This window comes from Argiope bruennichi, chromosome 4 (genome assembly GCF_947563725.1).
Source record: "Argiope bruennichi chromosome 4, qqArgBrue1.1, whole genome shotgun sequence".
In the NCBI taxonomy this organism is placed as follows: domain Eukaryota; kingdom Metazoa; phylum Arthropoda; class Arachnida; order Araneae; family Araneidae; genus Argiope; species Argiope bruennichi.
The window spans coordinates 30,591,806-30,646,257 of NC_079154.1; the positions used below are offsets into that span (position 1 = coordinate 30,591,806).

Sequence of the window (54,452 nt, forward strand, 5' to 3'; positions counted from 1 at the left end):
ATTAATTAAATTGACATTAGAATTAAAATATCATTACATATACATAAATAATCAATAAATCAAAGCTAAAAGTCTGATACATCGAAAACTATAAGGCAAAACTATAAAAACAATGTAGCTACTATGAATGTAAGAAGAAGAAAATTATTATAAAATTAAAATAAGTTTTGAATGTAATCAAAATTTCAGCATTAAATTCCGACAAATTGATTTAGAATATTTATTCAATGTCACCATAAAATAATTGCCTTTGTGTGGTGGCTGTTGTTACGAATTTGTAATGTTGTTTCCCTGCACAGTAAGTCTCATGGTAAGAAAGATCGTTTTACAGATATAAAAATGGCGGACCAATGATCCACAGCCTTGGTGACCATTTGGCAAATAAATGAAAGTTCCAGAAATTGCTGGAATTTTTGTGATATATCTATCGGGAAAGAAATTACGATATCTCTATAGATGCTGCTTTGCCCTGTCAAGGAAACTATGAAAAAAAAAAAAAAACTAGAGATATTGCGGAGAGTTGTTGCTATTAAATCAATGTGAGTAGCAAACGCGTAGAGAGACCTGAATAGTTGCCCGAAGTCTCTCTCCTGCGGGTTTTCTGTGAGAGCTTCATGCTTTTATTATTGTTTAATACCGAGTTGTTGCTTGTCAGCTGCTATTTTTTTGTAAATGTTGTTCTTGTGTAAGCTTTGATCGTGTTGTCACCTATGTTTTCGTGCAAAATAAAACGTTCTTTTATTTGTTATTGAACCTTGCGGATTTTTTCACAGTACACACACAAACCGAACTTTGTATTTTCTGTCACACTATCGAGAGGAATAAGACATTTCTTTTCCTGCAAAATGTGAAATGCAGTAAATACTGAATTTCAAGCAAGAAAAGAAGAAAATAGCACCAAAAGTTTAGGTTGCAATATTTTGCTCACTAATGAAAATGCTCAATATTTTGCTCAATATTGACAATGGTGCATCCTATTTTGATTACTAAAATATTATTTTTGGGGAATTTCATCATTCATTTCTGCATATACATTTTTAATTACTTGAACATTAATGTAATTTTGCATAATCCATTTTCCATGAGTTCATAGCAATTATTGACCTGTATTCCTTCGAACATTGCCAAATGTTGCCCTACTAAATGTTTATTCTATATATGTGACTAATTTTTTCCAGAATTTATCTTCTTATGTTTTTCACTGTCCATGTATGAAATTGGATTTTTATTTTGTTCGTTAGATTTTATGCAGATATATTTCGAAACAGGGAAATCTATTTTATGGTCATCCTGTTTAAGGGCGTGAAATTTTTACAAGTTTTTTTTTCCCCGCCCACCAGATTTTTGAAATTTTTTTTCAACTTTGTAATTTACTAATAAAAGAATACTTTATGTTTGTTTGAATAAATAATAAAAACAATATTCTGTGCATATTTTTAGGGAAAAAAATGTAGTTTTATTAATTTACTAATTATGTCGAAAAAAGCTTAACCAATTTTACAGAAAAATATAAAACCATTTTCCGTTATAAATCAACATCGTGAACTATTAGTTGATCAAACAGTTGATTTTCTATCGCTTCTCTCTAGTACAATTTTCTTTTGTTATAGAAATATTATAAATAAATTTATAAAATTGTTCTATAAATCGTGTTTATGTATTTTTAGAACGACTTCGGAGCCATTTAATTAACGTTTAAAATGTAAAGATTATTTTTGTAACTGTTTAATCTGATTTTTTTTAAAACTATAACTTTAAATCGAGTTTTCCATAATAGAAGGGTTTTGCACAAAATTTCCAGGATATTAATTTCCATTTCTCTACTTTAATTTTCTAGAATCATGGAATTAATTGTGGAGGGCTTGTGCTCAGAAAGAACTTTTTTCAACCGAATAAAAGCTCTATAGTCAATAGACGAAACGTCAAGAGATTTGAAAGACTATTTTGGAAAGGTATATATACCATAATTGTATCAGTCTTTATTATTTCAAGGATGCAATTTCGAAATATAACTTGCAGCTTTGTTTTGTTGAAGTGTTACTCTTTAAAATACATTGGAATAAAAAAAAATGGAATTTGTTCTGTAAATATCGGATGTGATATTTCTCTTGAGTACATTTTAACGTAGGAATTTGAGTAAATTTTAAGACGTAGGAAGTAAAAAATAACTTTAAAAATTTACAAATAATTTTTGAAAAGTGCAAATTAATGAAGAAACGAATTTACAGTTTAGAAGAAACCGAATAACAATCACGAAAAAGGTTGTAATACCGCGCAAAGACACTTTTTAGGAAATTGGTTATTTTGAAAAAAGTATACTGGCTGGGCAAAAAAGAATTGCTCACACTTTGCCCTTAATTGTTGCACTGAAAGAATATTGAAAATTGGTCAATGAAAGAAAACCTTATTAAATTTACTTTTACGAAACTCACTTCATGGCGCGGAATTCCCACAGAAATTTTTCCAGAAATCCCCCCCCCCTTCCAGAAATTTTTATTTCAAAACATTTGCTTTTTAAAAACTGTTTGATTGAAACCATACTAAAATGCATAAACACCCTCTGTACTACATTTTAAAGATATTTTCAGGTGAAATATTAATGAATAAAACATAAAAAATAAGAGGGAAATATTTATTATGTATTCTTTCTGTTAATTACAAAAGAAAAAATAACTTTTTCTGTTTTGCACGACACTAATTAAAGAATCTTCTATGTTTGTTTAAAAAGCAAGAAAAAAAATTCTTCGTGTGTATCTTTTTTTAAAATCTAGTGTTATGAATTGACTACTACGGTTTGTCAACGGATTCTGAGACGACCACATTTCGACGATTCTATCTCATTAAGGAGCGAGACGCGAAATGATGAGCGCATTTCGGTATTCCCTTTGACTTTGGATTTCCCATTAGATAATTTTTAGTTCAATTTTTTTTTCACGTGTATGTGAGTGTTGTGTTATTTCTGACCGCATTTTATTTCAACTCAAAATTTCGTATTGATATGGCTAGTTCAAGTGGTAAAAAAGGTTTCAGGAGTGGTAAGAAGAAACTTTTATATAATATCATTAAATATTGTGGCAAAGAAGCAGAAATCGGGGAATAATTTTTTCCTGTCGCACATTCTTCGAAACGAGCCAGTCAAATTGACGGCGTTTCTATTAGCACCAATAAGAAGGTCCGACAGGAAGCAAGAGATTTCCAATTTTTGTTTCATCTAAAAAAAAAATGAAAAGGGATGTTTTTTTAAAAAAAACATCAAATAATAAATTCGATTGTAGCATCATTTTTATATCAAGGAAAGAAAAATCCTTTTTTTGAATAAACTTCTTCCAGTTTTGAAAGAAACAATGAACTTTAAGTGGAGTAAAGAATATTTACGGAAAATTCTACATAAAATTGGCTGTAAATGGAAAAGATGTCAGAATAAACGGAAAATATTAATTGAACGCATAATATATAAAATATAACATATAAAATATATAAAAAAGCATTTTAAGATAAAAATATCATTATTATTTTGTAAAAAAGTAATTACCAAATTTTAAAAACAGAAATTTTTCATTTATTCTTCATAATTTCATGTTTATGCCCCCCCCCCACATTAAATAAAAAGTGCTCTGAAATATTTTACTGTGCATTAGTGCCTTTTTCCTTCTGTATTACTAATTATCTGTGATGTTTACGTCTCATAAAACGTCTTTTAAATGAAACATCTCCTCCTTTCATCTTTCCTTTCACCCCTATTTTGACGTATTAAACCCATCCTAACGCATGCGCAAAAGCACGGAGGGTTTTACAATCCGTTGTCGAACATATTGAAAACAATTATGCCATTGGTAATACTGAAAAAATTAAACAATTTCCATTAATAGAGGACTAATTGTTGATAAATAATTGATTTACTATCGCTTTTCTGAAATATAATTTTCATTTGCGAAATAATTCTATAAATAAATAACTAAAATTGTTCTACTACTGATAGATATTGTGTCAGGCTTCCAGATATTGTGTAAGGTGAAATAATTGATAGATACTGTTATTTTCATCATGTGAAAGTAATGGAAAGATTTCATTATTTTCAGGAAAAGTTGCCTTTGATATCAACTTTTGTGACAGCTAAATTTCTATTATTAATGCTGTTGTCATGGTTACACGATATCTAAGGCTCGTGTGAGGCATTGATATTTATGTTTACGATTTACTTACTAATTTTTCATAAAGATAACATTGTTTGTTTGTGTTTTAATCGGAGCTTTTTCAGAAAATTATTTTCTGAATATGAAATCTCAATTTCTTTGCAGGTTAAATAAATTTAATTGATATATTTTTAAAGAAACTTTTTATAAATGTATCAATGTACTAAAAAGTTGAAGTTTTAGATATTTATTATTTTATACTCTTTAGTTTTTAATTTGTTTCATTAATCTTAATGATAAAAATTATGCAATTTCGAAATCAATTTCTTCTTAATTTCATTAGGTGGCGCCACAATTTTAGAATCAAAATTTAATTAAATTGTTCTATTAACAAAATTAAATTCAGAAAATATTAAAATATTTCTTCAAAATATTGAAGTGTACAGAAGTTAAAAACTTTAATAAATCAGAAAGCAAGTGAAAAACCGATTTCCCTTCTATAAATGTGAAACAAATCAATTTAAATAAAAATGCATAAAAATGTTGTACTGTAAGAAAATTGTGTTTGACTATATGATGAATGATTAGTTAACAAACAAAATAATCGATTCTCACTCATGATTTAATCGTTATCGTATCATCGATTTAGAATGGGTTTGTATGAAATTTGATTAATTCATTTAGAAGGTTCAAAAGTTAATTTAAAGATTATATAGCGTCTTATTATTTTAATCTATACATAAAGACAATAATGTCTATACCTCTTGCTTGGTTTCTATGATTAGCATTATTCTTGAAATTCTACTTAATTTAGCATTATTATTATTTTAAAGAGTTAATGCAAAAATTCACAGAACTAGGACTAGCTCGATTCTTGTTCCAGAATTCAACTTAACGTAAATAAGTTTGCATCTTCACTCATTTTCGTTTTCTTTTCTGAATTCCATTTCTTACCCATCTGCTTGTCTGACGAGATCAATGCTAATGATTTGGCACTTTACATTTTTCTATCTCTCGTGCGGTGGGCTAAAAGCAATGGCAGAAAGATACAGTTCTTCAAAACATACTTTTTTGTTCTTGTGTTTGTTATATGAGATAATCAGACCAATAAAATCTTTGTCGATTGTGCTCTTTGAGATTCAATTAATTCGTTGCCTTAAAGAATCGTGCTAAATTAATTATCTTATTCAGAGAGTAGTTGATAATATTTAATTTTATGATTGCGAGAAAATTATGAGGACGAGGCTTGAAGGCTCATTCTTGCAATCAAATTGACCGAAATGCATTCAAATTCTGTCAATATAACAAGAATCTGATAAAGAAACGATTATTCTATTATTTTAAATAGGAAATGAAGTGAAAGTATGTGTATACAGTCAACAGGTGGTTAATCGGTATTATTAATAATTTCGGTCAGTATTAAGAACAACAGCTAATTACTAATAATAACCAGCATTTGATAACTTGATTAACCACTTTTACCTTTTATTTTTAATAATAATCGATTAAATATATCAACCGTAACACACACGTACACACACACACAAACACACACATATATATATGTAATGATATTTTAACTTTAATTTCAATTTAATTAATTTCCGAGTTTTATCTTAATTTAGCCCATAGTAACTTCATTCTAAAAATATTCTCTTATTTCTTGATCCAATTCCACTGTCTCTACTTAATTGATTCAAGAGTAGCTTTGTAAAATTGCTGAATCGGCTAAAAGCCTAACTTTCCCACACTCCGCGTGAAGGGACAAATACCGCTGATGAGACAAATTCTTTTTTAAAATCTCCCTGTGTTTCCCCTACCTTGTCCGAGCGTGTGACGAAAATCCCTATCGAAATCTCATTATATATTAGCATTAGAAATATTTTCCCTATCAATTTCTCTAGTTATATAAGACCAGGGATAAAATGTTCAAGAGCTTTTACCTCATTCCTTTTCTGTTTCATTCTGTGTGCTCATTACTTGCACATATGGCTGCTTCTTCAAAATGAAATAAAACGACGTCATGAAATTGAAAGTTTCTGCACTGCCTTCAAATTTGCCTTCTGCTTCAAACAAAATGCTTACACACACACACACACACACACACACACACACACACACACACACACACACACACACACACACACACACATATATATATATATATATATATATTGTGAGAATTTTTGTACATAAGTTGACGTTTTAATTTTTGTATAATCTACTTTAATTACATTAATTAATGCAATTAAAGTTACAAGATTATATATATATACATATATATAATTTGAAGTTACAAGAGATGTATAGCAGCAGTACAGTAATTTATAACCTCAATCGGATGACAAGGTTGATATTAAGAATCAGATCTTGAATCCACCACCTTTGCAATAGGACGCTGAGCCTTACCCACGGGGCACTTCAATCAGTTGCAGTTGACCATCAGTTATTTCAGGTTAGGAAATAAAATTTCTCTCTTTTTTTTTTTTTTTAATATTCTTTTTTGTTTAGAAATAACATTAATGTTGCGCAATCAATTCAAAGTTTTTTTTTCTTTTTATACATTCTTATTCTATTCTGTTAAACAAAATATTTCTTTTATTGGATAAATTTCTTTCTATAATAAATGGTTTCTTATAATCAATTTTTCCAGAATAATTCTCATTCTTAAATTTTGAGCATTTCTAATAATGGAATATTTTAATTTGAATATTTCTATTAATAAAAATGACCTACTTCCTTCTGATAACAGCTCAATAATTCTCGAGTTATATTAAGTTAAAGAAATCTGACATATAGGAAACAAATGTAGAAATATAGATAGATGTTTTTGCTGATTCAAAATGAGCATTAGAGTTGCACAATCAGCTCATAGATTTTTGAGCACTTTCATTCTATTCTATTAAATCAAATATTTATTTTATTGAATAAATTTCTTCCTATAATAAATGGTTTCTTACTGCCAGCTTTTCTGGAATAATTCTCATTCTTAAATTTTGAACATTTCTAATAATCTAATATTTTAATTTGGATATTTCTAACAGCATAAATGAACCTCAGCACTTTTTTGTAATATTAAGTAAAAGAAATCTGACATATATCCTAAAATTAAAAAAAAAGGACCAACCGAAACTGATTTGAATATGATATTAGTAAAAGGACGACCGAATACTTTTTGTTTAAATTTAATAGCAGAACAGTGACTTTTAGAGACGTCATTACTTTCTTTTAATCGTAATACTTCAGTTTTATCAGCGTATCTTAAAACGTCTCTTAGGAGGTTTTATATTTTCACATAAGTTTTTATTCGTTAAAGGGAAATTAAATTTCCTATTGTCTTTGCTATTGGCAGTTTATTTCAGGTTTATTGTTTTTTACATGAACAATAAATTTTTCGGTTTTCCCCATTTTCTTTTTATTTTATACAATTTTTGGTACTTTTAAAATTCCGTTAGTCGTGGTTTTTCTTCAAACAAATGATGTCGCACTGTATCCGTCAAATACACCAGTATATATCGTTAACATTAATAAATAACACAGTTTAGTAATAGAACATTATATATATAAAAAAATTTAAAGTTGTCATAAACAAAAATACGATAAATGTTTTCCAAAACAAACTAGGAATAGGGTAAAAAACTTTCTTTTTCTCAGAAATAATATCATTTAATTACTGAAAAAAGAAGTAATCGTGTATCTATCAGATAAGATACGACCAATGGAATGTTAATTAAAAAGTTCAAAATGATTTTATTTCGACTCGATTTTTATAATTCTTAATTTTATATAATAGTATTTCGCTATATGACTTGATCAATAAAATGTGAGCAACTTTTCATTTCTTTAAAAAAATTTAAATTGCTTGTTTGTTTCTACAATAATCCAGATCGATTAGATTTAACTAGTAATCGTGTATATATCAGATAAGGCAAGACCAATGGAATGTTAGTTAAAAAGTTCAAAATGTTTTTATTTCGACTCGATTTTTATAATATAATAATATTTCGCTATAAGACTTGATCAATAAACTATTAGCAATTTTTCATTTCTTTAAAAGAATTTAAATTGCTTGTGAGTATCTACAATAATCCAGATCGATTAGATTTAACTAGTTATCGTGTGTATATCAGATAAGGCAAGACCAATGGAATGTTAGTTAAAAAGTTCAAAATGTTTTTATTTCGACTCGATTTTTATAATTCTTAATTATCTATAATAATATTTCGCTATATGACTTGATCAATAAACTATTAGCAATTTTTCATTTCTTTAAAAGAATTTAAATTGCTTGTGAGTTTCTACAATAATCCAGATCGATTAGATTTAACTAGTTATCGTGTGTATATCAGATAAGGCAAGACCAATGGAATGTTAGTTAAAAAGTTCAAAATGTTTTTATTTCGACTCGATTTTTATAATTCTTAATTATCTATAATAATATTTCGCTATATGACTTGATCAATAAAATGTTAGCAATTTTTCATTTCTTTAAAAGAATTTAAATTGCTTGTGAGTTTCTACAATAATCCAGATCGATTAGATTTAACTAGTTATCGTGTGTATATCAGATAAGGCAAGACCAATGGAATGTTAGTTAAAAAGTTCAAAATGTTTTTATTTCGACTCGATTTTTATAATTCTTAATTATCTATAATAATATTTCGCTATATGACTTGATCAATAAAATGTTAGCAATTTTTCATTTCTTTAAAAGAATTTAAATTGCTTGTGAGTTTCTACAATAATCCAGATCGATTAGATTTAACTAGTTATCGTGTGTATATCAGATAAGGCAAGACCAATGGAATGTTAGTTAAAAAGTTCAAAATGTTTTTATTTCGACTCGATTTTTATAATTCTTAATTATCTATAATAATATTTCGCTATATGACTTGATCAATAAAATGTTAGCAATTTTTCATTTCTTTAAAAGAATTTAAATTGCTTGTGAGTTTCTACAATAATCCAGATCGATTAGATTTAACTAGTTATCGTGTGTATATCAGATAAGGCAAGACCAATGGAATGTTAGTTAAAAAGTTCAAAATGTTTTTATTTCGACTCGATTTTTATAATTCTTAATTTTATATAATAATATTTCGCTATATGACTTGATCAATAAAATATTAGCAATTTTTCATTTCTTTAAAAAAATTTAAATTGCTTGCGAGTTTTTACAATAAGATCCGATTTAAGTAGAATAACTTGAATTCTTCAATATGTAAAATGGTTCAAAAGAGAATGTTACATTATTCTGTCTTTTTTTTTTTCATTCAGAATTTATTATGAAAGAAAATTTTCGTTACATTTAGTTTATCAAATTCTATGATTTAAATTGATTAATAAAATATTAACGATATCTTATTTCTTAAAAAAATTAATGCTTGTGTGTTTTTACAATAATCCAGATGGATTAGATTTAACTAGAATAACTTGAGTTAATGAGTAAAATGGTTCAACAGAAAGTGTTACATTAATCAGCTTTTTTTTCTCTTTTTTTTTTTTCTTTTTTCATTCAGAATATATTCTGAAAGAAAAATTTGACTACATTTATCTCATCAAATTCTGTAATATCATATGGAATTATTCCACTGAAAATATGCTTTCATTTTAAGAAAATTGTACGACAGAAAATGGAATTAATAAATTATTCAAAGCTTAAAATACAGAAATTTCTATTTTTAAATTTCAATAAAATATTTCATAAATTGTTTTTTAAAACAATTTATTGCTTATATGCAACCAACCACAAACAGCAGAATAATGTATGATAGAATGTACATTTTCAGACTTTTAAAAACAAATCTCGGGTTATTTTAAGGTCCATTTTACGGCTGACCTTGACAATAACTGGTCGCCTGGCAGGGTTGCACGGCGAGCGAATATACAAAAAGGAAAAGAAAAAAACACACAGAGCTAAGGAAGCTATCGTGGTTGTAAATTTGATCAATTTTGATACTGCTTGGCGGTTTTGATGGCCTTGTAGGAACGAATTGGCAACTTATCCACTTTCTCAATCACGCAGCATGCGAGACGTGTGCCAGCGTTTCCAGTTTTCAAACTTTCTTCGTTACCACCGAGACCTAAATCATCGGGCAGAGCATGGATCTAAAAAATACAAAAAAAAAAAGTGTGAAAAATTCTAATTTTTACTCCGAGACACTATGATAATGTTTAATCTTACCTAATCTAGCTTGGATATATCAACTATTACATTCTAATTACAGCGCTGTATGACAAATATCATAGAATATCATACTCAAAGATTTTAAAAATTTAAATATAAAAATTTAAGAATTTAAGAACTAACATTTATTTAAAGCAAACATTAATGTAATATTTAATTTTATGACTAGAAATTTAAGCACTTATCGGCGAAAGCAACGAAAAGCATATAACATATAAAGCAATTATGTAATATTTATTTTTGCTTATTAATTTTTAGCAAAAATGTGTAATCTAAACATCATAACATTTAGTTTTATAAATAATTAGCAGATAAAAATGTGTTAAGAGTTTAAAGGAATGCGAAATTACTTCATCATTTAACAGTAGAGGCTCACTTTTTCAGAAAAAGTTTAATTTCTTATCCGAAGAAAAAAAAATTCAGACTTGTAGTTCGAAACTTTGTAATATCCTAATATTATCATTCTAAAAAGCGTTATTTTATCGTCTGCTTTTTCATAATATTTCTTCTTTCGTTTCTAAATTAATTTTACAAATTCATTGAATTGTAACAAAATAATTAAAAACATTGAGTTTATCAATCAAATTTGAAATAAATGTTTACAAGCAAGAATTAAATATTTTCGAAATGTAAATTTACATAACTTATTTGAATAAGAATATCAATTTATTAATTAGAAGATATTTGTTTATTATTTAGGAATAAAGCCTACTTCACAATGAAGCATACTGCTGAGCATTTAAATTATTAGAGAAAGATACAAATCTATTAAGTGAGCAGTTAAATAATAAATTTTAAAATGTCTATAAAAGTTAAAGAAAAAAAATGCGCTTAAATAAAATTTATATCTTTGAAAAGCTGATTTTTTTAAAATTTAGAAAATGATATAAAAATTAATTTTATGAAACAATGCTTCAAAATTTATCAGAAAAAAGATTAAAATTAGATTTTTAATTAATCAAAACTCTGATTGAAATTTTTCAAGTTCCTTTCTTAGACGGCATTTACTATCCACAGAAGTAACTTTAAACTAATTTTGAAAATTCTAGATATAAAAATATTTTTCGTAAACTCTATAGAATATTTGCACGAATTTTGCATTACTTAATTCTATGTTTTTTTCTTAAAGAAAAATGGATGCTCTGAAAAAAAAATGTAGCGAGATCTAATAATAGGTACTCGGGGCATAAAATTTTCCTCAGACAGATTAATGAACATTTGGTTTTTAAAACACAAATTAGATGAAAAAAATCCGTCTTGGCGTCTCTGAAGACAACAACTAGACATTTTTATCCCTTTTCATGCACCTATTGTTAAGCGATGTCCTCGAATCAGATAAAATTTTCTTATTGTTCATTTAATCAAAGGTTATAAATTTTTAGTGCGAGCTTGCTACGTGAATTCCACTACATCGTCCTATTTTAAGAAGTTACATACACTTTTATTTAAATTTTTCCATATTTAAAATTTAAGCTTGGTAATCGATTTTTCCTCTCTTAATCTGATGAGCTTTGAAATTTGAACCGTTGTGTGTTTCCGATGTCAGTATAATGTTCGAATATTTTATTTGCTCACTTTTCAATGTAAGGTTGGTTCTATAATTTTTAAGAGAGAGATAGAGAGAAAATATCAAATAGTGCATGGTCTCAGAAAATTAATAGAGATAACAAATATTATTGTATTAAAATTCCCATATTTTTAAAATAAAAATTAATTTCTATGTTTTCTTTTAAAATTGTTCCTAACTTTATGTAAATAGTGCTTTTATCTTCACAAAGCGCTGGTGGAGAATTTCGAGTTATGATGAGCGAAATGCAGCCATATCTGACCTCTCATCCGTCTCCTGACTTATCAAAATAGACTTGTCTGATATCATGTAATTCTTACGTCACAGCGTCAACTCATCAGAGCTGTACTATGCGATACAAAAAGAAGATATCAAAATATTCATTAAAAATAAAATATATTACATGTGTCATTAAAGTTCCAATATACTTCGAGTTTTTCTTTTAGCACTTCAGTCTTTGACTTCCTGATTTTTGTTTTGACTTAAAGAATTATTTTTCTTTTTACTTTTCGGTAGAATTATTTTTTTATAAAGAACGTCTTCGCATGTCATTGAACGGGGAAATGTTTTATATAGAAAAAAATAAATTTCAAAAATATTAACAATAGCAGGCCAATTAAGAACATTTTCATTTGCTTTCACGATCGATTAACAATTACTAAGTTGACAGATAACAATCATATTCAATGTGAAATTGAAAGAAAAATTCGTAGCTTTTAATTGAAACGCTGAATGAATGTCATACAAGGAAAAACGAGAATTATACCCTAATTTTTACTTACCACAATGGCTTTTCCAACGATCGAATAAGGACCTTTCAAGGAAGCGACATCGTCTGAGAACACAATGTTAGCCACTCCGTGGTCATCACATTCGATGTTGCCCAAATCTCCGACGTGTCTAAGGGAAAAATGAAATGAGAGATATAATACAAAAACAATCATGAGCAGAATAATGAGCAAGAAAATTTAAAAATTTTTTTAGAATTTTATTCTTTATCAGGGCATTAATTACTTGTTTAATTACGTTCGTTTTAGATTTCCTTTCTATTTTTAGTATTTTGATATATACAAAAAGTATATAAAATGGATACTGTTATACGATTTTAAGGAAACGACGTTATTATGGATTTCAGTTTAATTACAGTATATTGCATTCAGAAATATTATGTACAATCCGGAGTACAATTAATTACTTACGTATAATTCAAAAATTTAGTTCGAAAAAATGCGCCTTAATAAATTTTTCTGTCATGTTTAAAGAAATAATTATATGTAAGAATGCGAAATTTGGAACTGATTACCAATTGCATATTTATACCCGACTGGTTGGAGAAGTTTTAAAAAATTCACCTGAGAAAACTACACGCATTCTTTGTTTCAATGTTTAACTAACCAGAGATTATGTGTGTATGTGTGTGTGTGTGTGCAATGATATTTATAAACATAATTTAAATCCTAATCAATTTCAAAATTTTTATCTTAATTTAGCCCACATTAACATGATTCTGAAATTTCTCTTATTTTCTGATCCAATTCCCGTTTTTTATTTAATTATTTTTAACACGCGCTCTAGAAAACTGATGACTACATCATTTTCTCACACTTCCAGTGAAGGGATGGAAATGTCTATAACTTACAACATTCTTTAAAAATTACCTACCATTCCCTTTCCTAAGTCGGCACGTGTAAAAGAAATCTCATAATAAAATCACTGAAATTAAAAATTTCTCCCTTTTTTGCTTTTGTGTCTCGATGCAGACTGATGCATCTCTTTCTACTTTTTTCTCTGTACAAATTATGCGTCCTGGGATGAAATAAATCGAAGTTAAAGTGCCACATTTTCGCCCACGCACTGTTAAAATATATTTACTCTCTCTCTCTCTCTCTCTCAAACACACACACACAAACTAAATGCGTATTTGTATATCTTTTTAAAAAATATTTAGTTTTTTTCGTCCGATTAAGATCTTATTTCAATACGAATTCTTCAAGATAAGAAGAAGGAAACTATCAACCTTTCAGAACCCAACGATCAATCAAAATATACTTAAAACCCAAAGGGAGCAATGTTACAGAAACTTTCTCGAATACTCCCCAATAAAATATCCCCTCCCCCAACCCTTGGGTAAGGACGCGAATACTTTTCATAACAATGGTGAACGATAGTTATGAAATATCGATCTTTGGCTTGAATCTAACATTTGTACTAAATTTATCGCTCGAAAATGTGTTTTGAACTCCTTTTAGCCGGCTGAATTAACTATGATTTAGTCAGGTATGATTTAACATGGAACCATAGCTGTAGTCACAACACACGGAATTTCAGAGATTTAAGTGATCGCATTTGTGAATTATTGCGGTTATATGCATGAGAAAGTACATTCTGCCAAACCTTATGATAGATTTGGTCCAAAATTAGACAAGAATTTATGTTTTAGATACTAAACCTATGTACAAAATTTTATATACCTAGCTTGTACTCGAATAGCCAAACATATTTCCTCTGAATAGATTTCGTTCCAAATTTTATAGAAATATGCAAATCTAGTCGCAAGTCCATATGCTAAATTTCGTCAGTCTTTCAGGTTGTCGTGTTCAGAAACAAATAGACAGCATAATGCGAAAAATATATTTTTCGTCCTCGGAGGTCTGAAACGTGGAGTTTCATCAAAATATCGAGTTCGAATTTATTGACGATTAAAATATTTACTCTAAATTTTATATACAAGAAAGTAATAAAACAAACTGTTGATGTCTTTCAATTATATCTTTCAAAAATATCACCACCAAAATTTTTTTTTAAACTTAAAAAGATTACCATTTTCATGATATTAATTTTATTTTCGTATAATTTTTCTTTAATTAGTTTAACTTAAGACCTTAATAAGTTTTAACTTAAGTAAAACTAATTTCTTCATTCCATCAAACGATCTACTCCTTCACTTCCGCTATTGTTAGAATGAATATATATATATAAAAAAATTACTTGCTTTGAACATTAACTCCAAACTAGGATTTCCACTTCCGTTTTTATTTCGTAGCGTATACACTTTTTAATTTATGCGCATAATAATTTGTATAAACGATTGATTCCATTAGATTCATATTTTTGAATCTTATCAAATAATAAAGTGAAAATTGAAATTGAATTCTATATTAATAGTTTATTAACCAGGTTGCAATTTCAAGGGGAAAAAATGTTATAATTTAAATCAGTTTAATCAGTTATAATTTAAAGAGGGAAATCTCACAAAATTATTCAAACCAAACGAAAGAAATTTCACATCTTCCAACAGTATCTTGAAAAGTCACATTTCAGAGATATCTCCAAATCTGACACAAACCTCTCTTTTGTCCTTTAAGCAAACTCAGCTGTCATAATAACTTCCTGATAAAATGAATTCTTTGTTACAGAATGATTTCCGGAACGTTCGAACATCTTCCCACATTCTTAAACGGGATAAGTAGTTCTTGAATTCGAACAAAAGCATTGAAAACTTCAACAAATCAGTGTTATTGATAGGCGCAAAACAAGTTTTTCCTTACGTAAGTGCTCATACAGAAATACTATCACGTAATATTATGTAATCCGTAGTTACAAGAGAAGGTAGACTTTTCGAGTAAGGCATCGGGTATCGGTGCGAAACAAGGCTCCGTGGTGGGAGAGTGGGAATTCTTTACAATCTATTTAAATGAGCAAAAAAAGCGACCTTGCACTTGCTATTTAGTAGGCATCAAAATGGTTAAATTTAAAACAGTTTGGCATTGACTATGAAAGATGTTTTAAGTTGTATGCTAGATTGTGTTCAAATATAACTGATTAAAAATTTGCAGGAAACTGACATTTTTATCAGTGATTAATTATCGAATCTTTAAGATGAATTCGAATTTGTTGGTTTGCGACAGATTTATGCTTTTAATCTGTCTGTCTGTGCATAAATATGCGAAAATGATAATTCTGAAATGTATCTTATTATAAGAATGAATTTAATTTGAGAATTTTACGCCAAAACTGTACATCAGTAACAAAATGTGGATTAAATTTTTCAAAAGCAAGCGACTCAATGCACGATTGCTATGCTACAAAACTACACATAATCTCACCGTTTAATGTTAGTGTACGACAGTGTGAATTCTTCTTTTTCATTATAATTATTTGGAAATAATATTTTTTTCCAAATAATTGTGATAATATTTTTCTGTCATGGATTTTTTTTTATAATAATAGTTATTCAGAAATTCTTACATTTTATGCTGCTGTTAAAACCTTCTCAATAATCCGATACTTCGCTAATTCGACTCGTCTAGCAGTCTACTATCGTCAGACGGGCGAGCGGATGAAAGTGGAAATATGACACTGTTAAGTCTGTGCTAGTGACCTTCAACGTAATGCAAACTGGCTACTGAATAGATATTGTAGTTTCATTTTAAAGGGGTCTATTCTAATCGTGGTTCAGAGGCTAATTTCTAAATTGTTGAAGTTAGATTTATCTTTAAGTTACATTTAGATTATTATTTAGGTTAATATTTTATTAGAAGAACGCTCTAAATGCTGTAAAGACTTGCAATTAATGCTGTTTTCGACAATAAAATAAACTGCTGTAAAAACTAAGAAATCTATATTTTTATATAATATCTCGGTCTTATGAATCATATTTAACGAAATATTCTTGAAACATTTACATTTAAACGGAAACAAAGTTCCCCATTTTGTGACAAAAGCTAAATGAACTATGATGCTTTGACTATCACTATTTCAGACGATTTTTGAACTTTACAATAGCCGCCACTTGGTGAATCGCCAATCATCTCACTACTGATCCGCAATCGCTAATTGGTGTAAAATAACGGAATTCAACGCTTAATAACTCGGTCAGTTTTGGTTGTAAAGGGATGGATTTTTTTTTTTTTTTTTGCTTATTTAAAATGGCTGTGTGTCAAGAATATTATACTAACTATAACTAATAGGGCAAGGAGTTGTACAAAAGCTAAAACGTTTTATAGACAGTAATTTTTTAAAGAAATATTGTATCAATCATGATAAACAATTAGCGCATTTTTTTCCATTTAGAAAAGTATGTCTAATTCTAAAGGTATAAAATTTTTTATTAGGTCATAATTAGAATAAATACTTATACATAGTTAAAATTTCTGTACAATTTTATATATTTTAGTGCAATAAATATAATTCCTCTATTTCAACGCATTTTGTTTGTGGGCATAAATAAATCGACGAGATATATGAAGAATTTATTTTAAAACATTTAAGATATTAAGAATTCGATTGTCTTTCATCTTCTACTTTAACTGTAAGATAATTATTTATGACATAACCAATAATTTGCGTTTAAATAAAGAGAATTCTTCCAAATTCTTTCTGTAAGAATAATATTTAAACAAAGTTTTCGAAAGCGATGTCATGTTAAATTAGAATAATAATTTATTTAAAAACATGAAAACTGAAACTCAAGTTTCATTTTTTAACGAGTTATACAGAGTCCCAAACGATTTTTGGAAATGCGTTGAAATTGATTTATATTTTGATTGAAACATTGCCAGCTACAGAATAAAAACTTCTTTTTGGATTATAAATTGGAAAAAAAGTTAAAGCGCGACAATAATTAAATTATGCAGTTTTTTTTTTGTCTTGAAGTATATTTTTTTAATGAAACTTTCATTTACCCGATGCCATTATTAATCCGATATATCTATAGAATTATTGAGAGATTACTGTGTTTTTAGTTTAAAAGTAACAATGAATAAGCACATTAATTATAAATTTAAATGAGATTATAGATAAAGAATTTTATGTAATTTGTTATTTAACAATTAATTTAAACTTCAAATCAATGTTATTTAAATTTCACATGCACACTAAGTTATGAAGATTTAGAAGACGAAAAGACACTTTGATTTAAAATACAAAGAAGATATCTCGAAAACTAAAGTAGAGATAAGTGAATTGCGAAAGCCTGTAACATCGATATCAGAACAAAGTTGTTGAAATGCGATTAAAGAATAGAAGAATTAATCTGCTATAAAATTTGCTGTATGGTGAAACATAAAAATCACAAGGAGAAAAAGGAAGAGAGATAATCATACAGTTATATTTAAATGACTTTATTCTGCGATAACGCTTCTCTTATATTATTCTCTTTTTACATACATGATAGCACATTCCGAAAAGATAACTCTACTTCAAATTCTAACAGCATTTGCCCCAAAAAAATGAGATCTGTCGCATAAAATGAATAAGTTGATTTAAGAAAGTAATTTGCAATCTTCTTAAAAAAAAACTTTTTTTAGGTTATTATCAATTTAGACTTTCGTCTCAGAAAATGAGAAAAATATTGCAATCGTTAAAAAAATCCAAGGTTTTAATATGCCCTATGTTCTCTAACATAGTTCTCATAGTTTTGTTTGTTTTAAGATTCTAATGAATTCAGGTTTAAAACATTCCCAATGTTTTTTTTTTTATTTCTTCACATACGAAATATACACAGAGAAAATATTGTAATCGCAAAAAAATTCGGACACGAAATTTTGATGAATCTTCAAGTATGAGACCTCACTAAGTTTAAAAAAACACATTTCTGACATGATGTCCACCCATCTGTAAATACGATAAATCAAAACTCTTCGATCTAGATGAATGAAATTTGGTACTTGGTATTTACACCACATTTATAGATTTCTATCAAATTTTGGGAAAAAAATGCATGCAGAAGAAACTCATCTGTCCTGCAGTCCGAATGTAAGTTAACACTATAACTACAAAACGGAAAGAGCTAGATCGATAAAATTTGCCATACAGGTTTAAGATCTAAAGGAAAGATAGGTGTCAAATTGTGAACCAAATCCGACAAGAGGTTGATCATCTGTCGGTCTGTTTTTTCACAAGCATGTAAACTCGATATTTAAAAAAAAACAATGACTTAAATATATAAAATTTGTATGTGATTTTATGACATTAACTGTAGTTCAGTGTCAAATTTATTTTAAATTGGTAGAAAAAAAGTGTCAGAAATGCACATGTAGGTCTTATCTATTTATGTATTAAACGCATCGGAGCGATTAATCGCCAAACATTTTTTTTTTTTTCAACTTTTTCCTCTGTGGCATGCAGTTAATAATACACAAGTACATATATTGGAAAGTACATTAAAAAATTTCGTAGAGATCATTTTTACTGCTTGTATTTGTATTTGTCTGTCTATAAACCCACTAATTCAAAGTTGCAACATAAAGATCCAGTTGCATGTTGTTCTTACGTTGCAGAACCAAGTTTTTTCGATTCTAAGCACCTTTGCGGAATCTGGATAACTCCAAGGCTCCGTATGTTAAGCTGAAAGAAGTACTTATTGTACAATATTTTTAATAGATTAAATAAAGTTAATAAAACATAACAGTTGTTGAAAACGAGTTTCGTATGAATAAGAAATAAGAAAGGCAGATACTTCTTAGAGAACCGAGAAGCACATTTCAGGAACCATTCGAATGCGAGATTTTGGCGAATTCAGGCCACATTTCGTGCTTCCAGAATCCGAAAAAATACAATTCGGAAATTATGAACACGAACACAAAATGGATCAACCTAAACTAATGAAATGAGTTATATTGTTTCTATTCCAAAATTTTAAATTTCTATCAAATTTTTAAAGAACTTCATTCGGAGATAGTTCGGCTGTACGATATAACACGATATCTAAAAACAAAGAGAGTTAGATTTTAAAAATTTGGTACACATATTTAACAAGTAAAGTACAGAAATGTATCAAATTTGAAACTAATTTGTCATGGGGTTGACCACCTGCCGTTTCTGCATTTTCATAAGCATGTAAATACGACAACTCAAAAACACAACGATTTTCATGTACACAAAATTCGGCACGTGATTTTATGATTGCAGTTGTATATGTTAAATTTTGGTTTCAAACTGTCAGAAAAGAAAACGTCTAAAAATCAATCAGCTTTTCTGGTTACTTTTGTATTACCAGAATCCCATCGATTAATTGAAAAAAATATCATCAAAGATTGCACTCTAATAGAATTTTTCATAACTATTGTTCGGTAGTGGCATACGGTTATTAATACAGCAATACATTTATTATAGAATATGCGAGAAAATTCCTGGGAGATACTATGACAGGTTTCCATACTATTCGTTTTATTTAATTCCCTATACAAACGAAATTACATATAATATAACTGTTCCGTCTTAGAGACGCCTGTTTCTTTTTTCAACTGTGGTTGTCATGGAAACCAGCGCATGCGCAGTTTTTCTAGAATTTTGTTACGTTTTTTTTATGCTTAGCTATTCAGATTTGTAATGCCTAATTATATAGAGATGTAACGATGAATATCTTTATGTTCGTGTAGCTTTCCGTGTTCATCAATAAATGTCACTCTGTGTTTAATAATATCTTTGATTCTTGAGAGTTAGAAATTAGAATTTAGACGTGAAATCATTGTTCTTTCTTATAGTACTTGTCACGGACAAGCCCACTGTTCAAAGACAACCGATTTAAGTCTAAGGGAGAGCGCCTCTTGTTTTTATCGTAGAACCAACTTGGGCCAAGAGGACGACTTGACAACTCACGCATCACTCATTCGCTTGCACAACCCCTTTTTACAGGAGGGCACATTCACACATCTCATAGATAGAACAGGAAGACAACCATGCCCAAACCCGGACTCGAACCCGGGACGCCCAGATCACGTGGAAGATGCGCAACCCCTATGCCAGGACGCCGGCACGTTACATCATAGATAATTAAAACCACTGAACCACATAATACATTTAGAATGGGGCGACTGCATTTAGAATTATTTACTGAAAACTCTGGGGCCATAGACATCAACAATAACGAAAATACATATATTGATATTTTAATACTTTTATTATACCAGAAAAATCAAATATGTATACTTAATGAATCCCTCCAAAAATTACAAAAGATCGTACTCTAATAAGTTGTTCCATAATTACTGTTTTTTAATGGCAGGCAGTTAATAATACAAAAGTCTTTATGTATATTAAAGAGTATGCGAGAAAGTTTCAGGAAGACCATTCGAGCTGGTTTCTTCCCCAAATCAAGAGAGAATTTCAACAGAAGCGACCAGTATCATTTCATCCATTGAAAGAAGAGTACCTGAAATGGCTCAAGAGGCAACTAACCTTAGGCCTAACCTTAATAGTAGAAAACACGCCAGAATCCATAATGAACAAATTTTTCAATTGTGACAGTACCAAAAAATTTAACCTTTATTTCCCAATTTCTTACGAAATATTTTGTGTCACCCCGACCTGAAAAAAAAATAAAGGGAATTTTTTTCTTCTGGAGTATAAATCATTCCAATGCACTCGGTGTTTTCTTCTTGCAGCGGGAACTCTCCTCTTACGAGCAAAGCGATAAGCAACCTCAAGGTCACCCGGTACCTCACAATTACACATTTGCATTCACCGCATATCAAATTAGAAAATTAATTCCTTGCTTTGTACGTGAGGAGAATTTTAATTGAATTGTTGCTCGCAGACTTGTCTTCGTGGTTAAAGTTAAAAATCAGTCTCGGTATGATGAAATATTATTTTGTACAGTAGGAGATCACGGAGATCCCGGCATTCACCGCTTCTTTGAAGACTGAAAAATATGTACAGGAATGTTGATTAAGTGATGAAATTTGGCATTTTATGGCCCGTTAGGATGTGTACGCTTTAAGGCCCTTCTTTTAATAAACTGGACAATTAATTTCAAATATCGCATGTTAGTGATTCATTTGAAGTTAATTTTTTTAAGTTGTGGAACTTTGTCAAAAGGCGTTATTTAATCTGTAATGTTAATATTAATTATCTGCAATCATTTATTTATTTAGACTCAAGAATGTGCAATATCTGCATTTTGCAGACACTGTTATTTAAGCAGGCGCTCGTTACTTTTCCAATTACTGCAATAAAATGTAATGAAGCAACTCCGAATCTGATTAATTTTACTTGGCAAAATGATAATATTATGCTAATAGTTTATAATTCATGGATTTTATATTTATTACGAATTAAGCGCCTTAGACAGCAGCTGGTTCGCCAAGAATACGTTATATTACTTTTCAAATAAATTTTTGGGATATAACTTCATGTCCATAATCCCACTTCAGTTATTTTAATTGTCTTACTTAAGAGTTGTTCATTGTTTATATTAATCTTTCTAATGGAGACGATCCCATAACATTATAGCGCTATTAAAACCGTAATTGTGCTATATATTTATATTCCAAATTTCGAGATATTATAAATACACTTTATTTTTATTTATCTTGTAAATTACGCAAATAACAAACACTAATACTTCTTCTTTAGCTTTCGATAAAGAAAGAAATTCTAACGATACTTATTTGAAGAAACAATGAAAACGTTTTGAATTTCACAGTAACAATGTAACTGCTGGAAATTTTTTTTTAAAAAAAGATATTTTCTAAAAATTATCAAAATTTAGTAAAATTTTCCACGATTATTAAATAAGTGTCATTAAAAAGAAATTTTTTAAAAAATTTTTAAGCGGTTTAAAATTTATTTTTGTTCAGTAATATTTTCGGAAATTATCGTGGAAAAATGCCAAAATTCAACTTAACTTTTAATTAGATAAAATTTTGATTTTAATTTAAAAATCACTCCGAGGTGAACAATCCTATCATCCAAGGTATATTATATGCGCCAAATTTGGTAGTTGTAAGTCAAACGTCTTGCCTGCAGAGCGCCAATACGCATATGAAATAAAATACGAAAATAAATACTTTCATCTTTATTATTAGTAGAGATTTTTTCATTTGGCTATCAGGCTCATATTTTTTAAATCGAATTGCAAGCGATTCAACCTTAACCCAGAGAACATAAATAGTTGCCTATTTTGCCTAATCGGAAATTCGACTGGTTGTATTATGTAGACATTTTTCAAGGCATCTGGTAATTATTAATGATACAAGCAATCTATTTATTTTATTCTTCAAACATATTTATTTAAATAATGAAAAGTAATCTATCTGGATTGTATTTAACATAGATCTGAGCAATGACAATTTTAAAGAAATTGTCACTTTTCAGATATTTACAACTAAATGTTCGATATATAGAGGTTCAATATATTAACAATTTACATTTAAAAATTGAAAATAAATACAACTAGATTTACATTTAGGAAAAACTGAGTTTTCAAAAGAATTGTTCTTTAAATAAATAACAAAAAAAATAATTTGTTTAATTCTGTTTTTTTTTTTTTTTAATCGACAAAAATATTATTTCAAAACTTCCTCAAGACATAAATAATTCCCACGGAAAGCTTTCTAAACTATTGTAATTGAAATATCTTTTCATCATATTGTTTGAGAAAATACTTGGGAAATTTTCAAATTCTATTAAATTATTAAAAGATTTTAAATGTATTATCTACAAATCTTAATATTGCATAAAAATTTTTAAAAGAAAATTCGAAGTGTTCTTACATAAGTATTGTGGGAAAATCAACAATTATTTCCTGCTGTTTATTTAAATTATACAGCTAGATAACACAAGGAATAAAGATTATTCAATCCATGAATTTTATTTAGCTAAATTATAATTGGAAATTTTAAATTCTATTAAAATTCACGTTGTTTGAAATTATTTAAAATCAAGAATGAATGACGGAGTCTTTTTTTGAGCAGGCAATTATGTATTAAAAAATTCATTTCAGCTACAAAGTAATTTAAATCCATGAACATATTTGCATTTAAAATTCAAATCCCAAATGTTGCATCATTTTGATAAAGCTTCAAATAAATGAAAAACAGCAAACGATTCTAATGTAAGAGCAGATGATAAATTTTTTTATTTTCAATAATTATTAAAAACTACTTCTACCTCGCAAAAAATTGCAATAATTTATATTAAAATTCTGAGATGGTAAAATTACACCACTTGATATTATTCTTTTCATTGTTATGAACATTCTAATGAAGGTTGTAGAAGACGATTGGCTAAATTGTCATATTATTTTTCAAGGTATTTTTCTTTTCTTTTAATTTTCGTGAGAAATGACACGAGGTTAACTAGCAGGCAGTCATCATTCTGCTTAGCAATTTAACTGTTCTTAAGATGTTTTTCTTCTGTATTTGTAAAGGGAAATGCAATTGTGGAGCAAGGTTTTCGTCTCTTACTGTTGTAACGCAGTACTTCAAAAATATTACCGAATGTAAATTTAGATATTGCACGGTTCTAAGCAGTATACACTATGATGCTCCTCTAAAATATTAAATTGATAAAAGATCAATTTAGTTTCCTATTTGTATTTTTAAAAATAGTGAAAAGATTAATTTCATTTATTTTTTAGTAACTGTGAAAATATAAATGATTCTATAAATTATGTTGTTATAAATATAGGACAAAAATAATAAAATTCTTGGCAAATTGACCATAATTATTAGTTAATGATTTTCTTATTGCACAATTAAAAGTTTTTATTATTGATAAATTATAAGGATATAAAAAGAAAAACATTAAAATTTAATATTTTAGAGGGCCTGCTTAGTGGAATATATCATATCTTAATATTGCATAAAAAATTAGTTAGAATGCATTAGAAATTAATATTTCCAATATATTATGAATAATTAATTTTATTTAATAATAGTTTTTATAATTCATTGTGAGCACAAATTATTGGTTCTAACATTTTATAAATCATTGAATGAAATTTTTTACAAATTATGAAATCTAGCAGTTAGATTAATAACATATTTTAAGCAATCTGCCAGTGACAACTCAATAATTCAGCTGTCCTATGTATCCGTTCTCTTTAATTAGAATTCGCCTTTGAATATCACATAGAATTATTTTTTTCTCTTTATATCAATTCTGTTATGCCTCATATTTTTATAATTAACAAAATACAAACAGAAAGTAAGGAAAAAAATCGACTTCAATTTTTAAAACTATATTTTATTTTATCCCCCCTCCCCTACACACACAAACAGCCCAAAAAACATTTATGGAATTAAGGATCGAAGAAAATAATAATTAACCAAAATTAGCTATACAGATTAAATTCCATATATCTGAACGATTAAAAACCGAATAAATCCGGAATTCTGGATTTTTTTTTTCATTTGAAAATACGGAAGTTGATTTTTTTTTTTTTTTACATTCTGATATAAGGAAGTTTTATATTTATTAAATGTATAAATATTTCTCAAATTTTGTGATACAACAAAAATGTCAGGTGGAAATTAATTATTTACGTTAATAAAAAATGCATGTGGACTTGTGAATGCTAACTTCTCCTTAAGAAATAATTTTAAAAAAATTCAAAGAATATCTAAATATCTTGCCGAATTCTTTATATTGCATTATTCTTACATTCTTATTCAAATTCTTATTCTTATACCCTTTTTTATTTTTCTTTGTAATTATACCAATTTAACATCTATTAATAAATAAACATCCCATCAACGGAGGAGTAAAGTGTTATGGTTTACAACAAAACATTTCTTTATTGATATTGAATTTTTAATATTTCATAAAATATATTTAAAAGCACCAATTCTCAGATTTTAATACCCCCCCCCACATAAAGAAAGCAAGTTGAAATTCCCATTTTTTAGACGTTAAAGAATATAAAATGTTAGTTGCTTTAGGCATTAGTGCATTTTCTTTTTCAAAAACTTATTTTTCCTTGTTTCGTTGATTAAATTTTTATCAGTATAAGTGTCTAGAAATATTATCAACTAAATATTTTTAGTGAAAATTAAATCAAACTTTTAAAATTTCATTTCGGAATTTTGAAACGAGATCGCAATAACTTATGTATGTAGTCTCGACACAAAATTTGGAAATTCGAAGGCGAAACACCTCAGATTTATAAAATGTGGTGTATGATTTTATTACCAAATTTTCAGACTTGCCTAAAATTTCAAACTAAATAAATTGACTGATTCTTCATATTTGAGTTCTATCTATTTCTGCATATTTGAGTGAAATTAATTCAAAAACTGAGCGAATTAAACAAAATTTGGTATAAAAATTTGGCACTAAAATTGTAGATTTGCTTAAATTTTGGATCCACTTGGTCATAGGAAAGAGGATTTTAATTCATGATTCAGTTTAGATTACAACGCTTCTAATCACAAAAACGTCTTATTGTAGAAGTATAGAAGAGAATAGAGTACATCAACTGGTTTCATAAACGAATATTTTATGTATATGTTCGAATGTTTTATGTATATGTGTGTTGTTATGTAAACGAATGTTTTATGTATATGTTATACATAAACGTATATATTCTAAAATAATTTCTAATTAATCTATGTACTGAAAATAATTTCATTTCTAGTTACTCGTTGCATTCTGCTTGTTAAAATTAAATTGAACCTAAATATCATTTATAGAGTTTTATATGATTAAGAAATAGGAAGAAAATTAATTATTGTTGCCATATGAGATGGGAAAAAATGCATTCGGAATAAAAGACATTCTATAAGCAATAATAATTAAAGAACACATTTTACAAAATACTTGACAATATTATTCAAAATGTCTTAATAATATGATTAATAATTAATTAAATTTACATTAAAACAATTCAATTTGCAATAAACACATTAATTTTAACGATGTGAGAGAAAATATATCGTTGTGCAGTGGCAGTAAATATGGAAATAGATAGAAAGTCGTTTGCAATGGCATATTTTCCAATATAAAATAAAATGCATAAAAATGAAAGAAATGGTTTATAAAATAATTATGTCGATATTCTTATTTAAATATCCGTTTAATGAATGTTGTGATTGTAAAAATAAAATATTTTCGTAATCAGTACTTTTCCTATACGTATAAAATATTTTTTTAGAATAATTTTTTACAATAGTAATGCGAAATTAGATAAAAGGAATCCTCCTAAAAAACGCCTCTATTAAAACATTTCTAAAGACAGATTTATTTCGGCCATAAATAAAGATGATTCTTCTCACTTTGAAATGAAAATAAAGAATCAGAAGTGGCTATGACAATACTTCGATATAGAAAGAAAAAGTGGTAATAATGAACAAAAATAAGACAAGAACTTATTTTTAGTATTTGCAGTGGAGTTGATTCATGCTTAAAGGATTAAAAAAAAAAAAACCGGTTTACTTTTTTTGAAGGAGTAATAAAAAAAAAGATATCATTATACCGTGCTAAATTACGCAATAAAATCTTAGATGATATGCAAAATTCCTGCACGTTTGTCTTACAAACGTCTGATCACATGAACAGTGCCTATTATACAACTGTATTTTAAAAATAGACCTGATCTAAAATATGCAGAAACAAATTCAAAAAACTTCGTTGAAACTTCAGAGCAAGAGGAAGATGATGACAACGTTTAAACCAGCGGGAGTGGTGGTCTCCGCACAACTTTCTCGTATACTCTCTAATAAACTTATGTTAGAGAACGTCTTGCATGGCAGTGGTATGTAATAATTACGAAATATTAACCGTTGGCGTGTATTTAATCTTTTTACTGAATCTATCGTGTCAACTTTGACGTGCTATTTGGCGATTAATCCTTGTCATGTTGTTAATAATCTCCGAAAATCTAATTTGTGCTTTAGACATGTTTTTCGCAACCGATTGAAACAATAATTTGAAACAAACTTGTACTAATATGGTCACAAAATCCCATAGCAAATTTGATATATTAAAGTCTTTGCGTTTTTAAATTATCGCGTTTACTTATTTCTAAAAGTAAAGACCGACAGACAATCAAACTCTTGTTAAAGTTGGCTCAAAATTTGACTGGTGTTTACAGTATAGGTGTTAAATCTGTGTACCGAATTTTATGTATCTATCTTTCTTCGTTTAGTTATTATCATGCTAACTTATATTCGGACAGACGGACTTCCTCAGAACAGATTTTTACTCAACATTTGACAGAAATCTGCAAATCTGGCGTAAAGACTGTATACCAAATTTCATTCGTCTAACTCAAGTCGTTTTTGAGTTACCTTTGTCAGAGGCAGACAGATGAACATTTTCCAACAATGTGTTTTTCGGACTGGAGAAGGTCTAAAACGTGGAGATACGACAAAATCTCAAGGTCGAATTTTTTTGACGATAACTCTACTTTCTCTATACTACGTATACCAGAAAGTAAAAATGATCGTTTTAAAAAGAATATAAAATTACTTTACTGAAAAGAATACTTCCCATCCTCTCCCTTTTTCATTTGCATTATTCACCAAAATGTTTACCTTATATATAAAATAATTTAGTAATGAGGAGTGACATCTTAACCTAACCTTGATCAGTATAAGTTTCTTTATTTGATGCAATTTCGAAGGAAGGTCAACCAAATCAAAAAGTAATAAACACTTTTGAAAGCAACAATTTCATAACCTTTTTTCACAATATAAAAAAAATATTTTTGTAAACATCATACATACATCACGTGTGATCATTGCTGCCATTTATTAATAAAAAATTATCTGAATTCATAATACCATTATTATATGTTTTCTTATTTTATCGGCGAACCAAAGAGCTGACTCTCGTATCTCTCCGAAAAGAGTTCAGTTGTTGCACATAACTCTTCAGTTCGATTTTAATTCTTTCTAGTAGACCTATCAAGGGCATGCATGCATTTTGAAATTTAAATCTCACATGTTCTTAATCACTAATATTTTCTTTTCATTTTTTAAAAATATTTTAAGCTATATTACAATTGTAAACATGGCTTTTAAAAATTCTTTCTTTCGTTCTTTTTTTGCTTGCCTTGTGAGTACCATCCGAAAGATATGGTATCGCTGCGGTTCTTTTCAAGATAAACAGCTGAGTGAAAGTTCCGAATTATCGGGTAAGGACAGGTAATAACATCAGACAAGATTTCAAACAACTTTAAACCAGAACACGCTTAAATATACTTATCAGTTGCACGTATTCGGACACGCTTTGATTCCAGAACTTTAGCTTTTTTATGTTGGGAATTCAGTTTTTTTCCCTCTTTCTTTCTTTTTGTTTTTGTTATTGGTATTCTAATCATTTTCTAATAACGAAGTTTTGAAACACATACATTTTTTTTTTGTACTTGAAATGTCTTTTTTTAAAATTATATTTTTTAAAGTTAATTTTTTTTAAATCCAGTTTTACTACTAGGTGACGCGACTAGAATGGGATCGAAATTTCATTAAATTAATCGATTAAGTGACAGATAAGGTCTAAAAATATTGAAATAGGGCATTGTCATTGAGAATACACAAGTGCACTAAATACAAGTGCAATACAAAATATGAGTGAAAAATTAATTACAAAATTCTATCTTTGAAAGCATAAAATTAGTCAGTTTAAATAAAAAAATATATAAATTATGTATAAAAATATTTTTAATTCTTACGCATTATTAAAAAATATTCAAGTAGTCCTGGCTCATGCTTGTGAAATTTTGCGATTATTTAGTCAGTGCGCTGAGATTAATTTTTATACAAGCAACAGCAAATGCGCAAATATATACAGGGTGTTTATAAAGTCCCGGACACATTTTGATGTTTAATAACTCATAAAATAATGAAGATATAAACAAACTTATGGCATTTATCGATGGAATAACTCATATATTTTCCTTTTCAGGTTTGAATATTTTTATTTTTGTAAATATTGTTTGCGTGTGTGCTTAATTTCAGATAATTTCATTTTCCAGTCTAAATATTTGTACTTTTCTAAATATCGTCTGCTTATTAATTGCATTTTTCTCTCTTTTGTTTTTGGCAACTATTGCAATGTTATGTTTACTTTTGATGTGTTTGTTCTATGTAGTACTTTTGTATGAGATGTTTTATTCGAGCGGATATTAAGGAGAATGCATACACCACAAGAGAAAGCACAGATTTTATGGTGGTTCATAGAAACGAAATCGATAGTGCAAGCACAGAGAAATTTCAGAATTTACCAAAAAGATCCTCCAACGTTTTCAGGAGGAGAGTGTCAAACATTGATGACCTAAAAGCCAGAATTAGGTCATCAATGTTAGGCCAGAGCCTATTGCCAGAACCGCAATAGGCTCTGTGGATGCCGACATGCTTGCCGCTACCTGGCGTGAAATTGACTATCGACTTGATATTCTCCGTGCGACGAAGGGGGCACACGTGGGGATTCATTGACAGGGGTCATGAAACTTTTTGAGTCTATTTAACCATTTATGTTATTAATTTTAATCTATCTTTATTACTTTATGAGTTATTAAACATCAAAATGGGTCCGGGACCAAATAAACACCCTGTATATATATATATATATATATATATATATATATATAATATAAAATTACAAATTGTGCATTAAATTGATTTTAAAAAATGTATTGAAATTGAGAAAAAAAATATTAGACAGAAATAAAATTGATGTAATTTAAAACGCTTTTTTTTTTTTCAACTTACAAACAAATAGTATTTGTGAGCTATATTTACGGAAGTTCTTGCCTAGAAACGACAAAATCTTGTTTAATTTTTGTGTAATTAAAATTCTAAAAAAAAACAACTGCTGCGATTTGCTCATTTTTATCTTGTTTAGTATATTTTAGTCAAATTTGATATTTTTTGGTCAAATGGTGTACTGCATAACGCCAGCAGACACGTATACAGACAAACGCACATCTTTGTTTATTATTAGTGAAGATGAGATAAGTGTTCTAAAATAGTTAAGTTTAACAAAGACGCTTATGATAGCCCCGTCCTTCAACCCTTCGCTACTTGCCAACGTTATCTATATTACAAAACATTGAAACAGATACCTCAAAGTTTCGTCTTAGCGCATGCAGCGGAGAGATTGAACAAGAGCAAAGTTCAGAATTGACCTTGAACTAACCACAACTATTGACAGCGGAGTTGAAAAGTAATCCAGCTTAAAACAGTAAAATGTAAAATGAATATAAATTTTTGGAAAACGATTTTTTTCTTGACAGTTCGAATGAGTGTAATTTATTTTTTTAAATAAAAATTGTCTTCAATAAAAATTTTGCATTAAATTCAATAAAGATGAATAAAAGTTTTCTCATACGTCAACTAAATAAAAAAGAAAATAAATTTTTTTGTATAATTAAAATCTTTTGTAAAATTTTAAATGCATATTTTAAATGCATCTTCCTAACATAAACGCAAGGAATTTCATTATTTATTCTTAAAGCTAAATAATGCATAAGGAATGTGTTAATTTTATATAAAGTAAAATTTAATTAAAGAAATACAGAAGGTTAAAATAAAGTGCTTTGATTCTTTCTCGGCGCTAAAAATAAATTAGGCTTACGAAGTACAATTCCCCTTAAGCGAATGAGATTCTAAAAAAAGCTATTATTGCGAATGAAACATGAAGCTGGTTTATTATAAAACCATGCTTCATTTCTTTTTTTTTATATATACCTGGTTGTTTTCTCTCGAATCATGGATAAGTAGTATCTAACGGGCTTTGAAGGACGAATTTGATGTTGCACGAGCAAATAATTGCTTAAATAACTAGTTTCGGATCTCTTCGGAACGTACGTCCTGCCATCTAGTGATAAAACTACAAACCAATTTTGTTCTTTTTTTAAAAAATTATAAAAACGATCTAAAAAATTCTGTTTCACTGCTTCCATTCTTATTTATTTGTTTTTAAGATATTTAAGCCTGCAATTTTATTTGTTGTTAACCCAACAATTTATTTCATGAAATTCAATCAATATAAAAAAAATTCTTTCAGTTTTTCTTTAACCTTTTAATGTTTTATATATTTTTAACATTTAAAGCAGGCAAAAAATATAAACATACTTTGTTCTTGCAACATGTTTTTTGTTCTATTTAGATGGTGAATTCAATATAAAATACTATTTAAAAACGATTAGTTGATTAAATATATATTTCATTTTTAATTGTTTATTATATATCTCACTCTTTAAAAGGAATTTCATTTTGTTTCTCCGAGGTTATTACAGCAAGATTTCTTACACAGACATTTTTTAAAAATTAATAAGCTAGAGCTTTGAATTAATTTTTTCAGGAATTAGGGTATAATCGCAGTTGACTTTACATTATCTACATTTTTATTGAGGGGAAAGCTTTAGAGGTCACATACATAAAAATTTTTGAAACATACACTCTTCGTTTTAAACGAGCTAGTTTTTGTAAGAATGCGAATGTGTTTGCTAACAGATTGCAGTAATTAAGCAGAAATTGCAAGCCTTTGTGAAATATTTATGTCTAAAGCAGTTGTTTAAATAAATCTAAAAGTGTTACCTCTTTTATGAAAGTAATCATGCTGTCACACACTGTGCTTCTTTTTCTATATTTAAAGCATAAAATGTGAATTTTTAAAGATATGTATTTTGATTTTTCTTAATTGTCGATAAATTTGGTAGATCTGTACTTCAGCTATGAGCGGTATCGGTTTCTTTTTCAAACAAATTTGAAACATTTTAAGATATCGTTTGCTTCATTTTGTCTTTTTAAAACTCTGAAATAGCATTTACATATTGCATAATTCTAAAATAGAATCGAGTTGTTTTTATAATAAATAGAATTCATAGACTTTGTATGTAGCTTATATGTATTAGAGTTTAAGAAAAATTGCTGTTTTTAAAAAGACAAATATTTTTACCAAGCAACGTAAACGCGCCAGTAGCAAAACGCTACGCAGTTGAAATAGCATTTATTACTGCCATTTTTAAATAACATCCATGAGCCGGTGTTGATTTGAGAAAAATTAAGTATGCTGGTTAATTATAGTATGCAATGCGGGAAATGAAAGCTTCATACTATTCTATAAAATTTTACCGCGTTCAATCTTTTAAATGAAATTCCCACTGATATGTTTATAAACAATTTTCAGCAGAATATTTTGATTTTAGTTTATCATGATTATAAAAAATTATTTCAAGCAAGTTATAATTCAGTTAAAAATAATTAAATATGAAATATATACTCATATGACTGTTCAATTGCCCCTCCCCTTCTAGGAAGTTGCCGCAATTTCTTCTGTCTTACATTGTTTTTACTAGTTTTACAATAAGAAGTACTTCTTATAAAACTAGTAATTATTACAATGGTAATAATTACTAGTTTTATAAGAAGTTTAAATAACTACTTTTTGTGCAATCAATTTTAATTAAAGAATGCGAAAATGGCAAATTTCGCGAAAATTGCAATTTTCGTGCAAGCACTCGATGCTCTCGCAACATGCCCACAACACTGAGAAAAGGAGATTCTATATCTGCTCGTTATGTACCACAATGCTATATACCAGTGTATATTGTATATGCCGCAGAGCTACGTCTCAGCGAGTTTATGACATTGGATAAGGAAAGAAGCTTCAAAACAATTTTGCATTTGTAGAATTATCTGATCGAAATCCATCACTTCTTTTAGTATCTCCATCCAGAAAGAAATTAATATTAAAAAAAATTGGATTTGCGACAATCAAAATTCAAGCGTAATCTTGTGAATTTGTGAAAGAAGAGTACGTTGGAAATAAATTCTTCGAGAATATAAAAATATTTACAGGGTACGCTAATAAACTCTCACTTATAATATATAAATTTACACTAACTTTTTATAATCTGGAATTCATATTTGAAATAATTTTTATTTTCTCATATACGAAATATGCAAGGGGAGAGTAATGGTAAAAAAACTCGAGTTTCAGATTTTAATGCATTTCTTCGTCTGAAAAACAAATCTATATGTATATAACCCTCATCCACATAGCTACTCAGTAAATTCTTTGCCGTGCCATGACTCTTTTTTGGAGGTTAAGAACTTTGAGTTCAAGAACTCCGTGACAATCCTAAGAAATCGGCTGCAACTCACGAAGCACAGAAATAGATCTTAATACTTATTATTGAATAGTAATAATCTAAATGTGCATTTAACTTGATAAATTTTTTGATTGCTTCTAAAACTACAGTTCTTTGTCAAATTTTGGTTTCAATCGGTCTGGGAAAAAAAAGCTTTCAAAATACATATTCGATTTTCTTTATTGTTTTAAGAAGCACAAAACTCTCATATGCTGGTTCTCTGAGCACTTGTGGCTTTCATATTCTTGGCAAAATCCACAATTTCATGCGATGGAAGTGTGTGTGTGTGGTGGTGGGGGATATACGCCTTTTTTCAACAGTATACAAGAAATTTTCGGAGAGATCACTACAGTAGGTTTGTATTCTCTGAATGTTTTTATTTTATTAAGTCATCCATAGTGATTCGACATAATATGATGATTGTTAATGGCTGTAAACAATTCTGAGCAGAGGACTTTTAATAATGGGCAATTTGTAAAAAGAAGATGTCTCCTTTCAGGAGTCATTGAAGGCGATGCCCCATTGTGATATTTTATTTATTTATTTAATTTAATTTTGAGTGTGTGTTTGTGTGAATATATATATATATATATTATGAGCAATAAATATGTCCTTCTATTAGGTGAATAATTATGTACTGAATTACTTTTTCGTCTGCAAAGGGTTAATAAATATAAAAGATACTGTTTCTAAGTAAACAATGGCTTATCAAATTACTCACCTTACTAAGGCATTGGGTCCGCCATGATTGGCATTCTTAGGGTTGTAATGAGATCCAGTTGATTGACACCCATTGCTAAGATCCCCGGAAGCGTGGACATGAAAACCGTGCTTGTGGACAGCCGGTGCTGGAGTTTGGTTGTCGTCTTCCTGTTGAACGGCTTGCTGATGGTGGCCATGGTGATCACCCATATCGAAGCCTTGGAGTCGGACATGAAGATTCAATGAACCGCCCATTTTCTGTCATGAAAATACTTATGTACTCAGGTTACACCCATGAGAAAAACTGAGCACAGTGTAAGATTTGCAATAGCAAATTTCGAAAATAAAACAAAACACGAACGATTTTATTTTGTTTGCAGTTGAGCATAATTTTTAGAATTTTGCGTTTGTAAACGATCCATTTTGTTTAAAGAGTAAAGAAAGTTGAAATTAAGGGTTTTTCTGGCGATATTTATGAATTGGAATTGAACAGAATTATTCATACATCAGAGTAGTTATTTTGCATATGAGTAGAAGTACATTATTTTAAACAATTGAAGTTTGATTTTTCTTTTTCTGCTTATGCTAAATTTATATTCATTATTTTGATTCATTGAATAAAGTTTATTTCTCATCTTATAAATCACTTTTCTAATTGGAATAATTAATAAAAGCATTTTTCTGTCACGATACTTGCATCCTTATATAACATACTGGAATATTTATTATTTTTGCTGTATTCTGTACATGAATTTCATAAATACAATTTTGTTGCAAAATGAAGTATTTTATCTGTTTATTTCCTTATTACTATAGCTGCTGACTATTTTATTTAGTCTTAAATATTACGTAAGTTTCTAATTAGACATGCAGTTTAGTTTACACTCTCGTATTTCGGCTATAGGAGGGCCACGGTATTTCTATAGCCGAAGTTCATGGCAAAAATCATGTTTGGCGATAGGAGGTCTGGAGTTCTAAACTCAATTCCACTAAAAATATATTTTTTATAAATGCCCCTTATACCCATTGACAGTTAAACCCTTTATTATAGTTAACATAAAAATTTGAAGAGAATATTTCAGTTCAATTCCACCCTCGTCATCTGATCACAATTAAAAAAAATAAGATCTCAGAACAACATTCTAGTAACTTCAGAGAACGTTATTAGAACTAGAAATTAATGCCTGTCAAAAGCGGCGGATTCTTAGTGTGAAAAGGTTTGTCAGCACTCATTTAGTGTAATTATGCTATTTGGTACTCACGAAAAAACTAAATTTATAGATCATAATCAACTTTATGAGAAAATCATGCTTCGAAAAGTTCTGCATCAGGCAATGACAACTTCGATAAGGAAGTTAAAGAGCAAATGGTTGAAACGATACATTTGTAGCAAATAACTTTACTTGGGAAAAAAGAAAGCTCCATTATAGAAAAAAAAAAAACCTTTAGTTTATGAAAGACAAAAGACGCAGAAATAATTAAGTGATGTATAGTTTAGGTGATTTGTTGCAAGATGCGAAGAACACTGTCAATATAGAAACGGAAAATATTGTTAGCTCATCTACAATTCCATTTTAGTAATATCTCGAAAGCTACATAAGTTAGATAGGGTTTTGTTCCACCCACCCATCCCCTAATCAATACCCTGTGTAAATGCGGCATAAGAAATATCAGAAAAGTGTACACTTTACGAGTGCAATTAAAAAGTATGAAAATTCTGAAAATAATTTTCTTACCTTCTGCCAAAGAGTCACTTGTCCAGTAATTTCCTGCTGTTGTTCTACAGGGATAGCCCTGTTTGGTTGAACATTGCATACAGCGAATTCGTACAGATCATATTCTGAATCTAAAATTGAATAAAAATTGGAATCATTCACTTCCAACATATATAAAAGAAATATAAAAATGATAAAAGTGCAGTGTTTCATATTAAATTCAATTTTATTCTCACAACAATAAAATTCTCACGTGTAAGAATATCTCTAATAATCTCATGTTTTTAAAATCATGCATTGTTTATTAATACACCATACATATATTTACGATAAAATCAATACTAATATAAATATGCTGAAATGATTATTAAGTAAAATAAATAAAATTCATTTTGTTTGTATTTCATTCGTATACAATATGACGATCATGTGTTGCAAAAAAAAAAAAAAAAAAAAAAAAAAAACGGAAAAAGAAAGCAAACGATTTTTAAAATAAAATAATGCTCTTTATATGAAATCTAGCAAAAGATGAAAGAATTCTATTTAATTTATCTACTTAAAAAATTTAAAGTTCTTTAAATAATTTGATAAATTTATATGAGCGAAATAACTTAACTGAAATTAAATTTGATAACTTATATTTTATATTCCATCTATTAAATAATCAAATCGATAAATACGCAGGAAGACTCATTTCTTATATTTAATTTTAAAATATGTTTGAAAACTACATTTCAAATAAGCCTTTTTTTATAACGTATTAAATACTTTCAACATATAAAAATAAATTTTTATTATTGTTTCGGAATACATACGCGCACAAAAATATGAGAAAAATAAGAGATTATTTTCGTGTATTTCATATATTTTATTTTTAATATGATCAATTTTCTTCCTTAAATGTTTTACATAACAAAAGAAATATATAGAAATATTAATATTAATATAAAAATAGAAAATAATATATAAATTATCTAGAAAAGTGAGCTTGCATTTTTATATGTTTTAAAACCTCATACATTTAATTTAGCAACATTTTCCGAATATTCCAAAGCTTTAGACATTTTGACAAATAATTTTTTTTAAAAATCCCATTTTTTTTTAAATAAAATGTTTTTGATGAATTTAATTAAATATCCATATGAAATATTCTTTCGCCCAAAAAACAAGGATATTTTTTAAAATAAATATCTATCAATAAAATTCCACTTTCTAAATCCAACAATAATAATTAATTAATTAAAAAATATTTTTTTTAAGTGTCTGTATATTTTAAGGATTATTTTTGTGTAGTTCTCAAAGAAATTTAACATAAAAAATTTAATTTATTAGAATTTTATTTAAACTAAAACGCAGTTAACAAACAGATTACATCATTCTACAAGAAAAAAATTATTGAAAAGTATTTCTTCTGAACATAAATATCATAAAATTACAAAAGCTGTTGACTTTTTAAAACATTTAAACTTTAAAGATAATTGTGCTGACTAATTTAGAAAGTACATTTGCTTTTAATAACAACGTTCAAAATTTGAATGAATTAATTAAATTAAATTAAAATGAGACTTCTGAAATCTTTTGGAGTGATGTATTAATTAGTTAAATCAATGTGAAATTATTTATTTCAAAATTGCAGATTCCATGCTGATATCTAATTCATTTCCTTCGCAGCACAAATATATTCAACAATAGTGATGAAATATTCTTCATATTTTTCAATTTTTTTCAATAAATGTAAAAATTAGGTTTCTTGTTCTATAAACGAACAAAGTAATATAAATCATTCATTGTATGAGTAATATGGATCGCAATTATTCTTCTGTGAATTTAGTATAAAGTGATATATTCTCAGAGTAATTAAAAACTGATAATGTAAATTACATTGTTCACATATTTAAAAAATACCAGTTATTATGAGAGATCAGTTTAAAAAACTCGTAATCTATACTTCTTCATCCATAAGGTATCTAATTTAGAATCTATTCATTTTATAATCTAGACCTCAAATGTTCTTAGGACAAGAGAATCACCTCATACCCGTTTCAATTCCCAAGTAATCAGATACTTCAATACATCATTTTTTTTTTTCAGCGCTCGTTTACTGACTACATTTAAACTTTATCTTCTTGTATGACCAGAGGTTAAATCAGCCAGACACTTTCGCTGAAATCAAATCTCTACAAGAAATGTACTACAGAATTTCCTTACATCAAACATATGTAAATATAATATGATGTTAATAATATTTGAGAATATCATTATAATCTACTTAAATTAATATCAATGATTTATTTTTTGCTTAGTACTTAATAATATGATATAGTACTTAGAATTTTGACTCGGCTTTACTTGAAAATATAATTCTGGTCAAAAGAACGGGCATATGAGAACATAGAATATACAGAATACTTCCGAGTATCCAGTTCGCGACTATCCGGCTTCTGTACTGATCGGCCTCGTTTTCTTTTGTCGTAATTAAATGAGAAAGGCAAGGTTTGCATTGACAACATTGGCAAGGCATTGGAAGCTGGTGTCTGATACAATCCTCCTACGTGTCGTGTGCAAAATACAAGTTGTGACAGGAAAAGAGCAGCGTTCTGCTCGTTATTCATTGCTTCGTCAGTTGTCACGAACTTCAATTGTTGCCGTTGTTCCTGATTATAACTGTACAGTGCGTACAGTATTCGTAAATTCACATTCTACTTGATTTGATTTAAAAGTAGAGCTTAGTTCTCAATAAGAAGTGAGAAAATATGTATTATAACAGTGAGTTTTGGTATAAAAATTTTGTCTCCTGGTATTGGTGGGCAAAGAAATGAATTCATAGAACTCCAGCCTATCCAGCGTTTTTATTATCCGCCCTGCCTTTCCTCCACATTAAGTCGAATAGTCGGGAGTGTACTGTATATAATTTTCAAAACATTAATCGGTATATTATAGTAGAAAACTTTTACTTACACTTTGGCATCACCACCACCCGGCTGCGATTCTTTCTAGGTTCGTTATCATGATGATGGTGGTGGTGGTGGTGATAATTGTTCATCAGTGGCAGCGGCTTGAAGGTAGATGAACCTGGTGTGACATGAGATCTCGCTACGACGACGGGTTCGGCAACTGGACCAGCCCCTTGTGGAATCTGCTGTAGATCAGCCCCTTGTTGACTTTGCTGCAGGTCATCTTCCTTTTCGTGAGAGTCCCTTTAAAGAATAATTTGTTGTAGGATTTGAATAATATTGTTTTTTATTCGTCATATTCTAACCAAATATAATAATAATTGGATCAAATAAACGAGGTCAAAGCTGATAGATCACTAGAAGCCGACTTCTCTTTTTATTAGAAATAAAAAATTGTTTCGAAAATTATAAAATAACCACACTAGCTGATTAATCCGGCCTGATTAAGGTTTTCGCATTAAATCTGATTGACCGGATCGCCGCGACAACAACTTTGGAGGGAACTATGGTTGAGTCCTAAGAACCATCACCGACCACGGTATAACACTTCCCGTGGGAACCACGCCCCGTCATCAATATGAGATAGTCGATCTCCATCATTTCTGTAACTACCAGGGTGCGAGAACCAACCACCATACTGGAATCTTCTCATCTTCATTTCTGAGGTGCACTCAGGTGACAGAATCCTCTAGATAAATCATTAGAGGTCGCTTGCCTTGCACAGCCTTCCAATTTTGAGAAATACCGCAAAATAAAACTTTGGCAGGACCATCAGCTTCAACAGTTGGATCGATTTCAACAAGTTTATCCTCCAATGAATTTCGTCGTTTTGTAAATATGGTCAACCAATCGGAATGCTGTATATTTATTGATAAATATAATTTAAATCAATATTTTCTTTTATAGTGATAAGATGTGGTTCATCAAATCATAAAATTAAAGTTCTTGTTTTCATAAAACATTTTAATTGTTGCCTTCTGGTACTGCTGCTTGTTTTCATAAAACATTTTAATTTTTGCCTTCTGGTACTCTGTACTGCTTGTTTTCATAAAACATTTTAATTGTTGCCTTCTGGTACTTTGTATACTGCTTGTTTTCATAAAACATTTTAATTGTTGCCTTCCGGTACTTTGTACTGCTTGTTTTCCTAAAACATTTTAATTTTTTCCTTCTGGTACTCTGTACTGCTTGTTTTCATAAAGCATTTTAATTGTTGCCTTCTGGTACTTTGTATAATGCTTGTTTTCATAAATCATTTTAATTGTTGCCTTCTGGTTTCCTGTATACTGCTTGTTTTCATGAGTCCAATCTTTGCATCTTGTAACATACAGGAAAAATTTTATTACGAAGACATAGACGTGATTAAAGTAATATTTTTATCATTGATATATAAAGAAATAATGTCCATAGGTCTAGTAATGCATAATGTCTAGTAATACAGTGATCTTCTTTCCCCTTCCAAAATTCCAAAACCAGAGATTTTTAAAAAAATTAACATCATATTCATATAATCAATTTATAATAAATATTACGACAAACTAGAATATCAAAATGCATTACAGTTTATTTTCAAAAGCGGTTTCATCATATCGCATACAAAAAAAAATTCAATTTAAATTTTATGAATTTTGAATTAACGTCGTAATTTTAAGCAAAGTAATAAAAAATTATCAAATATTTTTAACTCATTATAAATGCTAAAATACTAAGTTAGGCCACGTTGTTGATTTGTGCGTCATAGAATCAACGGCAAAAAAAGGAAATAACACTGATATGTGATCAAATTTCAGAACGTGAAGAAAATTCTAAGAAGAATTTTCTGAAATTCAAATGATATTTGATTTTTTATATATATTCAACTACATGGCTTTATAAATCAAACGAAAGCACAAAACTAATTTATCCCGCAACGATGGAAAAAAGGAAAAAAAAAAAAAAATCTCAAAAAAAGATATCTCATTCCAAGTTGAAGATCCTCCTAGGTGGTTAGCTACTTTTGACTATGTTATATCCAGTTTACCAAAATCTTGTTTGTCACTTGGTTATATAACGGCTTATGTATCTATTAATTGTAGTTTTAATCATTTTCTACTTCGTGTAACGTCTTCTATCGCGTACTTGTGAATGTCCAACACTAAGTTATATAAACATAATTATTCAGCAGCTAGCTAGCGTGGTTATAATAAAATATTTCCATGCTATTATATTAATAATGCAAAAGATATTGTTCTATAATTCAACACTAATGTTTTTTTCTTTGAAGCACAGTATAATATAGTAAAAATATTGCATATCACTGTATTATACTTTGAGCTACATTCTTTTTTTATTATCATGAAAAATTTATTCCTCATAAATGCATTCATTAAAGATGAAAAGCAAATACTGGTAGTAAAAAGAATTTTTTTATATACATGCATTTAACTATCACACCGATAACTACAGTCAAGCATGTTGAAAAAAATTCATACATGATTTTTTTTAAAACTGGATAATCAATATTTGTAAAAATTAATGAATTCAAAATTGTCTTTAATTTGAAATAGTACAGATATCAATTAGATCCAAATATATTGAGGATTGTTCAAAATTTATCAAGAGAAATGATAATGTATGATACGTTTGTCTTTCAAAGTTAAAATTCGCAAATCTTAATTCAAATTAAGCAAGATTCATTTGGCATGGCATTAATAAAGTGTAATTTTATCCAAAATTGGTAAATTTCATGCATAATTTTAAAATTTTACATGACATTGAAAATGCAGAAAAGTAATAAATTTTATGTTGTATGTCAATATATTGGTCAGGTCATAAATATATTTTTGTTGGTCTTAATTCAACATACTTGTTGCAGACTTTAATTTAAAAATTAATTCCTAAATGAAAAATACTAATATAGATTCGATTGATTAACATAGAATTAACATAACATTGAAGCATGATAACGTTTCATGCTTAATTCTTTTATTTTTATCTTATTTTTAAAATTTACTCTTAACTATATTGCAGCGATAACAAGTACTTAAAAAATATATTTAAGAATATTAAGAAATTATAAAACTGAAATCACTGAAAAAATCACTTTTTGAATTTTAAAGATGCATACAATTTTTTTTATGCGATAACATATTCCAAATTATTCAGGAAAAGCATTAAAGTTTCAATTAATTTTTAGTCAGAAAAAAGAAAATTTTGAAAGACCCTTTTTTATTGAGCATCTACCCCTCCCCCAATAAAGCCTTTGTTAGCTCTTAAACGATTTTTTGGCTTTTGTATGTTCCATGAAGTAATTTACACACAGTATGTCAGCTATAAACATTATGTTTAAAAAATGCCAAATTAATACAATACTTGTGATCATGATGATGATGGTCTCCTTCTTCATGACTTGAATGAGAACCATGACTGTCGTGTGAATGGGAGTGAGAATGCGAGTCATGATAGTGGTCATGGCTGCTGTGAGAATGACCGTCGCTCCCATGAGAATGCTCGTCACTGTGAGAATGATGATCGTCACCATGAGAATGATGGTCATCACCATGAGAATGATGATCGTCACCATGAGAATGCTGCTCATTGCTGTGGGAGTGTTGCTCACTACTATGATGGTGACTATCAGTATGGGCTGCACTTGTTCCGTCGCCATGACCTGTTTGAATGCATAAAGTAATAAAAATGAAGGAAAAAACAATCAAGATATATCTGTTAAGTCAAACATTCCTAAGTATTCCGCTTCATCTTCTCTCCATCCCCCCTCCCGATGAACAAACACTTTGGTAAAATACACCACAAGTTCCATTTTTCGTTTCTGTCAATAAATATATTTCAAAAGAATTTATTAAAGCTGAAATATTATATTGCCCTTTGATCCTAAGGAATCATATTCTGTGAAATATTCTTGCCACTTCAACTTTTAAATTTAAAAAAAATTCGTTTCTATCTTTTACTATTAAATCTGACTGAATTATGAAGCTTTGAATATTACAATTTTAAACAATTGACATTTTTTATAATCTTAGGGCACTCAGTTTTGGAGAAAACTCTTGGCGCAGATTGGTTGGCATATCAACTTTAAGACAGTTGATGAAAAGTTTAAAATCGCGCTTGTTTATAAGAGAGTAATATTCAAGTTTTCATAACTTTCTTGGTTTTAGTCGCAACAGAATGGACCTTTCTTTTTATTTAAAACTGTTAGCATTTGGCAACCAGTTGGTTTGCTGGGAATATTGATTATGTTTAATTGTCTTTAAATTCTTCTCGCCCTTGAATTTTTCGAATTATCAGAGATCAAAGCCATGTTATTTTAACTGTCTTTTACATGTGCTTTCTTATTGTACACAAGAATCTTTTTAATGGAGTTACTCCAATGATATCGTGACGCTATTAAAAACGTAAATCTCTGGCTTATCTATCTTCGTATTACTGTAATATCATTTTTAAACGTCTTCTGAATTACATATTTATTAAACAGAAACAGTGTTTAGTTTTCAACAATGGAAAAAAATATCAAGCGATGACATAATTGATGAAACAATGAAAAACGGTTTAAACTTCTGGACGCCATTGTAATCTATTGTTGGAAATCAGGCAATATATATATATATATATATATATATATATATATATATATATATATATATATATATATATATATATATATATATATATATATATATATATATATATATATATATATATATATATATATATATATATATATATATATATATATATATATATATATATATATATATATATATATATATATATATATATATATATATTTAAAAATTTGCCAAAATTTAAATTCGCACTACTATTAAATTAATATAATGAATTTTTTTAAAATTTTCAATCGGCTTAATATTTACTTTTTCCAATCATATTATAGGAAGTTATTGCAAAAATTTAGTTTAATTTTTAATTAATTAAAATTGTAATTAAAATATAAAAAAATCACTTCAAGATGCAAATTTCCACCCTCCAAGATATTCAATAAAAATGTACAAAAAATATTGGCAACTGCATGTAAACTGTCTTGCCTGTAGAACACAAACACACACACACACATACATTCATATTTATTATTTGTATAGATTATTATTATTAGCGCCCAATGCAATGAACCTTCCATGTCAACACGATGCATTTCAAAAACAAATAAATAATGCCTTTCTTTGTTAATATGAGTACATTTGCTCCAATCACCAATGAAAGTGTATTGACCCGTGTCCATGTGTTTGCTTTCCTGGCGATCAGAGAATGATTAGATCAAGAAACTAGGATTTATTGTTTATTAAGACGGGAAACAAAACAAAGAGATTCTTAAAAGATATTCGCTCATTTTATCGCCTATCCAGAAAGGAAAGTAATAAGTTATGATAGAAAATAAGATATTGAAAACCATAGACATCCTGTTTGCATCAATAGTAAAAGTGAATTTATTAAAGTATTTAATATAAAAAACATAAAAAGAATTAATTTTACATTTTATATGAAAGAATGAAGTTACTTATTAGAGCATAGTAATCAAAAGGATTCTCCTCAGTTTTCAGGTACATTTAAACATTATGAGAGAATTTGCCTTTGGATTGGTAGTCTTTTAATTAGTAATAGTATCTTATTTCGGGAAATTTCTTAAAATTTTAAAATTTTTTACACCATAAATGAGAATCAAAAAATACATGAACTGCTTAAAAACTGTAAATACCAAAAGACACTGGTTTATATTCATTTTAAATATTCATTGAAATGTTTCTGTAAAAATTTGAAAAAATCCTATCTTAGACCAACTGGATGCTGGATGTTATGACCATGTATTGAATTTCATCTGTGTAGTTTCATATACTTATAAGTTGTTTATATTCGTATATATAAATATACATAGTCAATGTATAGACAGTCAACATTAGAGTGATAGTTTAAAATTGAATGCGTATCGACGATTCTGAAGATACAGCAATAAACTAGATTTCCTCTATCCAACTGATTCTTAAGTTTTCGTGTTCATATTCGCATGGATGGACGAAAAACAGACCTCCCGAAGAAATATTTCAATTTGATGTAAATCAACAAATTTAGACTACATACTAACAAAGACTACATACTAATATTCGTTCATCAACTTCCTTGTATTTTATCGGCTATCACGTGAATAGCCGGACATAAATTTTCAGATTTAGGAAGGGCTAAAGATGAAGATCCATCAAAAAAAGAAAATGGGAATTTTGGGCTATCCTTTCACTTCTTATTCATACATGAAAAAATAAAAATATCTATACAAATTTTCGGAGAATTCTCCCCCCCCCCTCTTTCACTCTTTTCTTTCTTTTTTTTTTTTTATTCTTTTCTCATCGCTTTAAATTCTATAAATAAGTTTATCTTTCACAAATATACAGGATTGTAACAGTTCCCTTGACTCTAACTTTAACTGAACTGCTAACGCCACCTGGCGTAGCCTTGATGTTAAAAAAAGCATTCCATGCTTTAGTTGCTGTGCGTGTGTGAGCGTCTTTTGTGTGAAAATGTCTTTTAGGTCATTCTTTTGAGCATTTCTGTGATGTGATGTATCCTGTGTGCTGTGAACCCAAAAATAAAAGGGTTTTTTAATTAATCTAAATGAGAGTATCTTCCTCTAAATACTCAAAATGCCTTTCACTCTCGCATGTTTCGTTACAGGATTATTCATATCTTTTATTAACTTTCAACAGGATTTTTAAAAATAAAATTTAAAAAAATTCGATGTTGGAAATTTATTTTAAAATATCATAAACCCATTTTATCAAAAATATATGTATAGTACTTAATCTTTGGGCCGCGTACTTTTTTCTTCTACTTAATTAAATGACATTTTTAGTTTTGTAAAACTGTAGTCATATTAATTCAACTAAGAGCCCTTGGAATACTTGGATTGTATATGAACTACATATCATTGATGCATCGAATCATAATGATGATGTCGTGTCCGCGCTACCACGGAAAGGGGGGGGGGGGTGCAGTAACTTCTGAAGGTAAAGACCCCTGAGCACCTGAGGGCAGAACTCAGAATTCTAGCTCATATGAAGATGAAACTCACACATTCTCTTGCACAACCTCCTTTTACAGGGGGGGGGGGCATATTCACACACCTCACAGATAGAACACAGATGAAGAATTACCATGCCTGAACCGGATTCGAACCCGGGACACTCAGATCACGGGGAAGATGCGCTACCCCTATGCCAGGACGCCGACATCGAATCATAGAGATCAGAAATGACACAGTTTATTAATTATAAAATATAGTTATTAGATGTCAGAACCACGTTTGGGAATTGAAGGAGTTAATCTGAATGCCCCACGTGCCATTAGAAAACATTAATCGTTTGTTCCTACCGTCATGATAATGCGACATTGTATGCACCATATCTTCAAGTTCCACTTGATGCTGTCGCAGGTGGTTGAGATGCTGGGATACCGCACTCCTCAGTTGGTAGATGTAAGTCCATAATTCACTGACATTCCTTTGAAGGGCCAGTACTTGAGAACTCAGGTCACCGTCAGGAAGATGTAGAGCACCAGCCTCTGGCATTTGAACTGAGAAAGAATATTATCACAATGAATGTATAATTACTTGTAATATTAATAAAACAAATATGCAATGTATTGAACAAATTTTTTATGGGATCTATCAAGGTCCTATAAAAAGTTCAGGTTATGTAATGTAGCAATGATTTGATATTTTTAAGTTTTTGATACAATTAACAATAATAATGTCTAATAACAATAATTATGTCTAACGGATACAGAACGACCACATTTGTTTGAAAAAAAATAACACGACAGGGAGTGTTAAAAATAGTTTCTTACATTTCGTTTTCGGATTTTTTTTATCAATATTTCCTTTATATTTTAAAATATACCACTCTTCGTTTCTATAATCTTTAAAATTTCTTTTTTACGTTCTCATATAAGTGGAATAAAGAAAGTTTAATAATCGTCGGAAAGTTCAAACTCGAGATTTCGACGAATCGCCACGTTTTAGATATCTCCGAGTTCGGAAAACACATTTTTAGAAAATGTCCGTTTGTCTGTCTGTGACAAAGATAATTCAAAAACGCTTTTAGCTAGATATATGAAATTTAGTACACAGTCTTTACAATAAATTTGCAGATTTCTATCAAATTGTGAGTAAAATTTGTTCAGAGGAAGCTCATCTGTTCGACTGTTCGAATGTAAGTTAACAGATAACTACAAAACGAAGAGAGCTAGATAGATGAAATTAGCTACACAGATTCAACATCTATTGTATTGACTTTTATCAGCTTTTGAATCAAATCCAACAAGCGATTGACCATCTGTCGGTCTATACTTTCGAAAATATGTAAGCGCGGTAACTCAAAAACGCTATGATTTAAATATATCAAATTTGTTGTAGCATTATGTGACTACAAGTGCAGTTTTGTGTCAAATTTCTGTTTCAGTTCGGTTTTGAAAAAAGCGTCTAAAACACAAATTCGACTTTTGGACACTTTTAATCGCATGCCAGGGATGAATCGCCAAATAATTCGCCAAGGATAACAAGGTTGATTCAGTAAAAATGCTAAATTCACGCCAGAAGTTAATATTTCGTTACTACTGTACGTCCATGCCATGTAAGGCGTTCTTTGGCATGACAAGGTTATTAGAAAGTATACGAAAACATTTTGTGGAGATCACTTCTGCTAGTTTTCTTCAGTACTTTGAATACAAATATTTTACTTAATTCTAGATCTGAAAGTATTGGGAATGTTGATTCAAAACAAATAGCAGAAAAATCCTAAAAGATATTCTAAGCGAAGCTTACAATAGCTGTTTTATGTCTGCTTCTTAACAGCCCCCCCCCCCCCTAAAAAAAAATCAATCGACTTCATTTTGCAAAACTTTTCAAAAAAACAGCAAGCTTTTGGAAGAACTTATCCATCGATCCAAAAAGTTATAAATAATTACAATTCATTAAAATCTGCCATCTCAAATCACGTAACGGATGTTCTTCGAAACTGATTGCCCTTGAAAAGAGATACATTTTTAAGTCCGCATGTCTAAGTTCTAGGATTACTGTACGATAAATTGCAAATGGGATTAGAGAGAGATTTGAAAAAAATTCTTCTTGAAGACATTGAAAATTTTGAAAAGGGCTGTTCATCATGGCTGTGCATTTAGCAGAAAACCTTACAAATGGTGTCCCAAAATGAACGCAAGATTTGAATTTGTCACTGTTCGTGCAGTAAAGTGTTGCAACTCTACTAAAGAAACCCATTCGATAGCTGACAGTTTAGGGTTAGTAAATATAGAGCATTGCACGATAAAACAACGTGTTAACGCAAAATTTGAATTAAATTTTAAAAAATACACAGTTTTTTCCTCTTTAAATTGTTATATTTTTATTGAGTAGTAAAGTACACAGGATAGGATTATGTATAAAATAACACATAGGGCATATGGCCTCCATGGCTTTGCTGGTACATACGCACTCTGTTGTCGACATTTTCCATGACCGTTTTTCATAAAGGTGGCTGAATTTCGTTTCGTTTCCTCCTTCAATTCACGCGTGCTTCTGGGCATATTGGCATAGATATTTAACTTCAAATAACCCCATAAAAAGAAATCCAATGGTTTTAAGTCACATGATCTAGGGGACCAATTCTCAAATTTCCGAACTGTGGCTGCTAGGCTCTCATTATTTTTTCAAACATTATTTAACAATGAAAGCCCGTTGTTCTATCGTATAATGCACCATTTTTTAACCCTAAACTATCAGCTCTCAAATGGGTTTTTTTAATAGGTTGCCAACACTTTACTGCACGAATGGCGGCAAATTCAAATCTTGCGTTGATTTTGGGACTCCCTTTTACGTATAGTTTGATAATAAGCAAAAGCGTTCAGATATCGCAAATGAGTGTGGTGATAAATTTCCAAAGTTTTTTAAAAAGTTCCTTTATCTGACAAAAGCAAATTTGCGCTCTTTGAAGCCAAAGTGTGCATATTGGTATGGAAAAAACTATATATGTCTTTCCCGATGCAGAATATTGCACATAATGGAACAGGAATTATGTTTTTGAGATGAATTCACATTTCATTCCATCTTTATAAAGATTTAATACTATGTCCGAAGAAAGTGGAAATAGCATTGGAATAATTTTGATATAACTTATAATAAAAGCAAACAATTACTAATCTTGTGTTTACTAGCTGTTCAAAAAGAAGACAATTATACAGAATTTTATTGAAATGAATTCTGTAAAATATGATTCAAATGCTGGCAGACATAATTGCATGTCTGAAACTCTTTAAGCTTATTCTTTTAAGCTTATTGTGATATTTATTATTAATATAAGTGTTAATACGCCAGTTCACAGATGATTATCTCGTGTAATCTATCAAAAGGAGTGTGTATAATGGAAAATTATATCTAGATAACTACTACACACAACCTCATATTCCAATCTGTTACAATCAGATGATTCCCTCAATATCGCCCTTGTGACTGTTTTCTCTGGTAAGGAAGGTAAGGAACCTGTTTATAAGCAACGACGATTCTTAAGTTCCAAAAAAGTGCAACAAAAGCACTAAAAACCCTATTTGCATTTTTATAAGGAACGATGTCAAAAATATAAACTTACACTGGTAGTTACTTCAAACCAAACGCTGAATAAACGATTTCTATTTATATTCAAACTTTCGTAATAAAGTAAATTCCAGAATTTTTTGAACTTAGTAATAAAATTGTCTGGGAAATTATTTTTCTTTTGCAATGACTGATTTTTCTCTTTTTTTTCCCCTATCAAATAAGCAATACAACTTCAGCCGAATATTTTGAAATTATCACAGATTGATGATAATGCTATTAATTGAAATACATATATTTTATATGAAAAATTGAAAAAGGTTTTTAAAACTTTGAAAAATGGAGACATCTTTGTAGAGATTCTCGATATTTGTATGCCATACTTTGTATTTGTATATCGGAGCTTTATTTAAAGCACAACTGCTTGAATTGAGTGAAATAAAATACGGGGTTTATTAAAGATGCATTTTTTTTCGTTTCTTCAGTAATTCTGAGTAATAATTATCATAATAAAAAAGCATTTAAATTTCCCTGTATGTCAAATTTCCTTTTCTGATATGTTATTGATTGATACATTTTCTTGTCGATCTTGTAATTTCGGCATTAAGGGAAAAAAAAATTCGAAGAAATTGATGTTGAGGAACCATTTTTCACTTCATTTGCTCTTTAATTCCTTGCCTTGTTGCTACACCTTTAATAGATGTGTAAAACAGGATGAGAAAGAAGGGAACTGTTAACCATAACTCATGTAAATGTAAAATAACTACACGAATTGGAAATTATTGTACGCAAACAAAATGCGTTATATGTTTACTTGTACTTGATTCTAAAACTTTTAGCTAAAATTTTTAATAAACATTTTTAAAGCTACTAAACTTTTTTTTATGATATAATTCAATGTTCGACGTAACGTAAAAATTAATAAAAGTATCATATATTAAATGAAGTGTCACTTGGTATATTTTTAAGAAAGTAAAGTTAGCATGCCTGATTCAAGGTAAGCCGCCTTTGGCTACCAACCGCTCAGCTGAAAATGGTAACTTTGTTTAATCTTTATTGAATCGCTTATTTATAATTTGCTGTTAATGATTTACTAAGAAATTTAAATTTCATATTAGAATAGACAATTACGTCCATATTAAAAAAGCCTTTCACTTATCTTGCTCTTTTATAAATGAATGTTTCTAATGGATATATAATTGCGTTAAAATGAGGGGGGGGGGGGGTAGTATTATGTTGTCATGTATTAAAACATACGGATAAATAAATCAAAGTCTCGAAACCCTGATATTTCAATCAATTGAATATATTTCTTAGTATCTTAAGACACAATATTTACAGATTTCACATAAAAATTAATGAAGTAGAAAAAGAAAATATCACCCATTAATACAAACATTTAAATATTTGTGTAATTGATGAAAATGTTTTGAAATTCATTGCAACAATGTATTGTTGCAATGAATTTTACATTTATACATTTGTAATAATCAAAACATTTAAATATTTGTAAAAATAAAACTGAAGTAACTAAATTTAAATTGAAATAAATTTGAACTTTAAAATAATGTAAAAAATAATTTATGTGTGATGATATTTCCTGAAATTATCGAGGGAAAGAGCCAAAATTCTTTTTATTTTCAATTAATTAAAATTCTAATCTAAATTTTAAGAAATATTTTCAAAGTGCGCGATTCTCATATTGCATGTATATTGGTACCAAGTTGGATAAGCTTAGGTTTAACGATCTTTCCTGCATATCGCCAACAGCTGCACTTTCGCTTTTATTATTTGCAGAGATAGAAATAATAATCTAAAGGGGGGGGGGAATTAAAATTATTTCTCGAATTTAAAATTATTTCTGCATTATTTTGATATTTTAAAATGTAATGACCTCAACATGGTGCAATGTAGTAAAATATCAAAGATACAATTGTGCAATGCAAACTATTTAAGATTTAACAATAAATAATAGTACAAATATAATAAAAATGTCTCTCAATAAAATAAATCACTTTATGTTCTAAAAAACAGCTTGCGAATAGAAATTATATACTTGATTGAAAAAGCAATAAATTCCTTATTCATTAATAAAATATAATGGTGTGAGTTTATTATTAATGAAATTTCATAATCAATATATTAGTTAGCTTACAATTTTAAACAATTGTAATAAAATTCGAAAACTAGTTTTTTAATGTAATGAAACAACACATGATAATAATTATAGCAAATTTATTGTAATAATTATTTCTGGGGAACCACCTATAGGTATTTATATCTTCTTGAGTTTTCATTATAAAATATAATAATAATGACAAAATACAATCCTGATTATTGAATATATCGGGATATTATAGATTACTTTTTACGATAAGTAGATATTAACTTATTTATCTTTACAGCAATAATCCTCCTTTATTATATTTTCTTTTTAATGAAGATCGAAATAAAATTATAAAATTTTAATACTTTAAAAAAAAGTCTATTTCAATTACAGTAATGATCCATTTTTGATTCTAATGAAATAACTTCGAATTGTAAAATTTTTAATTCTATCCCTCATTTCCCCGAAACTTTTCCTATGTTTTTAAGGCAAATTATCGAATATCATCATCTCTATATAGAATTTCTTTTTAAAGGGAATCGGTACCTCCCAAATTTTTTACCACAATTTTCAACAATTTTTACAATAGATAGATATTTACCGTGTAGAAACTTAAATTTCCAAAATATTTTTCATGTTCAAAAGTTACAAATTTAAATATTTTTAATTTTTAAAAAATATTAAGTTTTTTAAAAAATATTTCTTTTTGTACAATTTTTAGTATTTTTTCACTAAAATTTTATTAAAGGGACCCTACAATGTATTTATCAGACTTAAGGATCAGATTTTTGATATCTGTATCACTTTCTAACAAAAAAAATTGCTGAAAATCTTGTAAAATTGTTTGGAAAATATCAGATTTTTTTTCACTTTCAACATTTTTAGAAAAAAATTCTAATCAAATTTTTTACAAATACATCCCTAACTCTATTAAGCATGCATTTAAGAATGAACAGAAAAAAATGCCATGCAATTACAATAAAATGTGATTGACTTTTAACATTTTGTAGCAGACAGAATTTTGGAAAAAAGTAAACTGAAAAAAAAAACAGCTTTAAAGTTTTCAACACAATAAAATAGTAATAAAAATGAATAATGAGAATGAAACAGATAGCAATTAATTGGGTCCAGGGCAAAGCAACATACTTTAAGAAATTCATCTAAGTTAAGATTCGCTAAATAAATGAATATATATATATATATATATATATATTATGTAATTATTATTAAGGTATTTTTCTAAAAAAAATGAGTCTTCTTTTTTACCTTGTTGAGCCACATTGCTATAGAAAACTGCCACCAAAAGGGTAACTACTGCTAGTGGACGGTACATCGCCTTCATTTTGCTAGCAGGGCTACTGTGCAAGTGTGGAATTTAAATCAATTGATCACGAAGATCACGGAGTTCACAGGTCAAGCATCTTGAAGATAAGAGCGTGAAAATTATCACGGTCCGTTCTTACACAGGTCAAAAGGTTGATTCCAGTGATTGGTTAGTTTACCGAAATCTGTTAGAGGAATATTTAAATTAAGTTTACGTTCCAAACTTGGTTTTTTTTCGAGAAGATTTGTGTTAGATTTTATCAGCAAGTGAGATTCATATGTTATCATCGTGATAGTTTTCTTTAAAACAACTAGATGTTCTTTAGTTCTCAGAAAAGGAAGCTTTTTTTCAATGTAATGTGATGCAACAGATTTATCTTTCGCGCCATCCGATGTGAATTCCAAATTTCTTTTCATTGAACTGCGTCAGCTGAATACTACGTGCAAAGTTGTACGCAAACCATCCATGGCATGTGGATATTTTGTAAATGTTCACATCTTTTTATCGAAGCAAATGAAAGTATTAATCTCACTAGGAAATAAAAGGACTAATTATTGCACGTCATCAAGATTTAAACAGCCATAATATCTATCACAAAGGACATCTAAAAATTTACCGATATATATGTAATTCAATATTTTCTTGTTTTTATCATTTCCTACCATAACAAGTCCATTTATCAATTTCTTAGAACATAAAAATAAAATTCCTTTATTTCCTTCCAGATTACTTCCATATTGCAGATTGTTGTTTGCGGTTCGTGTTATCAAATTCAGGTGCCAACACAGATAGAATACTCAAACAATTTCTTCTAGGAAATCATGGGAAATTACCGAAATGAAGTCTTGTTTATTAATATGATAATCTTATTAGTATACGGAAAAGTTATTACGAAATTAAATGCTCACATTCTTAAGACAAAGATGCCACGTTTTGGCAATAATTTCTAATAAAAAGTAGGCTTATGAATTTTATTTTATCTCGTAGTAGTCGCCTTTGGTGACCGGTTGCTTCGTTGAGATTAATGCTCACTAAAATTTCAATATTTTATATAACCTCGTCTCTTAATTACTTTTTCAGCAAAATATTTTTAAGCTATAAATTTTGATAGACGTATATCTCATACTATTATAGAAACCTTACGCCATTTATTTCATTTCACTATGTATTTTTCTAATTTTCTGTCAGCTCCCGTAAAAATTTAAGCTTTAAATGGAAACGGAGGGACTAAAATTTCAATAAAAACAAATTTTGACATTTTTTTAAAAAAATGAGTGCAAAAAACAGAATCGTTCAATATTGGATCTTATGTGCACTAATGCAATGTCAAAAAGATTAATTCTATCCGAATTGTTCTG

The 54,452-nt window shown here is 28.7% G+C and overlaps 1 protein-coding gene across 1 annotated transcript; it reads right to left on the minus strand.

Moving 5' to 3' along the window:
* Positions 1 to 9,841: 9,841 nt before the first annotated feature.
* LOC129965710 (sarcoplasmic reticulum histidine-rich calcium-binding protein-like) lies at positions 9,842 to 53,196 on the minus strand. Its single transcript, XM_056079823.1, has 8 exons — positions 53,037 to 53,196; positions 46,453 to 46,653; positions 42,430 to 42,727; positions 39,083 to 39,321; positions 36,146 to 36,255; positions 34,429 to 34,667; positions 12,670 to 12,787; positions 9,842 to 10,241 (listed from the first exon to the last, which is right to left on the minus strand). The coding sequence occupies exons 1-8, from the start codon at positions 53,110 to 53,112 to the stop codon at positions 10,080 to 10,082; spliced, it is 1,443 nt and encodes a 480-aa protein (XP_055935798.1). The 5' UTR covers positions 53,113 to 53,196; the 3' UTR covers positions 9,842 to 10,079.
* Between the last annotated feature and the right edge of the window lie 1,256 nt (positions 53,197 to 54,452).

Excerpts from the sequence above, each read along its gene's own strand:
- LOC129965710 (XM_056079823.1), bottom strand. The coding sequence starts at position 53,112 with ATGAAGGCGATGTACCGTCCACTAGCAGTAGTTACCCTTTTGGTGGCA. Across the intron at positions 34,668-36,145 it reads AAGTGACTCTTTGGCAGAAG|AAAATGGGCGGTTCATTGAA; the intron begins GTAAGAAAATTA and ends TTTTCATGACAG. Across the intron at positions 12,788-34,428 it reads GGACCCAATGCCTTAGTAAG|ACACGTCGGAGATTTGGGCA; the intron begins GTGAGTAATTTG and ends TTTTTCCCTTAG.